The sequence below is a fragment of the Clarias gariepinus genome, chromosome 11 (genome assembly GCF_024256425.1).
Source record: "Clarias gariepinus isolate MV-2021 ecotype Netherlands chromosome 11, CGAR_prim_01v2, whole genome shotgun sequence".
NCBI classification, from domain to species: Eukaryota; Metazoa; Chordata; class Actinopteri; order Siluriformes; family Clariidae; genus Clarias; species Clarias gariepinus.
This window is the reverse complement of record NC_071110.1, coordinates 31,752,018-31,802,500: the sequence shown is the minus strand read 5'-3', so window position 1 is coordinate 31,802,500 and position 50,483 is coordinate 31,752,018. Positions and strand designations below refer to the sequence as shown.

At 38.5% G+C, this 50,483-nt stretch overlaps 3 protein-coding genes across 5 annotated transcripts in view; 1 reads left to right on the top strand and 2 right to left on the bottom strand.

Moving 5' to 3' along the window:
• Window positions 1-576, top strand: part of lsamp (limbic system associated membrane protein) — a 713,842-nt gene extending 713,266 nt beyond the window's left edge. For both annotated transcript variants that reach the window (XM_053507446.1, XM_053507445.1), the window contains one exon: window positions 1-576. This exon is cut by the window's left edge and continues 57 nt beyond it. In XM_053507446.1, the coding sequence (XP_053363421.1) occupies window positions 1-41 (41 nt within the window). In that variant the 3' untranslated portion in view covers window positions 42-576.
• Window positions 577-5,774: 5,198 nt separating this feature from the next.
• Window positions 5,775-21,066, bottom strand: gap43 (growth associated protein 43). Of its 2 annotated transcripts, none has more exons than XM_053507580.1 (3): window positions 20,710-21,066; window positions 9,642-10,185; window positions 5,775-6,876 (listed from the first exon to the last, which is right to left on the bottom strand). In XM_053507580.1, exons 1-3 carry the CDS (start codon window positions 20,737-20,739, stop codon window positions 6,794-6,796), a joined length of 657 nt encoding a protein of 218 aa, XP_053363555.1. In that variant the 5' UTR covers window positions 20,740-21,066; the 3' UTR covers window positions 5,775-6,793. The 2 variants fall into 2 exon arrangements, with proteins under 2 accessions (XP_053363555.1, XP_053363556.1); XM_053507581.1 differs by having other exon boundaries at window positions 5,775-6,873; window positions 20,710-21,063.
• A 17,117-nt stretch (window positions 21,067-38,183) lies between these two features.
• mpzl3 (myelin protein zero-like 3) overlaps window positions 38,184-50,483 on the bottom strand; it is a 15,168-nt gene continuing 2,868 nt past the window's right edge. Inside the window, exons 2-6 of the mRNA XM_053507621.1 lie at window positions 50,317-50,483; window positions 44,915-45,125; window positions 44,077-44,263; window positions 43,620-43,689; window positions 38,184-40,067 (exon numbers count right to left, since the gene is read on the bottom strand). The exon at window positions 50,317-50,483 is cut by the window's right edge and continues 6 nt beyond it. Coding sequence (XP_053363596.1) covers window positions 39,996-40,067; window positions 43,620-43,689; window positions 44,077-44,263; window positions 44,915-45,125; window positions 50,317-50,483 — 707 coding nt within the window. The 3' untranslated portion in view covers window positions 38,184-39,995. The remainder of the gene's footprint in view (window positions 40,068-43,619; window positions 43,690-44,076; window positions 44,264-44,914; window positions 45,126-50,316) is intronic.

The following is a 50,483-nucleotide window of genomic DNA, read 5'->3' as shown; positions in this document are numbered from 1 at the left end:
TCCTCCTCCTGCCCTTCGTCCTGCCTCTACTCAAGTGTTAATGCTCGGCGCTGCACTCCTTCGCCACCATGCTCCTTATCCCTCTCTTCTTCATTCCTCCTCTCACTCCTTCTCCCGCCTTTTCCTCGCGCTCTCTCTCTCCGTCAGACTGTTTGCATTTCCATTCAGTATAAAACGTGCCTCCTTGCACGCAAAAAACTAGGTACACTTCCAATTACAAAAGTTGAACAGAATGGGCTAGTTGTGTGCTTTAGTGTTGATTTTTTTTTTGTTGTTGTTTTTAAAATAAATGAGGATTGTAAGACCTAAAAGAAGAAAGCAACGAGACACTCTTTCTATGATGAAATTGTTGTGTTTTTTTTTTTTTGGCTTGTTTTGTCACAATGTCAAAATCTAGCGAGAGCTACAGTACGTAGCGTTAACTGCGACGAAATCTAACAATTTGGTAAAGTGACACCGGTACTTTGGATAAATTTGTCCACGCAATCACTTCAGTATGTGTCGAAAATGTACCGTGAGCGTCAAACATTAAACAAGGTAAAGGAAGCTAGGCGACTTAGCAACTAGCGCTGTCCGGAAAGTTGTTGTTTTAGGATTTGCTAAATACTATACGAAGCACCTGAACTTCTTCTGAACGTTATTAGCACCTCTGTGTGGTTAGCTTTTATTAGCAGCGCAGTCTAGCTAGCAGATATGTATAAACAATGCTTGACTCTGAAGCGCTAAAACTGTAAACTGTAAGCTAACTCTGAAAGACTTATCAGGAATCTTTGCATAAAACAAAAAAAACGAAAGCGAATAAGTTTAAATAGCAAAATAAATACCATTAAATGTAGTGATACTTTTCTTCCTGTTAGCAAACTTAAAGCTAGCGAGGGAGCTTAGCTGAAGCGGACGAATTTATAACAGATTTGCGAGAGCAATCCCTTCTCATAACTTCTCATTCCTGAATTCCCAAATGTTCGTGAAGCGACCGTGAGAAATGAATCGGAATAAACGGTTAAGATTAGCGTTTAGCTAGACCAGGGGGGTTCTAAGGTATCTTTTCATATGAAACAGCTCTTGCTAGAATTCCCACAAGTGAGAGTTTTAATGGAAATGGAATCTCTTGTTGCACTACTTGAACAACAGAATTTAAAAAAGAAAAAATATAAAAAAAATAAATGAAAAAGAAAAAAAATGAAGGCATGTGCCGAGAGATGAGTATTGTTATTAGTATTAGTACTCTTTTTTTTTCATGGTCGTGGTTTTACTCCACAAGTTGTGACATGTTGGACGTCACTTTAACGAAATCTCATCATCATGGTATCATTTTAACTGTTTTTCTCTTTGGGGGGGAAAAAATTCGTTCCATCACCTTCCCGTGTCCATCTGTGGAAAAAAAATACCATACTGCTAATCCGTGTGTGACTTTTATGGACTGAAATGTACGACACCAATGAATGCTCTGCTTATTATTATTATTATTATTATTATTATTATTATTTGAAAATAATTCTCCTTTCGTTTGTGAATTTTTCAAATTGAAGCTCACAAAGCTTTTTTTCCAATTAACGTTGTATATATGTACTTGAATCCATTGTCCTTATATATAAATATATATATAAATATATTATAAAAAAATATTAATATATTATGTCCATGTTTCTTAATAGGCTAGTGGATTTGTTGAGGATTAACTTGTAGCGCTGCATCTCGGTGCACCCTGTAAGTAAAACTGATTAGGAAACGCAACAAAAAAAAATAATAAAAAATATTTTAAATATCGGAAGAAAAAAAACGTGTTACTGTAACCTCTCGGGTGAAACGTAGAGCAACTGTACCTTTGCGCTGATCTTCATATTTTTTGTTTTTATATAGAAAGTAACGATGATTCCAGTACAAAACTGAGAAAAGCTATTCGCTTGTTGCCAAATAAACAACAAAAAAAAGAAAAAAAAAAAAAAAAAGGAGGTTACTGTGCTGATAGAGATAAATCATATTCTTTATAATTTGATTTGCGACGTTTACGTTAACTCGACTATGTTTTGCGTTTTGTTTAAATACTATGTTATGTTTCTCCGTCATGTTCATTCACTGTGCGTAAAACTTGCTTGCTTTTTTTTCTCTTGACTTACACTGCGAGCCCCGCCCACAGCGCCGTCAGCCAATGAGCTCTCTCTCGATGCCTTGATAAAACTACGAACATTTTTGTGTCCCAAATGCTAGAGTTCATAGCTAGTTAGAGAAATGAATGCTGCAAACAACCTATTTTTTTGTTTTTAATAATTACCCATAATGCACTATAAATGTACCATACAAATGGTTCCAAGTAAAGTTTGCTATATTTCTTTGCAAGTCTTTACGTTACACGCTAACTTTTGAGTTGTTAGCTATTAGTTACTACTAACATGTTAGAACAGCTCTAGCATTCGGGACACAGCCACAGACCTGTGTGCGATTTAACTTCCTCACAGTTTAGAGTAGGCGAAGCTAATCATAAAGGGCTAGCGTTTCCCTTTAGGCTAAAATTTTCCCCTTCCGCGAAATACTCAAAGATTCGCTCTGTCCGAATAACTCCACCGTATTTCCGTAGTAAACGTCCTCCTACTCTAAAATGTGAGTTTTGCGTCCCACCTGCGGAACGTTGACGTATGTGTGTGTGCGTGTGTGAGTGTGTGTATGTGTATATATGTTCGAGTGATTTACGTGAATGCACTTACACAAGCTACCAGGTCCAGCTAGCAAACAGCTGCCTCACGTGTTAGCCTTCCACACCCAGACAACTCGGTTTCCTGTCAGGATTATTTTTCCTTCTTTCTTTCTTTCTTTCTCTCTTTCCGTATGTACCTGTGAACTTGACCCCATCATTTCATGGCAGCGAACATTTTGTAACAGCTTTGTTTTGTTCTAAGGTTACTGCAATCAGTTTCTTAAAAAAAAAAACTGTACGTACTGTAAAGTACAGATGAAACGTTAAGAAAGCGAAATAAAGTCATTTGAATTAAACGGTGTGATTAAACTGGCGACTTTCCTTATTGTTGGTCTGCTTGTTTGTGGTTGTGTGTGATTTATGGTCCATGTCTTACTTTTTTATTTTTTAATGACTTACGGTACAAATAAACTAACAAAGCTCACATGGAATTTATTGACCAAACTGTTCCTTTAGAGCCCAAATCTAATATAAATTATTAATGTTTTTCCAAAATAGGGATAATAATATATACTAATATAATAATTCTATATACCTCGCAAAACAATCACTTGCAGATCACTTACTTGATCAAGGATCACTTGCCGGATTCTTTGTTTTTGTTTAGTGGTTTATTTTGTACAGTCTACACAATATACAAAATACTTTAAAACTATTAAATAACACATATGGAATTAGGTAATTACGTAACAACAATTAGAACAGTAAGTTGTTATTTTTAAGACATGGAGGCCAGCCTTTCTGGAACAGTTCTTGCAAGAACAGTATTGTGTCGAGTGCGTTTGTAAAAACCCAACAAGCGCCATGATAAAACTCCATGGATCTCATGAAGACCAAACGAGACCAAAACTGAGCTCTACTGCAGAGGAGAAGTTCATTTAGAGTCACCAGCCTCGGAAATCACCAATTAACAACCAGCACCTCAGATTAGAGCCGTTATGAAGCTTTACAGAGCAGAAGAAGCAGATATACATCTCAATATCAACTGTTCAGAGGAGATTATTGTGCAATTTCAATAAACGCCTTCAGCACTGGCTCAGAAACGAGCATGGAGTTAGAAATGACTTTTAACTATAATTGTCTGGGTTTTATAATATCATAGTGAATATCATATAACAAGTTCCAACTGTTTCTTTAGAGTACATGTTACAAGGGGCTATCAAGTCGAATCGGGACTTCCTTGTGAATAAACTTACTGTACATTGACATTTACAGAAGACCTCAATCACTGTACAGTAATGAGACTCTACGAAGTAGCTCGGACACCACTGCAGCCGTTCCTGTGAACATTTAGCGAGTGGACCCCCTGATCCTTGAAAATCGATGTCACCGACTTACAGATGAGACGCATCTGTCTGTATGAACTGTACGCACTAACCTTCACCAACCCAAATTCCCCCGGACAGTCCTGACCTTGTTTCAAGACACCTCTACATGTTTGGGTCATTAAAGGAGTTCCTGGGAGGCCGGCGTTTCAGACGTGAAGCAGGCACGTTCTGAGAAACTTTGGTGTACTAAGAAGACTTTCTACCTTGAAACACTGGGATAAGTGCATAAGTGTGGCAGGGTAATAAAGCGAGTTTTTACTCTCAGTACTGTGTTCTGTTATTCTATAAGGCCCCTGTACAAACATCTAACGTGAATATTTTATTCTTATATTTAAATATATAACTAAATACTGTATATGATATGCTGTACTGTTAGGCTTGGAGTTTTCTTGTTACACATTTCACAATTATGTTGTTTTTGTTTTCTCACATTCAATTTTTTACAAAATAAATAAAATTAGCATACTTTAAAAAACTAAAATATTGGAGTTAAAAACTTTTTATAACAGTGTACAGTGTATATATATGCTGCAGTTTAATGAAACCCACAGTAGCAGATACGGAAGCTAACGCTAGGTGGAGGAAGAAGCCGTGAGACCGAGGCTGCTGCCATTTTCCCGCTGGCGCAGCAGCCATTAGTGTCGCTCGCTGCTGTGTATTTTAAGAGGAAATGATTTATCTGTACAGTCCTACAGTGATTCCCTACAGGGCCTGCAAGAGGAGCAGATTTATTTTAGGGGCTGATCAGACAATATTCATGTGGCGAGTTCTGAGTCATTAGTTTAGCAGGATGAATCGATTCTATAACTGGATGGACGGAATTAAAAACATGTCAGGGTGTGCAGTTAAAGGGAAATAATCAATGCAATGGAATGTGGTCTTTTAGTTGTAAATCTCTGATTTAGTACAATAAATAGAGACGTTTTGTTGTTTATTGTTTAAGGCTGCGGATCGTCAATAAAATAATTTTTAACTTACAGCAGCTTTAAATAGTCGCTAACTCATCAATCTCTCTCTCTCTCGCTTTTCTCACTTTTACACAAATCAAAAGTAAAGCAGAAACAGATCTTGTATTGCTTGTGTTGTCCAGCTTTCCCTTGCTGACACTGGAGACTCCTTACATGCATATTAAATAAACATGTTTCACCTTAACCATAGCAACAATGATCCATTAATGAACAATTCATTACTATAGAACCGATCTTCATTTATAAAACAATATAAACCTGCGATTTTTTAAAGTTTTTTTTCACAGTCGCTGTTAGAGGGGACAAAAAAGAGCCTTTTGGCCCAATTGGAATCTAGACCTCTACAGCGCTCCGGTGTAACTCTCTCTATAAATAAGGGATCAATGGATTAAAGGGAAATCTAATATTTTAATATGAAACTTTTTTTCCATTTTTTTCCCCCAACACAGAAAGGTTGTAAAAATAGCAAAGTGTTTGTGAAAGTGAGACCAAAATGCTTTTGGGTAGAAATCAATACTGCTGAAGCTGCATGAGGGGAAATCTGATTGGATTCAGTTTAAAAATAAATAAATAATGTACTGTATGATACTCGATTGGAAAATCTGTTGATCGTGGTGTTTTTATCACATTTGAAAATTGTAAATAGATAAAGAAAGAATTCGCAAGTGAAAAAATAAATATATCTGTAAGTCTAATATTTATATCTTTATTAAATTTCCCACAAAGCTCACACGCACACACAGACAAAAACACACTCATAAAAATAAAAATAAAAACACACATGTCTTGTGATGATAATTGGCACATTTCTTTATTTTTGAAAACAGACATTGAAACGTTTTTTAAATTTTATTTAATTTTTTTCCACAATTGAACTCCTTTTTAAGATTCAAACTGGACATTGCACTCTCACGTGAACATAGGAGGAGGAAAAAAGGCTGATTTGTTTTATTTATATTTTTTTTTATTATTTTGTTCAATTTTTCTCTTTCGTTTTTCAACATCAGCGCAGGAATAATTCCAGTCGATATCATCAAACCGCCATTAACAACACCGAGGACATCGAGAAAGAAGCCACAACGTTTTGGTTACTCGTGACTGCGAGGAGGTTTTTTTTTTTTTTTTTTTTTTAAATATGCTTTTTTTTTTTTCATTTCCCTCTAAGGAGGAAAATTTCCATGCAAATGAGTCGAATGGGTTCAAGCTATCCATGAAACGCTGGCCAAAACAATGCATTAGCAGAAAACACTGAAAGGGAATAATATAATACTTCTCCCTAATAAATAGCAGTGCACTATTACTACGGTAAATGGAAAAAGGCAAGTGTGTGTGTTTGTGTGTATGTGTGTATATAGTGTGTGTGTATGTGTGTATATAGTGTGTGTCTGTGTGTATATAGTGTGTGTGTGTGTGTTTGTGTGTGTGTGTGGGAATAGCTAGAAATGCAAACCAGGTTCGAACGGGTTTTGAGTTTGAAATTGCGTCTTCTGTCCCTTTTATTATTTTTTTGGTGACGTTGTCGAACGTACGATGTTGTTTGTCTCACACGTCCAAGAAGCAGCCACGTTTTCTCGCACGTTCACTGCTAGCTTGAGCCGCAAAAAGTTGCGTATGGAAACCTCCCCCTCCCTCCACCCCTCCTACCCCAAAACACACCCCTCCCCCGAAAGATGTAAGAAAATCGTTTTGCCACACGAAAGAAAATATATAGGACCAAACAAATTTAAACTGACTGTCTCGACAATCAGAGGGCAAAAGAGCAACCGTTTAAATTATCTGGTATTGTGTTGCAGCGGCGGTTCTCTTCAAGCGCTCTCGGCCTTGTCGTCCTCCTTCGCCGCCTCCGAAACATCGCCCTCTGCCTGCTCGGAGTCTTCCGCAGCATCTGCTTATGGAGAAAATGGCACAAGAAAACTTTTTTGTTGTTGTTCTTCGAACAAGCCTGTTTATTTTCCCATAGTTTGTTCTTTTTTTAATTTGCCAAGTTCATGCTTCGTAGCACTTACATCACTAACATGTCTTTTTCTTTTCACGTGACATTAATCTGTATCTCGGACTGTTACAAAGCGTTGACACTGGAGACTCCTTCCATAAACGTTCAACAAACATCTCAGAAAAAAGGCTCGTGTAAAAGATCTCATACATTCTGAAATCAGTTTAGCAACAGTGCAGTGTACTTCTCAATCAGTAAGAATTTCATCTTTTTAGACATTTCTATCTGAAGCAAAAGCCAATTCAAAGCTCACATTAATAAATCCACTTATCTCAATACATTCATGTGAATTACGGCCTCAAATAGTGTACGAGATAAGATGGATTGAGGAGAAATAATTCTCCTCTACTACTTTTATGATTTTAATGTGATTCCAAATTATTGTAGAATTTGCTAAAGAAAACTTGTATTTTAAATTCACAAATGAATAAATCTTCTTCACACCTAATAATTTCACTAAATTTCTCCTAAGGTTGGATTTAAACCGATACACTGGGACATAAAGTCGATGGCTGAGGTTAGCAGTCATAGCTGTCGTTAGTATAAAATAAGTAATATGACCGTTTGTTCGCACTCGCTTGCTGCTATCAGGAGCAAATTTTCTTAGCAAAATTTACGTTTTGTATAAAGCCGCCAAAAAATAATTGACTCAATGAATTTTTCATGAATTTTAGATGAGATTAAGTGTAAGGCTATAGTTTTTTTTTTTTTTTTATACATTCCTTAGAAACGGTGTTAAAATAGTCATAGCTTAACATCTATTCATAAATACATTTTCTCTCCCTTGTTAAAACACAACAGATTTTGACGGAAACTATATTATGGTTTATAAGCAGTTGTTCCATCAGTTTGTCCTCGGTCTTGCTTTCAGAAGAGGCTGTAATTCTCCAGTAAACTGGCAGTAAACATGATGCTTCATGGCTGCAGAGTCTGAACATCTATAAAGCCTAATTGTGGTCAAGTCATGCACTTCGATTTAGTCGAGCAGCCACAGTGCAATAGATCTCCGGCTGAAACCGCTGAAGGCTTCAAGCACAAACTATAACATGTAAAGGAAAGAAATCGATTGTGTAATTTGGTTAGACGGAGACATATCCGGTTTTCTGTTCTAAAATCACTGACATGAAATAGCAGCCTTTGTAAAGCATCACTCATGTTTGGCTAATTATCTCCGCGCTGAGATTTTACACTGCCTGAACATCTGTCACAAATATACTGAATGTTTGTTCCATGTTGTCTGTCTATTTAAGGGAGAAAAAGTAAGAAAATATCAAATCATTATATATTTTTTGTCTGATCTTATTTTGGATGAAGCTGTTTTATCTGTTCTAATGATTATGATGTGTTAATGAAAACTCATCACACAATTTACACACTGCCATTTTAGACGTCTTAAAAATAAAATAAGGAGCTGCCAAAAATATCATCAGTTAATTTAGTGAATCTGATCTTGTGACAACGTCACCAAAGTTCACATCCAAGTATTAAAAGTGACTCTACCTGATTGTTGAAAAACATTTTGGGAGAATTTTACAATATGTTTTAATCAACGCGATTTTTAAACGAAGTGGAATAAACCCCATCGCAACGCAGTTATTTGTCTTTTTAAGATCCAACAATTAAAGGCTGGTGCACTTGGTTAAGGACACAAAATTATGGGCCTCATTCAAGGGCCTATAATTTGGGATAATTTGTATCTTAGTGGTCTTGCTCGAGAGCTCAACAACTGCAAATTAGTGGCCTTACCTAAAGGTGCAACAATTCAGGGCTTGCAGCCTTGTTCGAAAGCCCAGCCACCTTTCCCACAGGCTCAACAATGAAGCTTTGAGGGTTTAAGATAAGGTTTGAGGTATCACCCTCAAGTGTGGGGTATCACCCTCATCATCCTCAAATTTTTAAGGACTAGTAACCTGTTCAAGGGCTCAATGCTTGAGGAAATGCAGCCTTGCTCAATGACTTAAAAATGAAGTTGTTGGCACTTTGCTTACAGTCTCCATGCCTGAGGACTTGGGACCTCAATTCATGGTCTTGCAGCCACAATCAGGGTCCCAGCATTTAAGTGTTAGAGGCTAGTGGCCTTGCTCAAGGGCCCAACATTTAAAAGCTAGAGTCTTTGCTTATGGGTTTAATAATTACAGGCTAGTGCTCTGCCCCAAGAGATCCAATATGTGAAAGGTAGTGTTTTTTACCTCAAGGGTCAAACATTTGATGGCTAGTGTCCTTACTCAAGGGTTCGACATTTAAAGACTAGCAGCCTTGCTTAAGGACACACAATTTAAAAGGTAGTGGTTTTGCCCAAAGACCCACCATTCAAGGGCTTGGAGACTCAAACAAGGTTCCAACATTTAGTGGCATTGCAAACAGGCTTCATGATTGAGGGCTAGTGCCCATACTTACATTAACCCTTTATAACGTTATATAAGAATTGGTTAAAGCAAATTATTATAACCATGCTATACTATTTAGTTCATGAAGGGGTTAGTTATATCAGAAAAAAAAATTGAAGGCTGAGTTCAATTCATTTGCAATCACTTTGGGACGTCAGATCTCCAAGAATTACACAAAATGTACACACAATTTACAATAAGCATAAACACTAACTCTAACATTTTTACAACAGAGGCTTATCGGGTTCCTTAATGGCCCTGCATGAATCTCACCTGGTTTGTCTTGCGTTTGGTTCACTTCGGCTTCACAATCAGCTGTCTTGCTAGCAGTGGCAGGCACGTCGGCTTGTTTGGCTTCCACCTTCTCCTCCTCCTTTTCCTCCGCGTCTACATTCTCTGAGGGCTTCTCTGCCTCGGCTTCGGCACTTTCTGCTTCTTTAGGCTTCTCTACTTCCTTTGGTTCCTCCTTCACATCCTGTTTAGTTTCTGAAGGGGAAGTGGCAGGAGCATCAGCCTTGCTTTCCTCTGCTGCTGGAGAGTTAGTGGGACTTTTGGCCTTCTCCTCCTCTTTGGCAGCTTCTTGTTTCTCTGCAGTGGGAGAAGTAGCTTTCTCTTCCTCTTTCTTCTCTCCTTCATTTTCTTCGGCCTTGGCCTCAGCAGCAGGACTGTCCTCCTCCTTGTCATCATCCTTCATTTTTTTCCGGATTATGTGTCCGCGGAAGCTCGCCTGGATCTTGGTGGCAGCCTTGTGGGCTTTGTCTTCTGGTTTGGTGCCATCTTGCTTGATCTCCTGGTCACCGTCTTCGGTCTTCTCCACCTGAGGAAAAATAACAGCATTAGCAGAGATTACAGGCATTTTTAGATGGCTTGCCCTTCAATAGCCCTCTTCTGAATCTTGCCAATCCACGGTCTGAAAGGCTAATCTGACTAGGAATATTAGCCAGAGGATAAAACTGCTGGTTATTAGTTGAATTGCAGTCTGGCAGAGAGAATGTTGGCCACTTTGGTGTGGCAAGTAGCAGTAACTAAAAGTATTTGGCTAATCAAATTGACAAATGGACAAGTGCAAACTCTGCCACTCACAAAAGCACCAGTCGCTAAAGACTTACACATACACAACTTAATACTTTTAACTGTAAAAAGAAAGAAATGCAGAGAAATCCAGTGCGTTGCAATGCATTGACACCTTTAGGTTCATAAAATTTAATGAATCATTAAATGACCTAGTAAACTCTTGATTTTGGTTCTGGTATCAGTAGGAACTATCACTGGGACCTGAAGCCCATCCCATGGAGCTCAGGCCACAAGGAGGAGGACCCATCAGAGGGTACTCTACATTCACTATTAGCAATTCGAAAACAATGATGTCTTTGGACTGTTGCGAGAAACCACAGTACCTAGAGGTAACCTACAAGGCATGGGGGAAACATGCTAACTCTTTGCATACCATCCCAAGTTGAGATTCGAAACAATAACCCTATATGTGTTAGGCGAGGCAACAGTGCAAACTGTTGAGCCACCATGCCTCTTCCTTTATCTTCACTAATTACTTCATTTCTTTGGATCTGGAGTAACTGGATGCAGGTCAGGAATATACCCCTGGACGTGATACATTTTGCTCATAATAATGTTTTAATTCTTTGTTATCCTCCAAAAATATAAAAGTTTCTAAATACACAGCATTAGCAGTTTATTTGGATAGGGGCCATTGGTGGCTCCTTTCCAAATAAAACAATGTACAAGATGTTGTTTTTGCTTTCATTTATTTATGAAAGTCAAATATTTGTACAGTTAAGTGAAGTCTTGAGGGAATAAACTGTCCTTTTGGAGATAATTTAGGCTGATTCGTCATTTGGTGACTTTTGTGAATGCTTTCCAGCAGCTCCAGTAAATCTGGCATGCTGTGCTCTAATCGCTCTTCCAGAGCCACGCGCTCAACAGGAGACCATGTTCACCTGGCAGATATCAAGTGAGCAAGAAACCTGCAGCTGTTTTCTGAGCAATTAGCAGGCCATACACCAACACTAGGACTTTATGAATGCTGTCGTGGAAGGTTGCGCTTAATGATTAGATTTGCCATAATTACAAATGACGCGCTAACAAATTTTTAAAAGGTAGAGAAAAAAATGTTGAACAGAATCCAAATAATTATTAAAGTGACTAAAGGCTTCCAAATATGTGTCTTGCTTTCCATTTTAGATTAATGACTTTGCAAAAAGATGCCAAGAGATTCCAAAACACGATTTGAAAATAATTAATGTTTTTTTTTTTTGTTTTTTTTTTTGTTTGTTTGTTTGTTTGTTTGTTTTTCAGAAATCGGAAATCAAGGATCCCGGTTTTGTTTTTTATCCAAGAAGCCAAGTGTTACTTAAGCATCATGCAAATGCAATTAAATTGTGTGCAAAAAGAAAGACAACAGGCTTGCATTTACAGTGGAAAATTATTTATTTGTTGAAATAACTCTCTAATAAAATAAACAAAAATTTTAAAGTGGCCATGACACGAATCGAGCTTTGATATGGAATACGAATAAATTTTGTGCAAGCAGTGAGATCTCGATCTAACTAATAAGTATTGGACATCAAGGCACGGACATCAAAGACTCCAGGGGGGCGTCCAGGCGTGCGGAAATGAAAACATTACTGACATATTTTGATGCCGACTCTAAAAGGAATGCAATCAGTCGACTGCAGTTAATGCGCACAGATCTTTGATGGATGTTTCGTCTATCCCTGAAAGGACATCTGGGCTGGTTTCCTCATTAGTGCACTCCATTAGTTTTCTTATGGACCACCAGGAAAGATGAGGTCTGAACTCTGTGTTTAATGTGCGACCGAGATGCTCTGCCCTCTCGTTACACACTCGCATGGCTCCCTGCCCAAGATTTCCAAGGATCTATTGACTAAGTGCACTGGCATCATCCACCCTCTGAATTGACCACAATCCATCAGTTCTACAGCGTACACTTTAGGGTTTAGTGCTGATTGATGACTCATGTAACAACTTTACCGAAAGTAACACTTCTACACTTTTCGCGCCGAGTCAACATGAGTCATTACGGAGGGTTCGTTAATGTTAATCGTTAAAGCCTTGTTGCAGTTCATTACACCCAGCAAAAATCCTGGAGTCCTTGAGCACCTTAGAACCCTGGAATCATTCCCATCAATGGCGCCAAAGTCTGGTTTATTTTGATTAGCGAGAACACAATTGTTCCACATACAGGAACCATACTGGGAAGGGTGGAGAACGATACAGCATACTCAGGCATGGATCGAATCAGATATGGAAGCCAATCGTACCTGAACACGGAAGTGGACGTGACATCATCAGACAATTTCTCATCGTGCTCTGACCTACACAGCCATAGCTGATACATTTTTCCTGAAATATCAATAATATTAGGCATAGCACTTAGATTGACTTCCTCTTCTTCTCTTTGTGTTTAATGGCGGCTCACAAGTCAACCAGGTGCATACTGCCACCTGCTGTAACAGAGAGTGAAAATACACCTGTGTACCTGAGTGCGGAAAGTAACAATATCGTGAACGTTCGAGGATTCGTTTCTGAGAACGGTACTAATCAATCGTGTCTAATGTAAAGGGGCCCTTGGAGAGGCGGTATTATTGGTTAAGTAAACTCTAGCATGGTTCAACCTGACAGCAGGAAGCGATTCAAACATGATGAGTTTTTGAGTTGCAGCTGGGTTTTTTTTTGTTTTTGAAATGTAAACTGTTAAACTTACCATGAAACACAAACTGAGCCAAATTACAGAGCTGTAGTACTGCATGAATATGAAGTGTTGAAATAAATATGAAAGAAAGAATCTACACTGAATGATAGACAAAATAAGTGAATACTATACTTACCTAATCATATATTTAGCATCCCCTCAATGTTCTCCATGCTTAGGTTAGTGTTTGGGGTTTGTATGTGTGTGTGTGTGTGTGTGTGTTTTTAGATTTCTATGTCAACCTCACTAAGATTTATTTTCCATTATTGTATTTCCAACTGATAATTGGAAAAAGTTTTACAAGGAACTTTTCAGCTCTATGCACATCATTCAAATAGCAAACCTATCAAAAGTACGACTTTGACTCAAATTTAAAAAAAAAATTGACTTATGCTGTAGGTGTAAAAGTATAGAACATTTCGAGAATATGTGTCAATTTTAACATATAATTTCAGATATAGGTTTCAGATCTGCAAAGTACATACTGCTTCATCAGAACGACAGTCACATTGCTTATCCGTGTCCAATGCAAATAAATCGGAGAGGGTTGGGACTCGTCCCTCAGTTCCCGACATTCACACCTCTCCTTCTGTCCTGCTCTCACGGCTGCCAGGAACCACAGAGAAGCCAAATGGCAGCAGCAGAACTCCTCGGATGATCGCTGCAGATTGAAAATCTTTCGAATTTGACACGGTGAGATGATGTACCGCCTTTTCACCTACTCTGCCTAGTCTTCTTAATTTGTAGTGAATGAAGACTGAAAGGAAACAACGGCTGCCAGTTTTTAAACTCCATAACTCAAGCAGAGAGTTTACAGCTCGAGAGCAGCCAAATCTAATAAAGCAAGCTTTACAGCCTGTAAAAGTGAGGGGCTGGATAAACGACCGAGGCGATAGGGAAAGGTTAAGGAGTTGCGGCGATTGGCATTAGGAAAGATTAAGGAGTGCTGTGAACTTTTCGGACGCTCCCTTGCCGAGCGTGTAGAGCAGAAATGGGAAACAGTGACGACAATAACTGCGCGAAAAAGTTATGACTGCTAAGCTTCACTCTGAATAAAGAGTTAATTATAGAACTCCACTATTTATTGCAAATAATATGTGGCCACAACTTGATTTAATAAAGCTGAAGGGATGAGATCATCAACATAATTGAGCATAAGCACTGGTATTTAACATAAAATCACAATTCACAATTCAAATTGTCTGCTTGTCTGAGATATTAGCATGCTAATACGCACTTCTTTTCACTTAGCATGCTAACTTTTACCAACTCAAAAAAAATTTAATTAAAAAAGGAGAAATATTTGCAAATCTTCTAACAAAAAATATAAATATATTAGATTCATTAAAATGTACTGTAGGAAGTGAAAAGATATGAGTGATGCATTAGTTTACCTTTTTTCATTCCAGGATCCTCGGCTGAATTGTTCCACCAAATGGCTGATATACAAGTAATACTCACATGTCTCTAATGAAAGAAAAGTAAAAATAAATAAACAAAACCATAACGAAACATAACATAAAAATGATTAAATATAAGATCAATATGATGTCTGGAAATAAAAATCCAACAACTGAATAGAAAAACATTAAAACAGAAAAAAGGAGATGTTAACCTGAAATAATGAGGTGAATTTAATAAAATTAGAATATGTTACAGATGAAATCTGAAATAGCTATAAAAAAAAAAAAGCTGGATTGTGCTTCATCAGGAGCTGTGAACTAATGTACAAATAACTGAACCGCGTTCTCTTGTATTCGTCTGATTTACACCCAACTTTCATGAAAACTCTAGGTACAACCTCGGCCCCGCCTCGACCCAGATAGTTCACACTTATTAAGCTGTACTGGTTCATCTCATCATCACGCAGCACAGAATGCAAAGGTCTTGAAACGTGTCCAAATCGTCCTGTTGCGCTCTCGTTTATTGGATTCTTCCCACTAATGGGATGCACAAGCCACATACAGCGACTAGACATTGGCATCTCGTGAAGGAAATGAGAAGATAAACGAGCTAGCCTCGCAGTCAACACTAATGCTTCTTTTTTTAATCACATTGAAGGAAACATTTCCATAGACATCTATAAAGCCATAAGGTGCTTTAATTCAATATGCAATCGATACACTTATCTGATTCGCTTAGGTTGTATCACTTTTTAATCCTCTCCTGGGTATTTTACAGTATAGTAGATGCTATTAGGTCTGGATAGCAGGTTTATGGCACCACTTATGGCTCTCAGCTATGGTATTTTTAACCAATGCTGTCTATAAATTAGCGATAATCAAGTGTGCAGAATCCAATAAGCATAAGTTCTGCATCAGAAATGGGCATATGGAAAGAGATCGGTGGATCTCAGGATTTGTAAGTTCATGATTTGTACGGTTTTGTCATATCAAATTAATTACTTTACATGTTTACAAATACAATGATACTCAGACCGCATGCATGTCTTCTGTAAATTTATGAATGGAAATGTCTAAATACTTATTATTCATTGATTTATCTTCAGAACTTTGATCTTCAATGTTGCTTGCATTAACTCATTTGTGAAAAACAATAATTTAGTTCTGCATGTTTCTGTTTAGACATCTTTAGATAAAGATAAAGTGCTAAAATTAGATAAAAATCTTTCATTACTTTATTTTTTTACCTCTAAACTTTATTGCTACAACGCGTCATCTAAACAAAAAAAATTGTGATTTTTCTCAAGTAATCCTTTAAATTTCTGAATTTTCCATTTAGAAAGATTTTACATTTTCAATTTTTTCTCCTTATTATTTAATGGTGAACCAATAGTGAGATAATAGTCTCTAGTGCAAAGTGTAAGCAATATGAAAAAAATCTACCTAGTCTAAACTTTGTACAGAATTGAATCACATTTATCCTTTTGTTTCGCTCTGACACTAACATTTGAAACATGGTGGTGGGAGCACCACAGGGTAAGGAAGCCTGTTTTAGTCAAGCCTGAAATGCATGCCCACAGTAAAGCATGGTGTCGGTAGTATCATATTGCTGAGGATGTCGTTTTTATTTATTTCTAAATAAAAATGTCTTGTCCTAAACATGGTATTTTTATTCCTTTGTTTATTTGATCCTGCTTAGGGTCAGAATGGATTTGAGCCACAGGGCAAAAAACAAACCCTGGAATCTGAGCAAATCCAACATTTTGATGTCTGATTGAGCTTCGATCATGAATCTCGAGGTGTTTTTGATGGATTTCTAATGGGTTTTGATAATAGCTGCCTGATAGCCTCTAGTGTTGGTTTAATGGTTGTTCAATAGACCTGTATTGACTTTTGATATGTATGTCAGTAATGATGCTATAATGATCACGTTGCCTGCAGGGAAATCTAAACAGAGCAGGCAAATTTGCATTAAATACACAACATTAACATTGGTTAACCACACAACACTTTATCTGGAACCGAAGCATGAGTTCCAAAAGATATGGAAATATTTCTCCACTTTTTTTTCTTTTTTTTTTAGCATGGACATTACAGGCTGACGTTAAAGCATTATGAAAAAAAAATCTCCTTGTGGCATTCAGTATAAATTGCATTCTCTGCTCTATAAAGTAGGCTCAATAAATTGATCGTATAAGACGGGAAATGAGATTAGACCCCATGCAGGAGCACTGAAACCTGTTGCTTGAGTTGTGTATTGCGCGTGGTGGTACTGGGGCGCTCCAGTAATAGGTGATGTCTTGTAGCTGCCGCTGCAGAATGAGTCATTTCTCATGAGTCACTCTCATCATTATAGACCCCCGAGATCACTCGAGAGCATGACATCATCCGACGTTTTTTTACGCCAGCCAGGCCCTGAACGCCATTAGGGCTCTCTGTTCCACAACGGATTACAATAAGAATGTAAAAAAAAAAAAAGAAATGGATCAATTTGTCATGTGAACAAAGAAGGATTGGATAAAGCGTAGACATGCTGCTAAAACATTCCAGGAGCCCGAACTCCGAACACGCCTTGAGATGATCGGCGTGGTATCTCCTGCCTTGTGATTTTAAATGGTGGATCTGAAAGCTGACACTAATGTGATTCATAGCAGCGATGAGTAACACACAGATGTATGAAATCATCTCCATTAGCCAGACCAGAAGATAAAGAAGTCGGGCGAGAGTAAAAAGCGTATATATCGCATAATATGGTTACGCGGCTTGCTTTTTAGTCATTTCAAGGAATCGTAGCCTTTCGGGTCTAATGCAGATGGTAGGTCCTGATATATCCTACCCTCTGCCGTGTTCTGTTCTCTTTCCTCTGTCAGGAGATAATGCCCTTTGTTCTGCCTCACACCAGTCAGGGTTTTATTACCATGTTTGTCGTGGCTGCTGATAATCTTCACACTTCACACTTCTCCTTATTAACTACCCTGCTGGCCTTTAATTTTTTTCTCTTCTCTTTCTCTCTTCTTCAGGGCACCTACGTAACTCGGAACGAATTTTAAATTCGAAATCGATGAGCAATTTTCCCTAATAGGCACGCCGGCATCAAATCAATCACCCGAGGCTTTTTATAAAAACTGACATGAGCTCAGATCGCTCCGGCGCTGAAGGAGGAAGCGTGTCCAATCAAAATGATTGACGTGGAACACACCGCGTGAGGCGACTTCATCTGCGAGGCGAAACATAACTCACTCGTGTTACTAGAGCGGCTCTTAACGAGACGCGAGGGCTCGCAGGAGTGTCATCTGTACACCGCGGCCTTGATTTCACAAAGACGGGCTACTCCCACTAGCGCTGAACAAAGCCTTTAACACAAAGCAGTCAACACTATGTGAGGATTTTTAGCTAAATTTGCAAGTTCTGAAGTATTAAAAACAATCTTGAAGGTGCTATTATTTCTTCCAGGCCATAATGTATTTAGCTAATCAAGGTCTTTCGAAATAATACACTGGGCTGCCAGTTAGTTCAGCAAACTACAGGTGCATAATTAGACCACTTTGAGGTTTGCATGTGTTGTACTTTTTTGGAAAAATCAATGGAAAACCCGACTAGTACAGTGTTGGACCAACATAAGGCACTAAACAGCTCCCTTGGGATCGGTTCTACAAGAGTGTAGTACTGGACATGAGCAATGGTGGTGTCCCATCTCCATCTTAAGTTTCATCATGATGTGAATCTAAACGCAACAGCATCACTGATCATGATTTACCTTATCGTTTTTTTTTTTATACTCATTAAACTATTCGGTGAGCTCTCATACCCCGCTGGTCATCCTCGAAGAGGCCACGCCCATCAGGGGGAAAAAACGTTTCATCACGGGATAAAGGTGACAAGGGGACACGTGGAGCAGGAAAATGAAATAAAATACAATAAAAGCACCGTGTAGCAGAAACACAATCAGGACTACACACTAATCAGTCGTGTTCTTGTGTCATTCCTGCAACACACAAACGCAAGCACCGGTATTCTTCTCCAAACGCTACCAAGGCGTAAATTCTCCTGTGGCCTACGCCATCATTTATCATTTACAAGATGTTCATTATCAGAACCAGAATAAAAATGCTACATACATTTTATATCTCAATCTGACACAGACATCAACACACACACACAAGAATCTGGCTATATGGAATATAGTGCTCTGTGACAAGGCAAGCTTTTTAATTAAAATAAATGTCATGCTTTAATGAAGGTTGCTTGATTAAAAAGAAAAAAAAAACTCTCAATAAAAAGTGTAATGTGCATTGTGGAAATAAGATGTGTGTGTGTGTGTGTGTGTGTGTGTGTGTGTGTGTGCTTTATGGTGTGAACCACGCCCCGGTCCGAGTGTTTAAATGCCCTCCCCTCCCCCACACTTAAGAAACCATTAGGGATTTCAGGCCCGAGCTGAAGGGAATGAGAAGAAGCAGAAGAAGAAGAAGAGCATGTGAGAAGTGTGAAGGAAAAAAAAATCCCAGTCCAAGCTCTGCTCTGGTGCGTTTTCTTCCCTTTTTCATGCACATGAATATTCAAGGCTTGCTGCTTAAAATGCACGAGTGTCGAGGCATGCACATGCAGCGAGGAAGCACCTGCGCGCGCAAGGAGGCGCAAATCATCGCTATTGCAACGCTGTTCCGTCAGGCGCGATGTCATGCAGAATAACGCTCGCGCCCCGGTGCTTATACAATCCGTGCATCCGTCATTATATGGATAATAATAATAATAATAATAATAATAATAATCTGTTACAGTTGCACGACAAAAAAAAAAGACATCTCGCTGTGCATCAGTACACAGTTGCTAGATGTTACACCACCACAAACGGGCGGTTTTTCCCCCCTAGTGCAACAAAAAACTCCGCCTCGAGGCTTTATTTCATTTATTTATTTATTTATTTTTGCAGTTACGCAATGATGCAAACGTCGTTTTTTTAATCTTTAAACATATTTAATATTTATTTAGTCGGTATACTCTCTCTCTCTCTCATCAGCACCAGAATCAGAATCAGCGCCGCCGCCACGCCCTTTTCATTCCCTTTCATCTTGCCGGCGGCTCCGCGGGGGCGCGCGGGTGCACGCACGTGGCTCGAGTTCAATTCACGCGCTCGAGCAAACCGGCTCGTGCACGATGTGTAGCAATTATTTGCTTCATGCTCTACAGTCCGTACAACACCGGCTTATAGACCTGATAGAACGCTTAATAATCCATGTGTATATTAAAAAGGTCCGCGCGCGTGACTTGAGAGCCGTCATTTCACACGACATGTACCGGCTGCTGCACCTCGTGACCTCGCTGTTCCACTTTTTTTTCAATGCATTGCTTAATACATAAATAAATAAATAAATATGAATGAATAAAGCACCCATCTTTAGTGCATTGCAAATCCGGTCATTTTTTCCCCCCACCGCGCTCGTGCATTACCGAGACGCGCGCGGACCCGCCCAGGAGCGCACAGACAAAGGAGCTGAAAAGCCCACGGACAGGTGCAGATGTGCAGCACAAAATCGCATCATTTATTTTCCTTTTTTTGGTTTGTTTGTTTGTTTGTTTGCATTTTGCCCCATCTGCAGCGCGTGCTCTTTAAAAAGAAATCGGCCTCTTTTTTTTGCACGAATTTCCCATGCAGCCCACGAGTTCAATGCACCCCACCCTTTTTCTCTCTCGCGCTCTCATCTCTCTCTCTCTCTATATATATATATATATCCATCTTCAACTTCTACACACTGACACCTAAATTAACACCTTTTGCAATCATATGCATTCTTTCTTCATTATTCCTCAAGCATCCAAATAACATTTTTATGATTTATTTTTTCCATTATTATTTGAGTCCTGCTATACATATATACATACATATATATACATTTTTTATTTAATTTTTTTAAGGAGAAGCCTGTTTTGTTAAAATGCAAGAATCTGTTAATCAAAGCTGAGAAATCAACCTGAATCTCAGGTGCGAGCCCGGACCGTAAATTCTTTAAACTCTCAGTTGCATGAACGTGAAGTCTCCAGGCAAGGCATGCTCGGATGTTAATTACATTAGCAAGGCGTGTCAGATGTCGGTTCGAACCTAGCTGACAGCACAGGAGTCCCTGTGATTAAGACCGTTCTTTTTTTTTTTTGGCTATTCTTTATATTTACATTCAAACAGACAATAAAACAAATGAGCAGTCATAATTACCGGCTTTGTTCTTCTTATACAGCACAGCATGCTTGTAGTATCCTTCCTTTTTTGCCGCCTTCTTCCCTTCTTCCCTTTTTTTGCACTTCTCTCACACACTCCCTCGCTCGCTCAAGTGCTCTCTCTCACTCTCCTGCTCTTTCTGTCTCTTGCTCTCTATCTCTCTACTGCACACACACACACATTCACACACTCTCTCTCTCGCTCTCTCGGGCTGTATCAACAGCTGAGGCGTCTGATGCTTTTAGTCATTACAGTCAGGCCCAAGCGCACACACACACTACGGCTGGTCGCTCGCTCTGAGGCAACAATGAGTGCAATCTCTAAAGCCCTCCTCTCTCTCTCTCTCTCTCTCTCTCTGTGTCACTCTTTCACACCCCTCCATCCTCTCTCCATCCTTCTGAACCCACCCATTGTGCAGGCGGTAACCCCACCCTTTCCTGGAGCTCCTATGAATGACTGAACATCTACAATCTGTCCAATTCCCACCTCTACACTATACGCACACTCACTCTCTTCCCCCTTTTTTTTTTTTCCCCTTACACTCCTACCCCCTACCCCCCTCACTCCACGGGCTGGGCGGTGGCCCTGCAGGTCCTCAGCGTGACCCTTTTACAGGTTGTGTGATCACCAGTGTGTTTGCCGTCAATATTAACGCAACAGAACGCCTCTCTGGTGTTTTTCCGAGTGCTGTTCACATGGTAACGGCGCCGACTCGATGGCCGTGCAAAAGCCCCGGGGTGTGGAAGTGTTTCTGGCATCTCCTGCAATCATACACACACAAACACACACACACACACGCACAGACATACTAATGGCAGTAGTGACCAGGATCTCCCTCCACCACCTCCTCTCAGCAGCTTCCAATTTTGTAATAAAAGGTCGAGTGCACTGTGTGTGAGGTTTTATGACGCATCTAAGTGCACTTCAAAGGGGAAAGTCAAGCCTCCGTTTCACACCTACAAAATGTATTTCCATGCAAACTACAGATCTGAATTAGATATTAAGCCACACCGGATATAAGACCAGTTTTAATTCAAACAATGCACTGGTAGTGTTCTATACAGTACAGTATACAGTGTGGAGCGGATTTACAGTTTAGCTCCCTGTTCTTCAGTTAGCCCTAAAAATCACACACACACACACACTTCACATGTGAATATGTAAACATGTACTTTAGCATGTCGTACCCTGAAACTTCAAATTTAAATAAACCCTATGGCTTCACATATAAAAAGTACAGAAAGGAATTAGTGAGACAATGTTTAGTGTAAAAGCTTTAAACCACGTGGCCCATGTGAAAATAAAAACACTACATGTGAAAACATCACCTGCAGAAGGAAATGAGTGAACAAGTGCACGTGAAAATAAATCGATTTCATGAAAATAAGAGAGACGGGCAAGTGTGGAAAAAATCACAGTAAGAAATAAATAGATTCTGGAATTGTAGTGAAGTGTATTTGTAAATTAGTAATTTGTTTGTAAACATCACAAGGAAAAAAAACATGATATTGTCTATAAAGATGTCTGTGAAATGTGGAATAAATTCATCATGTGACAGAAAAACTAATCTTATTTATAGTGTAAAAAATCTTAAGATTAATAAAGATTCGAAAGAGAAAAACCGCATGGAAAAGGGAATTAATTATGTATAAAAAAATCATGTAAAAATAAATGAATCATGTGGAAGAAAAACCACAAGAATGAATAAACTATGTGTAAAAGTGTGAAATAAATTCTTCCTTTGTGAAGATCATGTGACATAAATAAATGGTGAGAAAAATCAGATGTTAAATTATGAATCATGGTGAAAAACTCACATCTGGCAGTAAATGAAGCCTGTGAAAAACATCGTAACTGAAAATAAATGAATCATAAACGAATAAAATAAAAGTGAATCCTAATTTTTTTTTTTTTTACTTGCAAAAATAATAAAATGTTTAAAATGTAAAAATTTTATAAGTAAAATCAATCATCACATGTGGAGGTCATGTGACCTTTCTGTAAGGGTTTATATTGTACAAGAGAATTTTAAACAGTGTAGAACTACACAAACACTATACACACACACACACACACACATGCATCTCTATGAATTGGAATATCATCGAAAGGTTAATTTATTTCATTAATCCAATTCAAAAAGTGAAACTCATATATTATATAGAATTATTACACATAACTGATTTATTTCAAGTGTTTTTTTTTGTTTTTACTTTTACAGGTGATCAGTCTGTGGCACTGCTGAGGTGTTATGGAAGCCCAGGTTGCTCTGATCGCGATAGCGACCTTCAGCTCTTCTGTATTGTTGTGTCTCGCATCTTCCTCTTCACAGTATTCCTGAGATTCTCTGTGGGGTTTAGGTTGGTGAGTTTGATGGTCCATCAAGCACAGGGACACCATGGTACTTAAACCAATTATTAGTACTTTTGTCATTGTGGGCAGGTGCCAAGTCCTGCTGAGAAATGAAAACAGCATCTCCGTGAAGCTGGTCAGCAGAGGGAAGCATGAAGTGCTCTAAACAGTCCTGGTAGACGCTACAATGACCTTTGACCTGATAAAACACGGTGGACCAACACCAGCAGGTGACATGGCTCCCCAAACCGCCGCTGACTGCAAACTTTACACTGGACCTCAAGCAGCTTGGATTCGGTTCCTCTTTTCCTCCAGATTCTGGGACCTTGATTTCCAAATAAAATCTGAAAGGAGGGCCCACTTTGGCCCACTGAGCAACAGTCCAGTTCTTTTTGTCCTTAGCCATGTAGCACCGTGTCCTGGTAGGTCTGTGCGTGGTGGCTCTTGAAGCACTGACTCCATTCTTTGTGAATCTTCGCCAAATTCTTGAATGGGCTACTGAACCAGACTGAGAGACCATTTAAGGGCTCAGGGAACCTTTGCAGGTGTTTTAAGTTAATTAGCTGATTAGAGTGTGACATCATAAGGATTAAGTTAGATGCTTTTTAACTGCTCAGGTAGAGGGACTGGACTGAACATGAGGGCTCAAGACTTTTGCATCGTATTCATTTTAGAATTAATGATTAATGAAGCATCTGAACAGTTCATTCTTTGACACACAAGGTTGTCTATAGCAAAGTGATTCATTTGAAAACTGCTGTATAACCTTATTTTAGAAGCATTAAACTCTGACGTTTTTCGCACAGCACGACATGTAGCTGACAGATTTTCCAGCCGATGAGCTGTGACAAGCTATTGTTTTTGCTTCGTTTCTTTCTGTCACGTGATCAGCGAAGCGATGATACATAATGTGATACACTTTCGGCTACTGTGTATGGTTTGAATGTGTTTAGAGGGTTTTTGGACAACGTGGTAGCCAAGAAAAGGACATTTACCCAGAGCTGCAGGCTGACTGCGAGATGGTGTGATAGCTTTTTAAAAAATCACATAAAATCCAAGGTTATATAAACCTGAAAATATAGACAACATTTTTTGGCATTTCTGGTTTTAAGCATGCTTATAACTCAAAGAAAACATGCACAAAATATTCTCTGTCAGTTTGCATTGCTTAATTTTTCTTAAAATGGCACAGATAAAGTTATCTCGTTTTGCTGTAAAACTGATCGTTTGTTATTTATTATAAACATAGCACTAAATATATACTAATCAATCACGTAAGTGTCTAGTAGTAGTGTTAAAAGTTTAAACATTTCACAATCATCAAACATGAACAACATAAAGTGCATTCTTGAATTAATTTAGAAATCATTAGCAAGTGGTATAAGAGCAATAAAACACTTGGAGTAACAGTATCTACGCATCATCGCCCACCCTTTTATTGATTGTTTTTCTGTAACTAGTGTGTTTCAGTCCCTACGCAGGCGATATAATTACTTCAGTATTGAAATATAAATTTTTGGTGGAAAAAAGTAAAAAAAACGAAAAAAAAGAAAGAAAGAAAGAAAGAAAGAAAGAGAAAGTGAAACAGGAACCACTGGAGGTGTTGGTGCTGGAGTGAGATCGTATCGTTATCTTACCATCACACAGACTGAAGGGCGCATTACAACTGCTCATACAAGAGATTAATCCAATTAGAATCATCGTAATAGGTTTGTAATGAGAACAATCCCTGGCAGCGGTTTAAATATTATAATCGTTCCAGGTTCATTCTCAGCTAAAAGGCTTTATTAGAAGTCATTGTGTGAAACCGTAAAAAAACTCTGCAATACTTTTCAATTATTCTCCTCTAACACAGACTTTCTCGTTGGGGCGAAATTACAATACATAAAAAAAAAAAAAAATCCATGCAGAAGGAAAAGCCCTCGGTGGGAATATGATTATTTTATAGCTTGACCTTGTGCTAATGTTACAGGAAGCGCATTATATGCTACATGAGTAACTCAACCGCTTTTTGTCTCACATGTAGCGCACTATATACTGTAGGTTGTAAAAAAAACAATGGTTTCCTGAGCAATGTAGTGCACTAGGGAGAGAGAGCAAATCACTCCCTAATGCAATATGAAGTGCACTAGACAGGTGGCGTGTCTGCTATTGTATAACCTCCATATGTGGAGTCGGAAACATTACCACTGACGTTCCAACCACACCCTGTTTCACTAGGAAAAGTGAACTTCTGGAATGAAAATACAGACGTACGATGAGTAATACATACGTAGAGTGCTGTTACATTTACATGTGTAGTGCACTGTATATGGCTCTCGAGCACAAATGTACATGTGTGACATACTGTATATGGCTCTAGAATACACATTCACACACGTAGTGCACTGTATACAGCTCCGGAGCATGCATTAACATTTACGTGTGTAGTGCCGGGCTTAAAAGTGTACACTTTATATGGATGTAGATCGTACATTTATACATGCTGTGAACGTCTAGAACAGAAATAGGAAGTGATATAGAAAATCTATATAGTGTAACAGATAATAAATAGTGTGTAGTTTGCTGTATATGACTCTAGAGCATGCATTTATACATGAACTATGTTGTTAAGGGCTCTAGAGTGTATATTTACATGTGTAAAAAAAAATCTAAATTCTACACCCTATCTAGTGCACTTCGTAGTACATATAGTGAGTGGTTTGGGTTCAGCTCCAGTCTCACTATAAAATTATAGACAAAATAAATAAATAAATAAATAAATATTTTATGATTTGATTGAGTACTGACCTGAGATCAGATGGCTAATTCAAAAGGTGCTTGTGTTTTATAGCCTCATATGTAAGTATGGGACAACACACTGGTGTGTGTGTGTGTGTGTTACTCTTTAAAACGTAAACTCCTTAAGTGCTCCATTGAGGCACAGGAGAGATTAGACATCGACCAGCACAAGGCTGTGGTTGTGTCTGTCAAAGCCTGTTAGCATCCACACACCCACTTCAACCCCAACCCCCATGCCCCCCCCCCCCCACAAACACACACACACATGCAGTGTTGCACCAAGGACGACATGACAGTGCCATGTGTAAGTGTGTATATGCATAGATTTTTGTCAAGGTGGCAGGTCTTCTCATGTTTAAAAGGTCACAAAGGACGTGTTTCAATCACACACCCCGGGGCGTGTCCGATCTCCTCTTAAAATCAACATGCTGTTTCTTTCCCCCACTTCGTGTTCATATGTGAGAAATTGGGATCTAAAATTTATAGACCCATCCAGGCCTCGTCTCTTTTATCTTCATCATAAGATAACCTCACTCGCTCTTCTTCTTTGCTGCTGGGCGACACGGGGTTTAAGTGAAGCACCAGATAATTGAATGGAATTGTAGAATGTAGAATCATCTATGTGTATCTGAATCCTTCATGGCTCCTCAGAAGACTCACCAGACAGTGTGCTAGATCAAGTGATCTGGATCTTTACTGTGGACACACACTGCACTATAAAAAGTACTTCGCCCCATATCGAGCTCTAGATTATACATTTTCACCTGTAATTTGTAGTGCACTGTATCTGGCCCTAGAGCAGACATTTACACATCTAGTGTGTTGTTAAGAAAATAACATAAAATCCAAAGTTATATAAACCAGAAAATAAAATAAAAAATAGATGGTGTTGTTTTATTTTTCTCAAAACTGCAAAAATGGAGTTATCTCGTTTTGCTGTCAAACTGATAGTTTATTATGTATTATAAACATCGCACTCCATATACAGTGAGGTCAGTAAGTATTTGATCCCCCTGTGATTTTGCGAGTTCTCTTACTTAGAAATCGTGGAGGGTCTACAATTTTCAGCATAGGTGCATTTCCACTGTGAGAGACAGAATCTAAAAAAGAAAAATCCGGAAATCACAGTGTGATTTTTTAAGAATTGATTTGTGAATTAATGTGTCAAATAAGTATTTGATCACCTGCTTATCAGCCAGATTTCTGCCCCTTAACAACCTGTTATTTAGCTTTTAAATAGTCCAACTACACTCTGCCCATGATTCTAAACTAGTAGCACCTGTTTGAGGTCGTAAGCTGTCATGAAGACACCTGTGCACCCCACAATCAGCCAAAGTCTAAGTAGATACATGGGGTATCAATGATGCTAAGAATGGTGAAGAATCAGCCCAGAACTACACGGGAGGAGCTGGTCAATGCCGTGAAGAGAGCTGGGACCATCGTTTCCAAGGCTACCATCAGTAATACACTAAGACGTCATGGTTTAAAATCCTGCATTGCACGGAAGGTTCCCCTGCTTAAGTCAGCCCATGTCCAGGCCCGTCTGAAGTTTGCCAGGGACCATCTGGATGATCCAGAGGAGCCATGGGAGAAAGTCCTGTGTCAGATGAGACCAAGGTAGAACTTTTTGGTCTTAACTCCATTCTCCGTGTTTGGAGGAAGAAAAATGATGAGTATCATCCCAATAATACTATACCTACAGTGAAGCATGGGGCTGGAAGCATCATGCTCTGGGGGTGTTTTTCTGCACAGGGGACAGGACGACTGCACTGTATTAAGTAGAGGATGAACAAGGCCATGTATTGTAACATATTGGGCAAAAACCTCCTTCCCTCAGTCAGAGCATTAAAGATGGGTCGTGGCTGGGTCTTCTAACATGACAATGACCCAAAGCACACAGCCAGGAAAACCAAGGAGTGACTCCGTCAGAAATCAGAAATCCGGCTGATAAGCAAATGATGCAGCAAGTGATTAAATACTTATTTGACACAGTATTTCACAATTTAATTGTTAAAAAAAATCATACAATGTGATTTCCGGATTTTTCTTTTTAGATTCTGTCTCTCGCAGTGGAAATGCACCTATGCTAAAAATTGTAGACCCTCCATGATTTCTAAGTAAGAGAACTTGTAAAATCACAGGGGGATCAAATACTTATAGACCTCACTGTATATACAGTCCTCTACAAATTATATAAAATAAAACCTCATTTAAGTTATTTATCCATGTGAGATTCCAGGGCCGTCTCCCTATACACTCCATATATTTTATATAAGTGTATATAAGTTAAAAGTTTCAACATTTCACAATTATCAAACATGTACAATTCATTGATTTTTATTTTGTTTTATTTAATAATGTCTCTAATGCATACTATAATGCTAAGATATCGCTTCCAGGTCAACATAATGTCTAGGGTTTAGGAGTCAATATTATATACACTACGTAATGCACTATAACGTGAGGGGTGAGTGTGTAGTGATGAATTTTTGATGTTTGTTTAAAATGTATGAAAGGAGTCTCCGGTTTTAGAGGTTAATCTGTAATCTGTAGAGTGCTGTAAGGCATCCACACTCCCACTTCAACCCCACCCCCTAGACCGTACATGTGTAGTATACAGTATGGAGCCCAAAGTTACACATGCAGTGAGCTGTTAAGGGCTCTAGAGCAGGGGTGTCAAACATACGGGATGATTTGAACAATAATATTAAATATCAAATCTTTTTTATTATCATTATTATTAGTAGTAGTAGTATTAAATAAAGTCTATGTCCGCCTTAAACAAATTTCTTCGGCTATTTGAAGATGTGTGGCAAGCACTCGCGATTTAAAAAAAATGTCCAAAAAAAGAAAAATTGATCTGGAAGGGCGGATGTTTCAGGAGAAATGGAAAGAGAATGTTCATGAACAGTTTCTAAGGACTTGTTAATGTGCTCTAAAGGGCTTTAAGATATACCCTTATTTGTCCCACAATGGGAAAATGTCTCAAATGTAGAGCGTACATTTACACATGTAGTGTTCTGTATATGGCTCTAGAGCACTAATGTGCACATTAATGCATATAGTGCGCTGTACATGGCTATAGAGTGTTTAATCACATGTGTATTATGAGCATAAATGTACATGTGCAGTGTGCTATATATGGCTCTAGAGCAAACATACAAATGTAATGCACAGTTGAGCATAAATGTACATTTGTATAGAGCTGTTTATGGTTCTAGAGAGAACATTTACACATGTATAGTGCTCTGTGTGGCTCTAAAGCATAACTCTACACATTTAATGCACTATCTATCACTCTAGAGTGTATATTTACACATATAGTGTGTTAAAATGTAAAATGTATATTTACTACACATGTAGCATGATGTATATGGTTCTAGAGCATGAACGTACACATGTAATACACTATATATTTTTTCTAGAGTATACATTACACATGTAGTGAGTTGGTGAGGTGTTTATGGCTCTACTGCATACATTTACAGTGTATACGTAGTACACTGGATATGGCTCTAGAATGACACATTCCCTTTCAAGAGTAGTGCACTGTATGTGGCTCTAGAATGACACATTCCCTTTCAAGAGTAGTGCACTGTATGTGGCTCCAGAGCATACATTTACATGCAAAGTGCACTGATAAGGGCTGTAAAGCATACGCATCCATGTGTAGAGCCTGTGGTGTACAGGATGTGGCCCTACAACCTAAATTGGCATGTGTAATGTGGTGTAAATGGCTCTAGAGCATAGATATACATGTGTACCGCACCATATACTGCAGGGCTCTATAGTGTAAATGTAAATACTTAGTGCCCAATTTACTTTACATCCATGTATGAAAGGATCAGAATCACATGTTTTGACAAATAGTCAAATCCCAAACTAGAGAGAGTGGAGAAGGGAAAGTAGCCTACTTAATAGACATTATGAGATCCCCTGGCGTGTCTAATGCATCTGGATAAGCAAGTTTAAGAACTGAGACGACACAATACGACTTTTTAAATATACAGTATACCGTGTACTAGATAAGGTTTAAAAAAAAAATTTAAAACTTGAACAGCCAAAGAAACTAGAGAGAAATTTAAGCAGAATTTTCCTGAATTTGTCTCTCACTATTCGACTGAGTGTTCAGGCTATAAAGAAACATCCACCACACCTTTATGGGTCAATAACAGGGGCACAAGGTCATGAGGTCATTGTGCCAATAGAGCAGTCATGAATTAAACACGTGCAGGAGTCATTTATCCATCCTCGAGGTACATAAATAAATCCAAAATGTGCCTTAAGGGGATACTGAAGAAGAGAGCCTTAAAAAGCGTGCAAGGACAGACATGAACTCATCAGGGAAAATTAATGTATTTCTTAAATATGCGATAAATTATTTATTGTTCCTCGGCTCTCATGAGCATGCCACCATGACCGCTTCTGAATGTTAATGAATATTCATAATCACCTGGAAGCTGTCCAGTGTCTCAGGTAAACAAATACCCGTCCCAGCACTGTTAAAGGAGAAAACGTCTCATATTGTCTATTGTATGATATAACTGCTTTCATATATTTCATACTGCTTACGATATAATTGCTGCAGTGAAACGACTCTTTAATTGCTTTTAGCATGATTGACGAGTATTGATTAATTGATTTTGTGGTTGAAGTGTCCGATACAACACAGCTGCCCGTCCACATTTATTAGGATTGTTTTTCATTGCTACAATTCCATTACACGAAGTAAACACATTAACACAAATCATGCTTACTTTAAATACGCTGATGAATAAAAAAAAAAAAAAAATTACAACTCATTTACAACTTGCAAGACCTAAAACACAAAGGTAAAAAAGGTCCAAAATCAACCTCATGAGAAGTTAAAAAGTTTATTGTTTAAGATCATGAAAACAACTACCTACTTAAATTTCAGTAAATGTGATACCGCACAGGGATACAGTACCTCCAATACCGAAACCTTTAATACTGTAGAAAATGGAAAACCAATGGCTAGGTTAGCTAAATGTTCAGTCTACTTCAAAAATAGAAATGCATTTCCCATCCAACTGAATGTCTGAGAAATTGAAAAAAGAAAGAACGAAAAACATAGTGACAAATTAGATAAACGTCCAATGTCTAAAAAAAAAAAAAAGAACTTTCAACTAAATATTTAGTGTAAGAGAGAATTAAAAATTTATGGCAAGATGAATGTCTAAAACAGAAATTCTAATTTCCAATGGCAAAAAAACTGAAAAAAAGAAGAAAAATATGGAGATAAATGTCCACATGCTGTGCCCATGAAAAAGGAAATCAACATCTACCTAGTTAAATATCTATTGTTCGACCAGTTGTACCAATATCCAAAACAGTGCAACCCTACTAGTTAAACATTCAAGAAAGTAGAAAATCATTGTCTCACTAGTCCTAAGCCTTGGGGTTGAAAAAATGAGTGCCTAGCTAGCTAATTGTCCAATAACTGGAAAAATTGAAAACCAATAATGCATTCGTCTAAGTGTCCAAGAATGCGGAAAGATTTCTAACTAAACATCTAATTAAATATCTAATCAGGTAAATAGCTAAAAAGTCTGAGAAAACAAACCACTTAATTTTCAAATGTTTGAGAAAATGGAAATGTGATAAACACAAAGTGACCAATACCCATTAAAGTGATAAACAACTCTTTTAGTGTACAACCTGCTAAACTGCACTGTCTAAAAAACAGAAACATTTCAAAGTAGGTCCAATGCCACCAACAGTGGAAACTGTCCCATTTCAGCTAAATGTCCATTGCTGTAAATACTAATAATAATAATAATAAGAAGAAGAAGAAGAATACACGGGCTAAGAAGCTACTTGTCCAATGTCTAGTCAGTTAAAATTGTTTAACAACTAATTATTCAGTGTCCAATAAAATAGAAACCGGGAATAAGAAATGTAACTATGGTAAACTAAAATACATCGAGTACCAGGGTAAGTCCTGTGGCACTTCAGTGGGTACCATGATAGAACTATGGTGTGTGTACTGTGGTAAATACCAGGGTACTTACTGGGTACTGCACTTTGTACATACTGTGCCCTATTAGATGGGTTAGTACACACTACTGGTGTGGTACACTTAAGGCAGTACCATATTATTGTATTAATAAAAATACATACATATATAATGTATGTGTTCTGTAGTATTGTACTACAGTGCACTATATACTGTAGTTAAAAGTATTTGTCCAAATCTGTTAATTATTAAATTCTGGCGTTTCAATCAGTTTTCTTATCCCCAGTGAAAGACAATCTTAATGCTTTAACATACTAAGACATCTTGGACAATGCTTTGCTGTGTGGTAACAGTTTGGTAAAGACTCTTTTCTATTTTGACATGACTCCGCTCCAGTGCACAAAGCAAGGACTATAAAGATATCACTATGAAGAGATAAATGGGAGGTTTGATATAACTATATAAAACCTCCCCTTTATCTCTAAGATTTTGGAAAAGATTTTATCAGTCTTGTATCAGTCAGGATTTAGGCCTCATCACAGCACTTGTTAAAGTAGTAAATTACCTCCTATTGGCCCATAATCAGGGGTGCCTCACTATACTTGTGTTACTCGACCTCAGTGCAGCTTTTGACACTATTGATCATAGCATTCTTCTTTACTGATTAGAAAATGTAGTAGGAATTAAGGGAACAGCCCTCTAGTTGACTGATCATTATCAGTTTGTAGATTTAAATGATGACCATTCTGCATGTTCTAAAGTGGAATTTGGTGTTCCACAGGGTTCAGTTTTAAGCCCACTGTTTTTTTCTCTTTACATGCTTCCTCTGGGCAACATAATTCGTAAGCAATTATAATAATTTGAAGTTTTCATTGTTATGCTTATGACACACAGTTATACGTCTCAGCAAGATCAGATGAGAAAAAAACAGCTTACTAAAGTTGAGCAATGTGTGCAGGACATAAGAGATTGGATGTTAATTAACTTTCTTCTGCTTAATCCTGATAAGACAGAAGTTCTAGTCATTGAACAAGCAGCTAGAAGCAAGCTTTCTGATCACACTGTTACATTAAATGGCCTTCCTTTTCCATCAAGTACAACAGTAAAAGACCTCGGTGTGACTATAGATCCCAGTCTTTCATTTGAAGCTCATGTAGATAATATTACCAGGATAGCATTCTTTTATCTCAGAAATATTGCCAAGATAAGAAATATATTGTCACTAAACTATGCAGAAAAACTAGTTCATGCTTTTATCACCTCTAGGTTGGACTATTGTAATGCCTTACTGTCTGGTTGTTCAACTAGGTGCATAAACAAGGTTCAGTTAGTCCAGAATGCAGCAGCGAGAGTCCTCACTAGAACCAGAAGATACAAGCACATCACACCTATCTTATCCACACTGCATTTGCTCCTTATGAATCAAAATCCTCTTCTGCTCTTTCCCTCTCTTTCTCCCCCTCTTCCTGTCTCTCTGTTGAGCTATACATGTCGCTGCAGAGCTGCCAGTGATCCAGACCCCCTCTGCCCTCTGGATCTGTTTGACTCGTCCTGGTGTCCCGCTTCTGGTTGGAGATTTCATCACATGAAGGCCCTGTGAGGTCTGCCTGGGATGCATGTGGTGACTGGGGACGGTTCCACTTTATCATAAAGACGGTAATGTCCTTTTGCTGATGACAGCTGTTCTCTGAGGACTTGTGACTTCAATCGCTCGATAGTTCAGGACTGGAGTTACCTACAGTCTACCCGAGCCTCCAATAACGAACTGGACACAATTTTAACCTAAACACATCTCCTGTCATACTGAATTTACAGTCTCACACAGTATGACTGCAGATCAATCCCTGCTATCCGTTTCACCCAAATGAGGATGGGTTCCCTGTTAAGTCCAGTTCCTCTCAATTCTATTACCATCTCAGAAAGTTTTTCCTTGCCACTGTTGCCGTTGTCCTCGGCTTGCTCATCAGGGACAGTCTTATCATTTTGATTTATACACGTTCACGTCTCATTAAACTTAAATAATTATTTTGATTGTGTAAAGCTGCTTTGCGACAATGATAATTGTTAAAAGAGCTATACAAATAAAACTGAAGTGAATTGAATTAGAAATAAAGACATGAAGTAAAGATTTCCGTGTGAAGAACTGAAATGGCCCGAACACAGAGCTCTGAACTCAACACCATCAAGCATTTTTGGGACAAACTGTCTCGGAGATTGCGAGCCAGACCTTCTCGCCCAACATCAGTGTCTGTCCTCATAAATGCTCTACAGAATGAATGGACACGAATTCCCACAGAAACACTTCAACATCTTGTGGTGGACGGCCTTCCAAGAGAAGTGGAAACTGTTATAGCTGCAAATCCAACTGGGGGACCGACATCATATTGAAGTACATGTAGGTTTGAAAAAATACTTTTGTCCATATAGTGTACATGTAACATTGTACCAAAGTATGTACCCTGATAAAACCAGTTACAATAGTGTAATAGCAAAAAAAAACCTACCATGTACAACTAACTGGCTAGATGTCCAATTTCCAGCATTCAATATTTAAAATAATTGAGACAAAACCTTTTTCTTCAGCTTAATGTCTAATGTATGAAATAAATCATAATCCAATAACGTACCAGCTAAATGTCTGATATTTGATCAGTTGGGAAAAAAGACGACTAAACATTCAACATGCGAGACTTTCACCATAAAATCCATCCAGCTTAACGTGCAGCGTTTGAGAAAATGGAACAGAGATGTGTATAAGGGGTGGAGTTTGGGTTTTTGGAAATGGATCAGACCCACGTCATATTCTGAGCTATAACGCTACAAGTGTCTCGCCTGATGCCGTAAATAGCCCCTGCTCTCAGTGTGAAGCCATGTAACGATGTTCTCAGCATGATCGTGCAGATCGGCCGCTGTGTTTCAGCTGATTAGTGTCTCACACACACTCACACATACATACAAAATGAAGATACAATAGCCAATCAATTCTATTTTAGTGTAAAAACCCACACTAAACAGAAATCTCTCTCTCTCTCACACACACACACACACACACACACATAAGATGTATGTATATTCATAATATAGATGTGACAGAAGTAGACTTGTGCTGATTCAACCCTTTCACAGACGTGTGTGTGTGCGTTGTCCAAGCAGATGCCTCCAGCCTCCATCATTCACCCCTATAAGGAGCGGTTTCCTCCACGGCAACAGTTACTGCGGCAACCACAGCCCAAGTCAGGCGGCATCCTCCTCCGATGACTCCGGCTAACTGTAAGCACTCCTCCCCCTCTCTCCTTCTCTCTCTCTCTCTCTCTCTCTCATCACTTGTTCACAGGACCCCAACGGACGCCATCAAATCCTCGACAATGCTCCCTTCTCCATGGCAACAGGCCAGAGAGGGAGAGAGAGAGAGAGAGAGAGAGATTGATTTAACACTAATATTTAGTGCTCTAGGGATTTTCTTGTACTCAGCTCTCTATACCTTATACACACTGGATATGAAATCTGATTTTTTTTTTTTTATCCTAATTAAGGACCTTTAAGCAGATCAGAGGAGGCTTTCAGGAAGTGAAGGTATATTTCCACCAGAGGAACCGGGGGATTCCTGTCTCACGGCTGTAAAACTGGAACTAAATTCAAGCCGTAAAAGGGCGTGGCATAGACCTACCCTGCATTTTGTTTTCTAAGAACTTTCTCTTTATCGTTACTATCATGATTATTCATCAAACCTTCAACTTGACACTCTTGACCAAAAATTGGCCTTTGACCCTTGTAAAGGGAAGTGAAATTGTAAGAAAAGTTTTTCGCTAAGTTTAACTATAGCTTGTTTATCTTTGGATAATTAGATTTACATTAACAAATTTGCAACGATTCTCGATTCACAGTAGCAAAAACCAACAATGAAGATTTCGACCCGGACTCGAGAAATAAGGCGAAGGAGGCGGGGCTTCCACAGTGTTGTGTGTGTGTGGGGTGGGGGGGGTGGGGGGGGGGGGGGATTTAAGGGGTCACATCATCTGTTTTGCAGCTGTAATTCAGTCCAGACTTCAGTTGGATCGTGTTGTTTTTTTAGTGACTGGGAAAAAAAATTAGACTAAATCCATTTTTGTGTATTTTTTAAGTGAAACAAGTGTGTGTGTGTGTGTGTGTGTGTGTGTGTGTGTGTGTGTGTGTGTGTACTGTATCTGAGTCGGTTTTCTCAAAACTCCCCGTTTGGCTGACGAGATTCCTGAAGTGCGTTTTTATGGCACATAAGGACACCTGATATTCCTGCCACACTGTTTATTTTACATTAGTGTTGATTTAAAATAAATAAATAAATAAATAAATAAATAAACATCTCAGACAGTGTTCCCACGTCGAAGCAAAAGAATAAATTGAAAAAAAAAGTGTCTTGAATGACTGATCTTGAAACCCCCAGGATATTTCAAGCAAGTGTGTGTGTGTGTGTGTGTGTGTGTGTGTGTGTTACTAATTAGTGCAAACGCAGCACTTGATTGTCATGTTGATTCTGAGAGAATTATGCAGGTTATACAGTACACCAAGTAAGCAGTAAAACACCGCATGTTGGGTTGTAATTGGAAACGTATCAGTGATGGTGAGTGCAGAGTGAGTTTTACTACCTAAAAGGTCATTTAATGGTTTCCAAGAACAGCACAACATGGAGTGTTTCAGTATTTTAACACTTCAATGCTTATGATAATTAAATTATTTGTATTTATTCAAGAACAAAACTCTGGATGTGTAAGACTTAGTGATCACAGCATGTAGAAGATCTGCACACACTGCATCACTCTCTCACTCACTCATGGTCTATGCTGCTTTATCCTGCATTCAGGGGCCTGGAGCCTATCCCAGGAGGCTTAGGGCACGAGGCGGGGTACACCCTGGACAGGGTGCCAATCCATCGCAGGGCACACACACTCATTCACACACTACAGGCAATTTGGGAACGCCAATTAGCCTAACCTGCATGTCTTTGGACTGTGGGAGGAAACCGGAGTTCCCGGAGGATACCCACCAAGCACGGGGAGAACATGCAAACTCCATGCACACAGAGACGGGAATCAAACCCGGACCCTGGAGGTGCAAGGCGACAGTGCTAACCGCTACACCACCGTGCCGCCTCACACTGCATCAATAATAATAATAATCCTGATCAAATGAATTTTCAAATATGGAAGCTGGGCTACCGCACTTACTCTAGAGACTCCTACGATCAGTCTCGGTCTTAAGTAACATTTTTCACACACTTTTCACAGATACCCCCCCCAGGAACTGTGTGTGAACTCTTTAACCCCTTAAGGACCTAGGACCCTTTTCAGGTACACAGGAGCCTTTTTTCAGGCAGTTGGACACGTTTTTCGAGTCGTGACCTCGACTCAGGTGCGAGGAATCAATCCCATCAGAGAGTTCCCAGGTTCATGTTGGTTGTGTAAAAGATATGCACGCACGAATCAGAACGCATCAATAATAATAATAATCCTGATGAGATAAATTTTTTAATCTAGGAGCTGAAAAAAAAAAAAGCAGTTAAGAATTTGTACACCCAATATAATGATTACACGGCACTGACATCGGAGACTCCTTCCATAAATGTTACATAAATGTCTCCTTAAAGGAACGTCACACATTGAGTATTCACAGTACAAGACTGAGCCGCTGCTATAGAAACGACAAGGGATTAGAACCAGCGCATTAACTCACGTTTTCTTTTCATCTTGTTTAAAACACACCACCACATCAGCGTCCTCTCAGATGTGTGTCAATCCTTTATTCGGATGATTAAAAACGTAAAATAAAAGTAAACGCCTACACGTACTGTATGTACACGCGCCTTGCGATTCAAAGCCGACTTCCTCCTGCGGTAGCTGCGGTTTACTTCCATCTACAGCCATCTTGCTCTTTATCATAGTAAGCAGGCCATTAGGGGAAGAAAAACCACAGCGTCTACAGAGGAGGCAATACCTGCTTTCCCCAGAGGAGAGGGGGAAAAAAAAGCCACTTTACACTAGAGATAGATTTAACCGCAGGGGGAGAACTCACACAGTCGCCTAATGCAGATATAGTATTGAGGATAAACGTGGTTTCATTGCATCCTGTCTCGTACAAACTCTCATTAAATGTTTAGCGACGTTCTGAGGATGAATTAAGCTCGGAAGGAAGCAGTAGAGATTATCTGTGCCTCTGGTCATGCAGTGTAGCTAGGTTTTATTTGTTAACGTGCAAATTAAGCAAGGACCAATCCAAGCATGTAAATCCAAAGATTTTTATTTTTAGAGGCTACACACAGCGTTCAAGTCATAAATAAAATGTGATAAAAAAAAATGTGATAAAATTTTTAAGCGTTAAAGCGATTGACATTTACAGAAGACTTCAGACACAGTACGGTGATTCTTCGCCTCAGTAAAACATTCGAATGTTTTAAAGAAGGCCGCACGTCGGTGAATGACATTCTCGGCCGAGGTGGTTCGGAGCTCGGAGCAGTCATTCCCGTGAACATTCAGCGAATATATAAAACAAAAAGATAGAGGTTTCCTCTCATGACTGCGTTTTGTTTTTCGGCACAATGAAAAGACTCTAACGTTGCTCATAGTTGTTCAGTCACATCATGGTAGCTTGAACCAAAAACATAGCTTTAGTGGAAAACTTTCACAAAATCTAAATTTAACCGGTTAAAAAAAAATATCGGTGCATTCTTTTTTTAATAGATTTAATACAGACTAATAAAAACCAGAGCTCAGAACTATACACATTTAATTTCATTTATTCAATTTGCATATATTCTTATTAACAATATACTCAAAATGTTAATTTACATCCTTAAATAAATACACAATAAACCCGGACTGTGACTTTACAGTTTTTAGTTTTTTTTACAAGAGCATCTGTAACTGTGCATTTTATAATAAGGTGCGTGCACAAATATATTTACATTTAAAGACAGATTTTACAAAATTACACCCATTAAACTTCTATTTAGTGAATGATGTTAGAGTGTGTGTAAGAAATGCAACAAGGTAGAAATAATACAAAACAGCAGGTTGACGTTCATATATATGATGCAAAATATCTTCATACACAAAAACAAATCAAGGTAATAAAAAGTGATAAACCTCGGATGAAGTCCACATTGTTTTTTTTTTAAACATGAACTATAGATAATTTTCATTAATTTTATTTTAAATTGTCCCTTTTTTTAGCTGCACCTTTATCTGTACATGCTTCATCACCCAAAAGCTGCATTAGCATCATCCAGTCCAAAAAAAAAAAAAAAAGATAAACTTCGTTCTGGAAAATTTCGCAAAAGGTATTAAACGGTAAACCTGCTTGTAGAACAGGGCTAAGCTAGCATTATGCAAATATCACATGCTAGCATGCGTTAATTTATTTTTTATTATTTAATTTCATTTATATTAAAGTACTTTTTTTGCTAACATCCTCACAAGTTTGAAACACGGCCACTAGTCAGCAGCTTTGTTTCGTCATCACTAGTGCCACCATTAATACCATTAATAAATACTTTACATTGCTGCTATTACTGGACACAGTACCACAGAGCCTGAATTAGCATGACTCAATGCTTCTTAGTGTTCAGTTTTGAAATCTTGCGTACGGATAAAGTTGTGGAGATTAGTGTTAGAAACTCAGCTTTTTCACAGAAAGTTCTAGTAGTCAGTTTTTCAGACAATAAATCATTTATGCTAATCACATGCAAAAATATTTCTAGGTGCTAAACTCAGTGATAGCTAGCATGGCTAACCATGGTGAGAATCACCCATGTTAGCCACATCAGCATTTGTGTATTAGCTCTGAGAGAATTTATTCCAAATTTGAAACAGCAAAAATGCTACCAATCAGCTAGCAAACACAAGATTAATTTATTTTTTGCCAATGGCTAGCGTTATTGTGTAGAAATGCCTGGTAAAAACTAAGGAACTGTGACTAGCTTTCTAGAGCATTCTAAATCAAAGCTAACAGGAAGAAATATAAAGCTAAATCAGCAAGCTAAAAAGAATCCAAACGACCGAAAGCTGAAGGAGCTCTGGTAAAACTGACTTCAGATCAGAGTAGCTGTAAAGCATTTGTTTGATTGTTTTTTATGTGTATGTGTGTGAGAGTATTAAATGATAATGAAGATGTTTTCCATGAGAGCGTTGTGGTACAGAGAGCGCTAACACTGCGACTCGGCCTGTAATTCCATGTGGTGCTTCTCGACATATCTGCGACAATCTTCATCCGAGTCCTGCAGAAGAAAAAGTAAAAGAAACGTTAAAAAATAGAGCATGACTATTCACTGATTTTTTTTTTACCACAAATAAGTTAGTTTAGCAGCAATTTTTACACAAACAACTCCATCAGGAGGATCTCCAAGCAGGACAAATGTGTCTGGTTTTAAATTTGTGTATTATTAGTTAGCATTATTAGCCGTATCTAGCTACTACTCTTACTCAAAACAAAACGGTAAACAGGCCCCGCCCACAAGTGAAAAGCTTTAAGTCATAAAAGCGAGCTGTTGGTGTTTACACAATTAGATTACCACCATTGTGTCAGGCTAGCTGTCTACCTTAAGTACGAACCATTTAGCAGTGCTGGGTGACGTTAGTTTTTTAAAGTAACTAATTACATTACAAAATTACTGTCATTAAAAAGTAATCTGTTACATTACAGCATTACTTTCTGATAAAAGTAATTAGTTCGAGTACTTTTCCATTGCAGAAAATAAAAAGTCCTTTGTGATTCCTCATGCATGTTGTTTAAGTCAAGACCTTTATAATTATTCTACCATCATCACTCAGTGAAGTTTGGCCCAAACGCGGTTTCGTGCGGTGGCCGTAAGTACGGTTTCTCATGATTCACTGCGAGTTTTGGCGCTGTGATTAGGTTTCCATCTTTCCGGTACTTTTTGCATATGAATTTAATCCTTTCTGGTGCCAAATTCTTAGTGCGAAAATTCATCAACCGACACATTTTTCCATAAGAAATCATGCAAATCCAGGGCAGTGGTTAAGGCATTGGACTATGGTTCGGAAGGTCCCAAGTTCAAATCTCATGATCACCATGTTGTCCCTGTTGGGCCCTTAACCCTTAACTGCTCAGATGTACAATGAGATAAAATAAGTCGCTCTGGATAAGGGCGTCTGCCAAATACCTAAATGTAAAATATAAAATAAATAGACGTTAAACCTCACATAACCTTAATTTATGATTCCTCTTGGTACAGGATTCTTTAGAAAGCAGACTAAAGGGGCTCCCTTTTCTTCATGCTACCACCCTTGCTAACTTTCTTGTGACCCATGGTGCTATGTCTTCACTAAATCTTGCACAAAAATGTGTGAGAAAAACAGTAAAATTTATGAACCGGTTTATGTCCGAGTTGTTTATCGGTTTGTTTGTAAGATCTTAGGTTGCAAAAATTTAATTCTTAAAGCTAAAATTAGTAAGGAAGGGAATTCGTGGTTACGCTGTACATCAATAATTATAATACAGAACTAGCTAGCTGCTTTGCTATTCACATTTAGGCGCTAATGACAGCCTCGGCTAGCGATCGCTCATACCATGTTAAACTATATTTAACGTAAAGTATATATGTTCAGCTAAAATTATCAAATAACAGTTATATCCAAAGTTCTTACTGGAAGTAAAACAAAATGGTGGACAGGCCCTGCCATGTACTGTACATGACCAGCTACAAGTCATAAAAGTTTCTAGCCTGAACAGAGACTGGACAACTACCATTGTGCTATACTAGCTCAAATTCAAATTCTATTTGCCACATACACAGTCATACACAGTACGATATGCAGTCAAATGCTTAGGCAACTGCTCGTGACCTAAATAGAAGACTATGAAGAGTAATAGGAAATAAATATGAAAATTAAAATAAAGGGTAAATAAAACTAGGAAAGAATAAAATAAAATATAAAAACTAAAGTTAAAAAAATAAATAACTGTACGACAAAAATACACAAATAGAAAATCTTTGAAGAATGTATGTAGCTATCTAGGTTAAGGATGTAACTTTTAGCTACTGCAGAAAATACCACAGTAATTATAATTTTGCTCTAGCTAGCTACTTTTCTATTCATGTTTAGTTGCTAATGACGGCCTTGACTTCCTATACCTGACACCATATTTAACAGACTGTTAAGGTTTATCTGTTATTCTCAAATAATAGCAAAGCTAGTTTATTTATTAACAAGTTAACTCTGGAAGCTATATCTACTACTACTCCTGTTTGTCTCTGAAACTGAAACAAAATGGCGGACAGGCCCCACCCAAACGTGACAAGTCATAAAAGTTAGTTGCAAGCGTGAACACAGAGACCACTATTGTGTTGTGCTAGCTATCAAGGGTAAATAGGTACTGAAGGTAAGGTTAAGCTCCTGTGAAAGTATCTCATTAATTATAATCCAGCTCTAGCTAGCTACTCTGCTATTTACATTGAATTGCTAACAAGAACCTCGGCTAGCCATGGCTCGTACCATGTTTAAGGGACATCTCTGTTTATATTAGCTAATGTTCTCAAATGACACCGATGCTGGCTAGCTTATTTATAAGCATGTTAGCTTTAGGGGTCAGTTTCATAATTTTTGTATATACATGGGAACCTCGGATTGCAAGTAACGCGGTTTGTGAGTGTTCCACAAGACGAGCAAAGATTTTAAATAAATTTTGACTTGAAAAACTAATAAGTCTTGGTTTATGAGTACCGAGTATCATGTATCACGCATGCGATTCTTGTTTTGATGCAGAGCATCACGTGATCACAACTGAGCCAACGTTTTTTTTTTCTCGTGTGTCTCTATCGTCTTCCCTGCTGGGTCTTAGTGCGCGTCTCTCACTGGTATAATCAACATCCGTGCACGCGTGTACGAAGAAGTGCTTATGTCACACACAAAGCGGAAGAAGACGCAAACAGTTAGCTGTGTAATAATTTGAGGGAGCGTTCTGTTGCGGGCTGCAAAATGGAAGAGAGCGATAAAAATATCAGCGAGTCAAGAGATGAAGAAACCAGCAAGAGAAAACAACAGACATTGTCAGTAAAGGCTAATGATATGTCTAAGCTGTAGATTTAGAAACTTTTAGTCCAGAAAGTTAAGTTGCACAACTAAATGTTTTTGTAACATTATTTAATTTAATGTTTGCCTTAGTTTTTTTGATACTTAGTCATTTAAAATACCATATTTTTTTTGGTTTTTGCATCTAAGAAAAGGCTTTAAAATCAAAATGTATGGCACTGTAATGCACTTCATCTCAGTCAACTTTAAGCTATTCTTTGTTTTGTGAAAAATGACAATGTTTATTTTTAATAAAATGCTGTATGCATTTTTTTAAATGTTGATTTTTCTAAAAAGAAAACCAATTAATCTTTGTTTCTCTTATACATTTTAAGTTGCTGTTTAATTAACTAAAAGTAAATTTTATCCGATTACTCGATAACATTTTTTATAAAATACTCGATTACTAAAATATTCGACAGCTACAGCTCTACTTCACACACATACACAAACACACACACACTCACAGCGCCTACGTGCATAAACGGAAACACTTATCTGTCGGGATTCATTTTTTCTTATATATTTTCTATTAATTATTTTTATGTTTTTATTTTTTGGGGCTGTGGAACGGGTAATTTAAGTTTCCATTATTTCTTATAGAGAAATTCGCTTTGATTTATGAGTGTTTTGAAAAACGAGTCCACTTCCAGAACAAATTATGCTCGTAATCCAAGGTTCCACTGTATATGATTACATAATCTCTGTGAATTAGCTCATAAATATGAGATTCTGACCTCTATATACATCCCGCAGCACGTGGCAGGCATCTGCGCCGATGGGGGGTGATGATACGCACACTCCTTACTGCAGAGAAGCAAACACACATTACATAAACACATGCTATACACACACACTTTTATACTCTGTAGTGTTACATTATAACCTGAAACTAAATTTTGGAAGATAAAAAAATAAACAATTTCTTTTTATGTGCACAAGAAACATTTTTTGAAAAATAAAAAAAATAAAAATTCACACTGACTGTCCACTTTATTAGAAACACCTATTCATCTGCTTCGTTTTCAAGCTGATCGTTGTGTTGTGCATTCTGATGTACCTTTCTGCTGATTACGGATGTACCGAGTGCCTATTTAACCTTGTCTGCTCCTACCTCTGCGTATTCATATGCCTCACAGGTCATTCTGAGAGAATATCAAAGTGCCAAAGTGCGGATATAATATGACCCGAGACCTGTATGTGAGCATTTCCTCCCCGTCAACGACCTCTATGGGGGAGTGATTGCCGAAATGCGAGCCCCTGACCCGTGGAGAGCAACATGGACAGAGCATTCTCATTAAGAGCACCATCGCGATCAACGACGACGGCAGGAGGATGAAGAACAGCAGCATGGCGACATCTGAGAAGTGCACACTCGTTTCTGGGGAAGAAAGAAAACAAGACACGATTAAGGATGTAACAAACATTCAAACCATGTTTGTAATTTAAAAAAAGAAAGATTTTGGTGTAATTCTAAAAAACAGTAATCTGAGACAATTAAACTGCCCCATGTATGTTAGCAATACATACATAGCTTGTCAGACTTATACTACACTTAAAAACTAAACATTACAAAAAGTGTATCTGCTTGTAGAATCAAAATCAGGTTCTATAATCAACTGCTTTGCAAAATGTTGATAAGGATAAAAGATTTTAATGTTTATACAGTACATTTGTGCAGGTTTTTATATTTTTTATTTTGCTTTTTATTTGTAAAAGAGAACATTTTTCTATTTCATCATGCCTTGAGTAAATCTGGATTATTTTTATTTTATTTACTCTTTTAACTTTAATCTCTAATGACTCCAAATAAAGAACCAAAACTGTCCAAAATGTCTTAATCTACTTTCTGTTTAACGACATTTAATGTACATATTTTCTGGTATCTCATCGTGCTTATTCATGGTTTACATGAACGCCTTTTTAAACTTTCGACCTGTTGTGTACATTAAGGCTAAAAACTGCAGCCTGAAATTAGAAGTGGTTTGTAAAATCTTCCTGTTGAGCAGAATGAACAGAAGGTGTTTCTCACTCTTGAGGCCGACTGTGAGGACGGTGCTCGAGGGAGGACCCTGGAAGTCGGGCGGGTTGCGGACGGCGCAGCTGTAAGTGCCGTTGTCGTTCAGTGAGGCGTTCAGGAGCCGGATTGATGCGTCGCCTCGCGCCGGTTCACCGTACCACTGCACACGCCCTTTAAAGTACCCGTCCTCCGGAGGGTACGACACTGAATAGAAGTGAAAGAACTGGAAGGGGAAAAAGTGAGAATGTACTATATATATAAAAGGGATGTTATTAATCAAACATTAATATTTTATAAGAATTGATTACAATGTTATTAAACAATAAGGTTTGTTTTCTATGTTGAAGTAACCCAGCAGGGTTCTAAGGATAGCTAGCCTTACTAGCCAGGCTTCTTACCTGCTTAATAACAAGAGACAGGTTGTTGTTGTCAGTCTTGTATAGGCTCAGTCTGGGCTCATCAGGTCACATGACCTTTTCCTATCACTCCAAAGTCTCATCTTTACACTCCCTAGCTCTCAAACTGAAGACAAGTGGTTTTCGTATAAACACACAGCTGTTTAGTCCCAATCCTGTGAGTTCTTATCATATTGTGTGTGTGTGTGTGTGTGTGTGTGTGTGTGTGTGTGTGTGTGTGTGTAGAAATGACATTACGTTCACTAATAAACACAGCTCTTGTTTTTACTGATTTATTATTTTTTTACCATTTATATTTTTTCCTTTACAAAGTTGACGCTTCAGCACTAAGCGTTCTTAATAACCCAGTTCCAGTCATTTCGAATCTCCTTAGTTGTTTCCCCTGCTTGACACGGCCCACTAATTAATTGATTTATTTATTTTTTGGCCAGTCAGTGTATTTTTTACACAAAGTAAATTTGTGAGGCGACTGTCTGGTTTTGATTCTGGAAAACAGCCTGACGCTGATCACAGCTTTTAGTTTTAGTTAAAGATTGGAACGGTAATGAGAAGAAGCGTATCCAGCCGAAAGGAGAGGAGTGAAGGAATGACTTGGCGATTTTTTGTTTCCCCACACCGATGTCAGCGGAGTGAAGAGACGTCGGGTTTAAAACACTGACGTTGAGTTTCACCTCGGGTCCTGTGCTCGATACCTGCTCTGATCTCGTAATTCTTCACATCTTAACAGTGTGGACAGGAAAATCTAAATTTTAACTTTTTGTTTTTTACTTCGACATGCTGAAAAAGCTACAGATAGAAATTTCACAACGTTACACAGATCAGCTGTGAATCAGCGATAATGTTTATTATCTGATTTGTCTCAAGCAGCTGTATTTCTTACTGGTGTTGAATTATTTGAATTTACAGGTTTTTAATTACTACTAAAAGGTATCTAAAATATTGTATAAATTGTCTTGCTAAATCTTTGTCTGCAAGAACTTTACAGTCTACTGGAAGCGGTTTGTATTTTCTGCAAAAGCTGTGGAATATTTAACGTTTTTAAGTGCGAATCTGTTCTGAATCAAAACCCGACTCATCAATTTGTTGAATCAAATCACACAACTCTTATATATAGTAGAACTTTTTTTGTTTTCTTTAATTATCTCTTAGCTTGAGTGGGGAATGAAATGAAAATAAACCAAAGGGACAGACTAATGAAGACAAGTGAAGTGTCCTGTAATTGTTCAATGACATTTAATAAGAGAGACAGAGAGAGAGAGAGAGAGAGAGAATGGACGAGCTAAGACCAGGAGACTGAGAGCTTTACGGTCGCGTGAGCGATTATCTGACAAACAGCGTGCGGGTGAGGGCTATAACACAGCTCGTACTTCCTGTCCTGAACACCAGTGGGAGCTATACAGTAGTGCTTCTATGTAAAGGTTAACTGGGGTTATGTGAAATTTGTCTAAAAGGAGTCTCCAGTTTTCTCGATGTTTAAAAGTCAGAGCGGATTTACCGGCTGAGATTAGCGCTTCCTCCCGAAAGAGGCGCTGATGAGGTGACGCTGGTGATGTCATCGTGACAACGAGAAGAAATGCGGTAAGCTCTCCAGGTTATCGGGAGCGGAGTTACGGAATCTGATTCGATTATTTCCAGTCACGGAACGAATGTTCTTTGGAAGAAAAAAAAATCTTTAATATGGATTAGTTAATTAAAGCTGTGTTTGTCAAAGCCACGTCTCATTTACATAATAATCTGTTAAAAAGTGTGACAGAAGCAAAACACAGAGCGATTAATAAATAAACTAATGAAGAGCGATCAGGTTTTACAAACATGACATCAGGGTTACAAGAGACAGAAGGAGAGAGGGAGAGAGAGGGAGAGAGAGAGAGACATAAAGAGACAGTAACTACCTACAGAAAGACAGAATGAGAGAAAGTTAAAGACAAAAAGCGGGGGATGGACAGAGACAGACAGACAAGGGAGACACAAAGACAGACGAAGATAAATATTAAAAGACACAAACAGGGAGGGGCAGAAAGACTGAGAAAGACAGAGCAAAAGTGACAAAGTGAGAAAAACAGAAGGAGGAAGCGAGAGCGAGAAAATCAAAATGAGAAAAAAATGACAGAAAAAGAAAAACAGAAAAACAGAGGGAAAGAGAGGGAGACATGAGAGAGACAAAGAAAAAGACTGGAGCGAGAAACTGGAAGACAAAGAAAGAAACAGACAGGCAGACGGAGGGAAAGATTTAAAGAAAGAGACAGAGAGAATTTTTTCCATTTAAGACGGCCATGACATCATCACCGCTCCTCTGAGAGCTAATTAGGTAGAGTGGCTGTTTGACTGAGTGCCCTTAATTCACTTCTCTCTCTTTCTTTCTCTTTCTCTCTCTCTCACACACACACACACACACACCTACTGTCATGTTAAATATTTGGGAGTGGGTGACGATGACATCATCATACAGACACACCCTGTCTCTGACACACCGCTTCTCGATTCAGATCCCTTTCAATTTCACGTCGCACCTCACACACACACACACACACCCACACCATCCTGAGCCTCTGCTCCTGCTTAATATTTCATGAAACTCATTCTCTAGCTATTCATTTTCATATGTCTCACACACACACACACACAGAAAGAGCTTTAAATATGCCGTGCCACTGAACCCGGTCACTCACACCTCACAGACTTGACCCTCTCGCTCAATAAACTCAGATGAATATTTGGAGCCTCAGCAGATTTATGTGACTTGGGCTGCGACTGAAACGACTCCAGCAGCTTACTTCAGACGTCCGGACGAATTCCCCAGAGACACGAGACACGTTTCAGACCTTTAACGTGGTCTCTAAAAGCGCAGAGAGCACAAAGCGAGGACGTGCAGCTGAACTCTGTGTTCTGAACTCATTGACTCTGCACTGTTCAGATATTACACGAGTTTACGCAAAGGGGCGTTTGTTTTAAAATAATAATAATAATAATATTAATAATAACATTAACAACATGATCGCACAGTATCAGCAAGTATTTCACCATGATCGAATTTGATCAGGATTCTAATAATTAGACTCCAGCATTTTAATAAAATCAGATAAAATATTTTAAATATTTTGTATGTAAAATAATCAGAAGAGTAAGGTGTATGTATCATATTATTAAATTTCAATTGAAAGATTTCTGACACACCCACGCGCAGCTGGCTAATGCGCTACTACAACACAAAAGTTCAGAGTAAAAACTTTTGACAGTTTCATACTTTTATCAAATAGATTTGATGAATCATTCATATGAGGTAAGTGATGTGTGTTCACCATTTTTCCCAGCATGCTTTTGGCAAAGACACGCATACACACACACACACACACACACACACTCTCTCTCTCTCTCTCTCTCTCTCTCTCCTGGCTAAAGATCATCACTACAAGCTACATCAATAGAAAAGTCCAGATAAAGAACTGAATCATTTGAACCAAATCATTGGAATTAAGTCTCCTGGGCTGCGTTCCATTCCTAAGCCTACTTCAAAGGGTGCTCCCTACTCCCTATGCAGGGGTCGCTGGTTAAGGAGACTTCCCTCGTCTAAATTCCGCTGTTAGAAACGACATCACCAAAGCCGTCATCGCTTCTATTGTGTGTTACCATGGTAACAACGAGCGCCTCGGATACCTACTGTGGAAATTTCACACTACGGACATAAGAGTATTGGATATTTATTGAAACACAAACAGATTACAGTTATAAAGTGCATAATATATATGTGTATAACTTGTAAATAAATTATTTTAAATTTATTTACAAGATGTACAGATAATTGTAATTTGTTTTACAGATCACTAGCCCAGGATTTATTGATTAAATAAAAATTATTGTGTCCTATTAATATGATGTCGTCCTTAATTATAATGATAAATATATAATTTACTTTTCTGTAATTTTTACGCTCCAGCAAGACGCAGTGACTGATGGGAAATTTTTACGTCCACTTGAGGCGAAGTTCACACCTGTTGTTCACTTGATCCCTACACCAGTCGCAGTTCCCTCCCTGCGGTCTGGAATCGCACTTAACACCCAGTACAGTGCACTTTTAAGGGTACTTTAAGCCGATCAGGACGCAGCCTCTAATTAAGTCATTTGAACTGATTCATTTGAATTTATTCTTTTAAACTGAGTCATTTAATGTAAAATTAATCCTCGTACAGGTTCATACTTTTATCGAAACAGATTTGATGAATCATTCGTATGAGGTGACTGATGCGCTCACTCACACTTTAACATCACTATCTATTTTTGCACCTCACATCAGCAAGCTTGCAGCAGTTCCTCTCTAGTTTTACACACTTTCCTTTCCTTCTGAAAATTTCTTCAGATATGACTGATCGATCGAGGTGATCTCATTAACACTTGACATCATATCTGTAACAACCCTCAAAGTTGGAGGCAAAAAAAAAAGCAACAATTACACCTCATGATCAGAGATAAAAATTTCATCATGAGAATTTTTTCACGTTTCAGAACAGCTGTTGATTTAATTTTTTTTGGGGGGGTCCATCACTTCCTCTTTTTTTGCTGCATTAAGTCGACATGGTAAAGCACTTTTAGGACTTTATGGCAAAGTGGATTCACAGAAATTTTAATTCTAGATAAAACTGATCATCAGCTTCATCAGTTGTCCCTAATGAGCGAGCTAGGGATGAGGACAGTAAGATATAGGAAGAAATATACAGCGTGCTGTGAGGTCACAGTGTTAGTGTGTGACAGGTGTTGTGTTTCAGCTAGCATGAAGCTCAGTTCGTTAAACAAACCAAAAACAAAAGTCAAACCTGACTAGATCTTTCTACCTTTATGGTATCGGAACACTAGTGAAACACTGGGACAAGTGTCATTAGTGTCATAGTGATAAGTAAGTCCCAGTTTGACTTGAACGACACTCGCCGATTTCCCACAACCATAAGACACAACAGACAATTGCACACACACAATCTTATCTCAGTGAATGATAAATGAACTCACGACATGGGAGGGGCCTCCGCTCTGAGGTCTGAAGGACCAGTCGATGGATATTCGGCTGGTCAGTGGATGAGTCGAGGTGAACTTGCAGGACAGAGTGACCGTCTCGCCTTTTACTGCTTTTATCTCTTCCGGGGCGGTGACTTTTATACCAGACGCCGGGCCAGACC

Bases quoted from the DNA above. Each gene is read 5' to 3' on its own strand.
- gap43 (XM_053507580.1), bottom strand. From the start codon at position 20,739: ATGCTGTGCTGTATAAGAAGAACAAAGCCG. The intron at 10,186-20,709 runs GTAATTATGACT...ATTTTTCCTCAG, and splicing joins GTATAAGAAGAACAAAGCCG to GTGGAGAAGACCGAAGACGG. The intron at 6,877-9,641 runs GTGAGATTCATG...TTTCTCCATAAG, and splicing joins CCAAACGCAAGACAAACCAG to CAGATGCTGCGGAAGACTCC.